The sequence below is a fragment of the Oncorhynchus tshawytscha genome, linkage group LG04 (genome assembly GCF_018296145.1).
Source record: "Oncorhynchus tshawytscha isolate Ot180627B linkage group LG04, Otsh_v2.0, whole genome shotgun sequence".
Lineage (NCBI taxonomy): Eukaryota > Metazoa > Chordata > Actinopteri > Salmoniformes > Salmonidae > Oncorhynchus > Oncorhynchus tshawytscha.
In genome coordinates this window covers 19,304,464-19,376,552 of record NC_056432.1, presented here as the reverse complement: position 1 = coordinate 19,376,552, position 72,089 = coordinate 19,304,464, and the positions used below count along the sequence as shown (strand labels likewise).

Below are 72,089 nucleotides of genomic sequence, written 5' to 3'. Positions count from 1 at the left end.
TTTGTTTGTATTCTAAGTAGTATTGTATATTCTTAGTAGTAGTGAGTGACTGAGTAAGTGTGTACCTTCATGGCCAGTTTGAGCTGTTGGGCATCATATTGGGCTGGCGTTTTGAGCAGTGCCAGAACCACATCCTCCAGCTCTCCATTTAGGGCCGACTTCAGGGCAGTCTCCAGAGGCTGCAGATAGAGGGTTGATACACACTTCCACAGTCATACACAAGTGTGTGTTTTAGCTTTCCAGGTGCGCAAGGTTTTTGGATTATGCACGTTTTGCATTGTTCCATTAGTCCTAAAGTGCGAATTCCACCCATGTGCCGCCACCCGCACATGCTAAACCAAAAGCACCTAGTGGGTGTCCCGTCTTACCTTGCCACTAGCCTTTAGGTAGCTAGCTTTGATCTGCTGTCTCTGGGCGTTGCTCCTCTTCACCAGCACATCAATGATGGTGTTCTCATCTACACCTACGTCACAGAGACAAGATGGAAGGACTTGTTCAATAAGAAACGTTGTTGCATACTCTAATCCATGAGCCCTTATCAATTTCTTTATGAACATTAAGTGTGTGTGTGGCCCCGGGCTTACGGTTAGGCAGCTCTGACTACTCCCCAGCAAGAGACAATGAAAACACGGACCCAGAAATGTACACACGGTCACATTTCCTCCGAATATCTTTCTATGCTGCCTCATGTCACACACGGAGTGAGTTCTATTCACCTAAGCTTCTCTGCTATGAAACACATTCAAACATTATTTGTGTGTGTGTGTGTGTGTGTGTGTGTGTGTGTGTGTGTGTGTGTGTGTGTGTGTGTGTGTGTGTGTGTGTGTGACAACCTCACCTTTGGCCTTGATGGCCTTATCCAAGATACCTGCATCCCCATCGGCACTGAAATGTGGGTAGGGAGTCACAGTGCCCTGATTGAGTTGGGTCTGAGACAGAGAACAATTTCACTTAGCTGCCATGCAGTGAATCAATGGATACCTTCACAAAATGTAGAGAATAGATCAGAAGCAAAAGGGAGAAACATCCCATACAAGGAATGGGGATAGAGTGGGAAAGAGAAGGAATTGTGCAGTTTGTTTCTCAGACTCTCTTTGACCCTCTCTGTTGCCATCCTCAACATCTGTCTATTTTTCTCTCACTCTTCCTCTGTCCTCCACCCTCCCCTTAATCTTTATCCGGCTACAAAAAGTACCCAATTGTCAAAATGACTCAAGTAAAAGTTAAGGTCATCCAGTAAAATACTACTTGAGTAAAAGTCTAAAAGTTTTTGTTTTTTAAATATACTTAAGTATCAAAAGTAAATGTAATTGCTAAAATATAATTAAGAATCAAAAGGAAAACAAAAAGTTTAAATAATTTCAAATTCCTTATATTAAGAAAACCAGACTGCATGGCTTTCTTGTTTTTTTTACATTTATGTTTAGTAAGTCGACCAGATCAGAGGCAGTAGCGATGACCAGGGATGTTCTCTTGATAAGTACACGAATATGACCATTTTTCTGTCCTGCTAAGCATTCAAAATGTAACAAGCATTTTTGGTTGCTAGGGAAAATGTATGGAGTAAAAAATATATTATTTTCTTTAGGAATGTAGTGGAGTAAAAGTAAAAGTTGCCAAAAATCTATAAAGTAAGATACTCCAAAAACCGACATAAATACTTAAAGAGTACTTTAACATTTAAAAAAAAAAGTTTTTTTACAAAAGTACTTTACATCACTGGCTACAAGTATACAAACACAGCCTGGTAAGTTGTTCCACAAGAAAGAAAAAAAATTGAGTCTTTCCCTCAAGTAAGTGGAACAGAACCCTACCGAGTCATCTGCCATGCCCAGATAGACAGTCTGCTGCAAGAAGGACATGGTGGCACAGGTCTGCAGAGAGAAACAGGGGGATTCAGTAATAACCACAGTACAGTATTAATAATATCCTCTATATTGACATCAAAGTCTATTGAATTTCTAAAATAATTATAGTTGAGAAGCTAATTTGATGCCAGAATATGCTACAGTACCAGTACCAGACCATGCATATATTTCATCAAACTGTATTTCATGGACTCATCCCCAACACAAAAGTAAACAATGTCTCTGCCTATGATAGGCTGCCGCTTAGATCGCCTAATCATCATTCCATAGAATACAATTATATGCCTACAACAACTGGATAGAAATGTGTATTTATGAGGGTGCACAGATTAATTATTTGTCACTGCACCATCTATTTCACAATGTTGGCAAAAAATCTGGTGGTGACCACACCTAACTGGAATCCTGTAGATAGAACTCACTCAAAACCTGAACCTTTTCCTCACTTTTCCTCAGTTAGTTCACAGTGCTTTTCAAGACATAACAGGATCTGAGGTATATGGATCCGTTATAGAAAATAATGAATCAAAAATCATTCTGAAATATCACAACTACGCCTCAGCCACACTGGCTATCTGATAAGTGTGACGTGAGTGACAAAGAAACAGGGATGTACGCATGGTAAAGTTCCCTAGGGGAACGTTATACTGCATTTAGAATGTATTCATACAGCTGTGAAGTTAGTTTCCCATCTAAACATGGTTTCAAAGTCCCTAAAAAGGAGAGAAGTGAACAAGTGATTGTTACCTAGAATTGGAAGTCGAGATGCTCAATTTCCTGGAGAAGGTGTATTGAATAAAAAAAAGGGATAACTTACCAGCTAGACAAAGGTAGGGACTGTGAAACTTCTCAGACAGATTGCATGGGCCTTGGGAAGATGCACTCATATATTTATATACATGAAAAACCCCACCTAGAAGTGGTGCAGCCCACACTCAACGCTATCATTGGACAGGCATTGCTGGTTGCGAGACTGTGTAAAACTTTCCATACAACCCAGTAAAGTTGTCAGTAAATGAATAGCAGCCAGCAGTAGAAGAAAACTGATAGATCTAACACATTTTGGTGACATGATAACAGATGTGAAATGTTTAGTAAGGTTCCCTATTGAGATGATGTTAGCAAAATCAGTATTTAATGTAGACACTATAAATTGAAGTAAAATGGGAGTTCTTAGGCTATGGAAGTTGTGCCTCGATATGGGGGACGCAATTACCGGTAGGCCAAAAGGGGTTCCCTTAAATGGGATTAGCTAGATTCATTATTGGATTTTTAAGTTAATTAGCCATTGAGTCTTGAAGGATATAACCTATAAATATAACCTATAAATGAGCTGCGTTACCCATGAGAGCCCAAAATAAAAACTAGTTTTACTACATTGGTTGTAAACAATGTAATTGTAAACAAACACTGTAGAGCTTCAAAACATGGTTAAAACTATCACTTTGATCTCATGTATAATCCTCCTTTGCAGCTGGTGGTAAAGGGTGTGGTTTACTAGCTACCTCTTGCGGTTGTCAAGGCCACAAGACCGTCTGTGACATGACACTAACTGTAAGTTACCTGTCCAACTTGTTTGAACATTCCAATGGGGATCTTTGGACAAGTTACTCAGAAAGATTACACTACAACCTCTCCAAAGCTACTCTTACAGATACTTTTGAAAAACTAAATGATTACTGAATTACTTGAGTTACTTTTAAATTCAGAAACATTTTCTGTTTTCAATTCAGCTTTGAAAAAAGGTGCATGTTTAAGTTTGTTCCACCTGAGCGAGTCTGATCACAAGTCAGATGACACACCAAATGCATTTGATGGATCCTTTTTGTCTTCTTCTAATGCCTCTTAAGGGATAACGAATCCAAAATTTCAGTGAAAGTTATCCAATTGCGTTACTACATTTTGGTAATCAAAAAGTTATGTCACTGATTTAAATTTTGGACAGGTAGCTAGTAACTGTAACGGACTACATTTAGAAAGTAACCTACACAACCCTTTCTACCTCAGGGATGGGCAACTCTGGTCCTTGGGGGTCTGATTGGTGTCTCACTTTTAACCCAGCCCAAGCCTACACACCTCCGATAATCAACTAATCATGATCTTCCGTTTAGAAAGCAATACATTTAATCAGCTGTGTTTGCTAGGGTTGGGGGGAAATTGTACTTGCCCATCCCTGGTCTACCTATTTCATCATCAAAATAACTTGGTTACTTGTGTCATGGCTTAATCGACTCCAAGGAAACAAAAGCTATTAATAACCTATCAAACAGATTCAGATTATGCCGTTTGAATGTTATGAGAATCATTACTGAAGAAAAAATTATCCGTGATCAGTTATCTCAGCAGGGTTGTTGTGAGAAGCTCTGTCTCTCTGAGTAACAAGACTATCAGAGATATAGCAAAATAACTTTCACTGGCAGTTACAATCAAAGAGGATAAGAGTGAGATTACAGAGGCAGTCAGGCTGATGATGGCCCGCAAAACACAACATCCCACAGCTGTGGATGTTCAGTCCTTTAATCCGTTGCTGTGTCTATGAATTTCTCCACCGCCTTAACTGTTTACCAAAAAGTGGTGTGGTGTCCGTTTTGTTGTTACTTAAATCCCAGATTGCCCCTTTAATGGACAGATATATTTTCAGAAAATTCCTTATTGGACAAAATAAGGGGCACACCTCGCCATGTCCAGAAGCAAAAGATCAATTAACATTTTATAATTACTGCATCCTCATTTTGAACCTACAGTAATGCCGTCATTTTATAGTTTATAGTTTTGCAGTTTAAATGTAGTTATTTTACAGTGAAGGACATACTGCAATTATAGCGTCCAAATAACACAATTAATTTTTGGAAAGGTAGGTATCCAGGTAACGAGGATTGCCTGTGTCAGTCTTTTTAAGAGTTACCTACATATTTGTTTGTTTTGATAAATCTGTAGACATTAGTGAGAGGAATCCGTTTTCCCTTTTTCATTGCTCTTTGCGGACACTGCTGTCCATAATTGAAAACACCTCACATTCTTGCGCATGATCACTGTTGGAAAAAGTATGCAATTGTCATACTTCAAAAAAAGTACAGATACCTTAATAGTAAATGACTCAAGTAAAAGTAAAAGTCACCCAGTAAAATACTAATTAAGTAAAAGTTTAAAAGTAAATATACTTACAGTTGAAGTCAGAAGTTTACATACACCTTAGCCAAATACATTTAAACTCAGTTTTAACAATTGCTTACATTTAATCCTAGTAAAAAATCCCTGTCTTAGGTCAGTTAGGATCACCACTTTATTTTAAGAATGTGAAATGTCAGAACAGTAGTAGAGAGAGTGATTTATTTCAGCTTTTATTCTTTCATCATATTCCCAGTGGGTCAGAAAGGTACATACACTCAATTAGTATTTAGTAGCATTGGCTTTAAATTGTTTAACGTATCGGGTAGCCTTCCACAAGCTTCCCACAATAAGTTGGGTGAATTTGGACCATTCCTCCTGACAGAGCTGATGTAACTGATGTAACAGAGCTGAGTCAGGTTTGTAGGCCTCCTTGCTCACACACGTTTTTTCAGTCCTGCCCACAAAATTTCTATAGGATTGAGGTCAGCGCTTTGTGATGGCTGCTCCAATACCTTGACTTTGTAGTCCTGAAGCCATTTTACAGCAACTTTGGAAGTATGCTTGGGGTCATTGTCCATTTGGAAGACCCATTTGTGACCAAGCTTTAACTTCCTGACTGATGTCTTGAGATGTTGCTTCAATATATCCATAGAATTTTCCTCCCTCATGATGCCATCTATTTTGTGATTTTGTGAAGTGCACCAGTCCCTCCTGCAGCAAAGCATCCCCACAACATGATGCTGCCACCCCCGTGCTTCACGATTGGGCCCACTCCAGGACTGAGGTGCAGACAGCTTCAGAAACAAACATCTGGTTATCAGAGCCCCCCCGGTGTTTGGCTGGGAATGCTGTGCCTCATGGACCAGCTTCCCTATTCCCCAGCTGAGTGCCGTCGCCAGGCATGAAGTGAAAAGGATGGTCTCGGTATCCAGGGTAGTAGTGGTGGGGCTTTAGCAGCGTGACTGCGCATCCAGCTTCACATTCTTGGATCCCAGCCGGTACGAGATGGAGAAGTTGAACCGTGTGAACAGCAGTGCTCATCTAGCTTGCCTGGAATTGAGGCCCTTGGCGGTGCGGAGATACTCCAGGTTCTTGTGGTCGGTCCACATGATGAACGGATGTTCCGCCCCCTCCAGCCAGTGCCTCCATTCCTCTAACGCCATCTTCCCCCGTGAGAAGCTTACGATTTCCCACATCATAGTTCTTCTCTGTGGCGTTAAGGCGTTGGGCTGTAGCTTGAGGTCCAGGGCAGAACGCTGGAACAGGACAGCCCCCATTCCGACATCCGAAGCAACGGCCTTCACCATGAACTGAGGGGATGGGTCAGGATGAACCAAGATAGGAGCTGTGGTGAAGCATTGTTTGAGGTCCCAGAATGCCCAGTCAGCATCTGGAGACCATGTGAACTGAACTTGGGGGAGTTGAGTGATGACAGGGAGAAGTCACGGTGCTGTAACCTCTGATAAAGCGGCGATAGAAGTTGGCAAACCCCAGGACAAATTGAAGCTGCACCCTGGAAGTAGGCTGGGGCCAATCCACCACCGCTCTCACCTTCCCAGGATCCATTTGTACACTCCCTGCAGCGATGACGTAACCCAGAAAACGGATGGTGGAGCAATGGAACTCGCACTTCTCTGCTTTTACAAACAGCTGGTTCTCCAGGAAGCATTGGAGAACCTGTCGGACGTGGAGCACATGTTCGTGGGTGGAGCGAGAGAAGACGAGGATGTCATCGAGGTAGACGAAGACAAACCGGTCACGGAGAACGTCATTAACCAGAGCCTGGAACACAGTAGGGGCGTTAGTAAGGCCAAATGGCTTGATCAGATACTCGTAGTGACCGCTGGCCGTGTTGAAGGCAGTCTTCCACTTGTCCCTGGTGCAGTGGTAGGTGTTCCATAGATCCAGCTTGAAAAACACGGTGGCCCCCAGAAGTGACTCGAAGCCCGAGGAGATGAGGGGTAGCGGGTAGCTGTTCTTCACCGTTATGTCATTGAGACCCCGGTAGTCAATGCACGGGCGTAGGGTCTTGTCCTTCTTCTCCACAAAAAAGAACCCTGCCCCGGCGGGAGAGGAAGAAGGACAAATTAATCCTGCAGCTAAGGAATCCCCAATGTAGGTCTCCATTGTTTTGGTCTCTGGTCCCGACAGAGTGTACAGTCATCCCCGGGTCGAAATAGTGCTAGGGAGAAGGTAAATCCCGCAGTCATCCGGGCGGAAAATGGCGGAGAGGTCCAGGGCAACTTCCGAGCCCCCAGGAAGACATCGTGGGGCAGGTTGTGCTGACTTTAGGCAACGGGCATGGCAGAACGGGCTCCAGCCCATGATGGCACCAGTAGACCAGTTAATGAGGTGATTGTGTCACTGGAGCCATGAGAATCCCAATACCACAGGAATCTGAGGAGACTTAATGAGCAAGAACTGGATAGCCTTGCTTTGGTTCCCTGACACATGTAGGTTGATGGGAGTAGTATTGTGGAACATGTAGGAACATGTAGGAACATGTCGAACAGCACTTCCTGGTTCCAGGCACTCTCGGCTGCCAACGTGCAGAAATCCAATGCATAGTCCGCCACACTGCGGGAGACCTAGCTTCCGGGCAGCCACTCTCCTGGAGAATGGGGAATCAAACATCTTCTTGACCTCTCCCACAAACTACTCCAGACTGACATATATGGCCGGCTGTTGCTCCCATACAGCTGTAGCCCAGGCGAGCACCCTCCCGGACATCAACGTGATAAGGCACGCTATCTTAGAGCAGGCCAAGGGGAAGGAAGAGGGCTGAAGCTCAAAGATGAGGGCACACTGAGCTAGAAACACCCGACAGGTGCCAGGCTCTCCATTGAAGCGTTCCGGGAGAGGTAAGCGGGGCTCCCCGGAAGGCGGAGTGACCGGTGAGGTGGTGCTGCTAACAGCCGAGTTACTGTGGGGCTGTGAGGTTACCGTCGTAGCAGGCTGCCTCCCAGCCAACCCGCGGAATTGCTCCAGAAAGAGGTCCAACGCCCGGTCATGGCATTCGGCCAAGGTGTGGACCCCTTCCATAAGGTCACAAAGAAATGTGTGCCTACCAATGGTGGATCCTTTGGAGGAGATGGCGTTGCTCAGCTGGTCCGAGTCTGCTAGGTCAGTCATGGCCAGTTCGTATTATCACGTTTCAGGTAAGACCCAGATGCAGACAACGTCGAAGTAACAACCGTTTATTAATCAAACGGGGGCAGGCAAAAGGCAGTTCAAGGGCAGGCAGAGGTCAGTAATCCAGATAGGTGGGGAAAAGGTACTGGACGGCAGGCAGGCTCAGGGTCAGGGCAAGCAAAGGTCAGTAATCCAGAAAGGTGGGGCAAAGGTACAGGCCGGCAGGCAGGCAGGCTCAGGGCCGGCAGAATAGTCAATACCGGGAAATCTAGGAAACAGGAACAATCGAGAGACAGGAGCAGAGGGGAAAACGCTGGACGAAACAAAATGAACTGGCAACAGACAAACAGAGAACACAGGTATAAATACACAGGGGATAATGAGAAAGATGGGCGACACCTGGACGGGTGGTGGAGACAATCACAAGACAGGTGAAACAGATCGGTGTGTGACACATCATTTACAAACTAAGCATTTGTGTTTAGTGAGTCCGCCAGATCAGAGGCAGTAGAGATGACCAGGGACGTTTTTTGATAAGTGTGTGAATTGGACCATTTTCCTGTCGTGCTAAGCATTCAAAATGTACAGTGCCTTGCGAAAGTATTCGGCCCCCTTGAAGTTTGCGACCTTTTGCCACATTTCAGGCTTCAAACATAAAGATATAAAACTGTATTTTTTGTGAAGAATCAACAACAAGTGGGACACAATCATGAAGTGGAACGACATTTATTGGATATTTCAAACTTTTTTAACAAATCAAAAACTGAAAAATTGGGTGTGCAAAATTATTCAGGAAAAGGACCAGGAAAAGGAGGAAGGCAGTGGCGAAACCCACCCAGTCCACCAGGCCCCCTGCCAGGGCACCGAACATCAGCTTCCCCAGTACCTCCAGAGTGGACAGGAAACTGTAGTGGGTGGCCTGTAGAGAGAAGAGGAGAGGGTTAGGTAGGGACGAGCTCAGAGAGAGAAAAACTAGAGGCCACACCACACCGACACAGATTACCTAACATCCCAGACTCCAACTCTCAGGCCCACAGAAACACAACAAGGCAACATAGCCAACGCATCTCCATGGGTCTCCACCCTCCACTGACACCTAAATGTTCACACAATGGCAACCCTGTTCCATACACTCAGGTGTATGACAAAGACTCTACAAGTGAAACAATGTAAACTGCTAACCTCTTAACTGAATGGATTTATTTCAGCAGAAACCACTAAGACATCCACTGTGGCATGCATAGTTATCAGTACAGTTCTGGCTCTCCCTAACTCCACATGATCAATGTGAGATGGATCCTAATAAGGGGAGGACTGATCATGGTGAGCAGATGACTTAGATCATTAGAACTTTGGGGCTGTGAAAAGGCGACAAGGTCTTCCTTAGTTGTGCCTTTGACGCCATGTAACATAGCTCCTGTGTGGCTAATTGTAATTTAGCCAGTTACCTGACTCGGACAAATGTCACCGGCGACAACATAGGTGAGCTGCAAAGGAGACATTTCCCAGGCATCTTTGCTGGGTCTCAGTTTTGAGCACATTTCTGGGTTCAGCTGGTTATACACAGTCTGAGCGCCTGTAGATCCGAGTTAAGTCAAGACCTTTTATTCGGGCTAACTTGTAAAAAGGATTCAGTTTCTCTCTCCTGGGTCATTGACAAGCACTCACAGTGTCAGCTTTCTGTCACTGGATATGATCTTAAAAAGGTAGCTATATGTGTCACTGTCATGAGAACATTTCAAATGAACCCCAAAGGTTATTAGCTTCATTACGTTTTACTTCCTTAATTGCCCAGATACAGCCCTGTATCCTCCTTGGCGTTGTTTTCCTAGTCAACGACTCCTTGGTAGAAATGCGACAGCTCGTCCCCTTCAGAATTGATTGAGTGACGTTTGAGAGGCTGCGAACAGAACACCTCCAGGCAGCGATGGCCCAGTTTAAACAGGACAAAATCATCTATGTCAAAAAGAGAGGGGGGGGGGGAAATATAGATATGTAAAAGGAGAGAGAAATGGAAAGAGATTGAGAGAGAGATCCAAGCAGACCAGTGGGTGTTGCTGTGAGGAAGGCTACATGTGATACCTGTTGACGTCACAGGATATGATCTAACTAGGAGTTTGTTTCGCTCGCTTACATAACAGACCACCCCAGACGTCGTTGGGTTTTATAGAATCTCGTCTTCTTAAGTAGAAACGTCTTCTCCAAGCGGAGGTAACAGGTTGAGAACCCCACTCTGTGAATGTGTTTACAAGAGAGAAACCTTCCCGCTAGCCATGATTGTCTGAGATAATGGCTGGGCTGGACATGCCGAGAGATAAGTTCAGATTGGTCTACCATCACAGGAGGTTGGTGGTACTTTCATTGGGGAGAATGGGATTGTGTTAATGACTGGAGCAGAATTGGTGGGATGGTATCAAATACAACAAGCACATGGTTTGATTTTTACATTACCCTTTATCTAACTAGGCATGTCAGTTTGGCAAGTTTGATGCCATTCCATTTGCTCCGTTCCGGACATTATTATGACCCCTTCCCTTCTTAACAGCCTCCTATATCTGCCATGTAGCGTGATTCTGTCTATAACATGAGCAGCTCAGTATGTTTCGATAATCCTTGCTACTGCTGCTTTAAAAAATATATATATATATATATATAATGTTAGACATGGAGATCTGCAAATGTGTTGCTAATGCTCTCAACAACATTGCTGCCCAGAATTTATGTGATGACTACTTTATGCACATTGCCAGTGTGAACCGGAGTGACTTGACACAACAACAGGCCAAACAATGTGTAGCTAGCTACAAACCAAATGGAAGCATTCATGCATGTATATGGGTAAAGGTCTAGCTACATTTTCAGATATTATGTTCCTAATTTTGTCAGAAATGCATTTATTGCTAGTTATAGCCCAATGTGAGCTAGCTAGCTAACATTGAACCTAGTTGCTTAGCTTTAGCTATTTGCAGATTTATACTCCAGCATAATGCATAGTGGCTGGCTATAACAATCTATTTGTCCTGTAGATAATGGCTTGAGATTATGGTTCATTGTTTAGCTAGCTAGATAAAAAAGATAATGATTACATGACCCATCAAGTTAGCCAGGTGTGTCTGGGGTGATTATGGCCATCTATTGTATTTCATGAACATGTGTACATGTCTAGACAATAGTGACCCATCAATTTAGCTAGATGTGGCTGGGGAGGTGGTTATAGCATTTATTTCACATGACCCATTCATTTAGACAAGTGTCTGAGTAAGCATCATCTAATATTTATACAATATTTTAATCTGGACACTTTTCAAAGTCAGATTAGGATACATGCCAAGGACTAGATAAAGTGTATTTTTATCTGGAGTTTTTCCTTATTGTAGCTACTACTTTCACCACTTTTAGTCTTGAAATCTTTGGATGTTAACTACCTTACTCACTCTGTTTACCACATTGCCTCATGTGAATCCTTAAAGAGATGGGTGGGGCTTAAGAGGGTGTAAACAATGATGAATAGGTGTAGACAAAGAGCTGTCCTGTAGGTGTACCAAAATATTCAAGGGCCATTTTCTCAAAAGTTGGGTTACAAGTTTATCAACTTTCAAAGCAGAATTACTTTCCAATTCTTCCTCAACTGCACAATATATCATTTTGTAGCTCTGAGTCTCTACTTTTATAAAAATGTTGCTACAAAAGACCAAATTGAGGCGGTGGGTCAAATATGTGATTATTTAAAATTACTGGGGGAAAAATGAAGATGTCTTTAATGCAGATGTGTGTTTCTCAGACAAAGGACTTGACTTGGCCATGGGAAATTATGTTCTATGTTGACAGGTGTGTAGAGGACAGCAGGTAGCTTAGTGGTTAAGCGCATTGGGCCAGTAACGGAAATGTTGCTGGTTTGAATCCCTGAGTTAACAAGGTGAAAATCTATTGATGTGCCCTTGAGCAAAGCTCTTAACTGTAATTGCTAAATTAAATTAATGTAGAGGGTGACTCTGCTCTCTGTGTAGAGTGCATCGCAGCTGTGGATGTGGTGATGAGGCCGCCCAGGAAGTGCTCAAACTCAACACGGCCATACCTGAGGGGCGGAAAAAGAGCCTTGATCCTGTATCAACACAACAGCCCAATGTTGCGAGACGTTATGTCAGAGGTAGACTTACTCATGTTATCTACATTGGAGCTGATTATGCATATCACCCTGCACTAAGTGGTCTTCCTACTATGGCACACCGCCTCAGAGCTGACAGTGTAACTCTGGTTTATAGGCTCATGATTACTGCTTACAGTAGCTGTTGGATAAACAGATGTATTCGGTGCAATTAGGGGAACATAAATTTAATTACTGACATTGTGTTTTCCAATGCCCCTAAGACCATGTACATTTGATGCAGCATTATGACAACTCATTGTCACAATGGTAGGGATTAACTGAGCTGGTCTTGGGGGGGGATCTGAGATTTGTAGATCTCCTAGTCTATCCTAGCAGCACTTTCCATCCTTTTTTGACAACAACAAGTATTTAAATCCACGTCTGCCTGGCTGAGGTGCAGTGGTGTAGAGTACTTTAGTTATAAATATTTGTAAGTACTACTTAATTAAGTCGTTTTTGGGGGGTATCTGTACTTTACTATTTATTTTTTTGGCGACTTTTACTTTATTCCTAAAGAAATATAATGTACTTTTTATGCCATACATTTACCCTGACACCCAAAATTATTCTTTACATTCTGACAGGAAAATGGTCAAATTCACACAAGAGAACATCCCTGGTCATCCCTACTGCCTCTGATCTGGTGGACTCACTAAACAAATGCTTTGTTTGTAAATTATGTCTGAGTGTTGGATTGTGCCCCTGGCTATCCATCAATTTAAAAAAAACAAGAACATTGTGCCGTCTGGTTTGCTTAATATAAGAATTTGAAATTATTCATAATTTTACCTATACTTTTGATACTTAAGAACATTTTAGCAATTCCATTTACTTTTGATATTTAAGTATATTTAAAACCAAATACCTTTAGACTCAAATATTATTTTACTGGGTCACTTTCACCTCTACTTGAGTCATTTTCTATGAAGGTATCTTTACTTTTCCGCGAGTATGACAATTTAGTACTTTTCCACCACTGCTGAGGTGTATGCATGGCTTATGGGCTAATTCAGCACACCGAATGGATTGGGTGTATCATAAAATAAAGAATAAATCATTGATTGCATTTATATAGCGCCTTTCTAAATGCTCAAAGCACTGTAAACTCACCTCTTCCACCACCAATATGTGTATTGTACGTGTAGACCTTATGTACCAGGTCTCTATTGAAAAATAGATTTATATCTCAATGAGACCGACCTGGTGAAATAAAGGTTCAATAAATAAAAAATGAATGAATGTGGATGGGTTACACGTGACAAAATGTTATATGTATAGGCCTAAATGTGGATAGGTTACACGTGACAAAATGTTATATGTATAGGCCTAAATGTGGATAGGTTACATGTGAGAAAATGTTATATGTATAGGCCTAAATGTGGATGGGTAACAAGACACAACGTGTTATTTGTTCCGCTATGGGGTCAGGGGGTTAGAGTGTGGCCGTTGTAGATGCATACGATGGGTATCCAGTAAAGTCCATCATGTGTAGCAAAGCGGATGGATCTGCGAGCCCAGTGGGTTTGTTCATAATAATCTTGACTACCTGTGTGAGTCAGTGAGGTCACATGGAGGTGCCTGCCTTCATTCATCAGAGTCACACATTCACCTGCCTCCTGCTCCCACTTTGTGCAAGGTGAAAGAAAGATATCGAGCTACGGGTAGACAAACAGATGTGGCTTGTGGGGGACTAGAGACGCGTACAGGTCTAGATCAGTGGAAAAGGACATGCTGGTTAGAGTCAATGGTGTATGTCTATGGTTAGAGTGTGTGTGAACTGATGACAATGCTGCCTAGTCAAGTTGTGGTCAGAGTGCAGTCTGGTCTTCTCTCACCTTTCATGAGTGGAGAAGGTTCCAGCACGTTCAGGAGGGAGCAAACACCACACACCCCCCCACACACACACACACACACAAACCAGTTGATCTGTAGTTTTAGTCGTTTCGACGGTAAAATGTAAAACTTCCTCAGATAACACAAGACTCAGTCAGAGTTTGATTGAAATAAAAGTTTGTCAGACAAGTGTCGCTGTGTGGTTTTGAAGGGACAATTTTCTGCCCGAACAACGCTGTAAAATATACAGCACTGCCGCCATTATTAATGGAGAGTGATAGACTTCACAATGACAGGGAGATGGAGCATTGAATGACAGCTCAGAGAAGAGGTCTTCTCAGATCCCAAAATGATTGGATACGTGAAATTCCCATCCGACACCGACAAGACCCGGTTATTTTTGGAAAGATAATACCAGATTAGATTCGGATTCGAGGTGGACCAGATCCGACCCAAAATATGTCCAGGATGAGGGAGAATCAAAGAACATGATCTATGAGAGACCCTGCTTTAACTTGTGGAGACGGGGAAACAATGGATTATTTTGTCACAGCCTTTTATGCCCTAGCAGAGCTATGCAACAATGGACTTTGCATGGTGAGCTAATTATAGACAGGCTAGTCGTTGGGTTAGCAGACATGCATCTGTTAGAATGGATAGATAATGGCTCTTTCTAGCGTGAGATATTTGAGATGGCCATTGAGATTGCAAAGTTGCCTGCGAGGTGACACAGTAATAACAAAAAGAGGCATGCTCGGTGGATAGAGTTATGCAGAAAGGCAGGCTGTATCATTCGAAACAGAAATTTCAGCTTGAGAAAGCTAGCCATGGAAATGCTAAAGCCAATGACAAAAAGTAGTGAAAGTGTCTAAACTGTGGTAAAACCTGTGCACATCCAAGAGAACAGTGTGCAGCTAATGAATTGGTGTGTCACTCACATTGGGGTACCTAAGGTCCTGGTTTACGGACAATGGTCCTCAGTTCTCTGGAAGACCTATTTCGGACTTCGCTGCAGAGTATGGATTTTGTCATGTCACTAGCAGTCCAAAGTTTCCTCAAAGTAAAGGATAGGAGGAACACATCGTTCAGACAGTGAAGAACCTCAAGAAAACAGCAGACCCTTACCTTGCTTTGATGGCCTATTGGTCAACTCCACTTCAGAATGGCTTCAGCCCGGCACAACTGCTGATGGGACAACTGCTTCGTACCACAGTGCCAATACTAAGTCAAACAAACAGCAACAAAAGACTGAGCTCTATGTATAAAAAGAAAACAGTTGACAAGTTGTTACAGTTCGAGCTTACAGGTGGGGTAGATTTGTATTAAAATAAATGAGATGCATTTTGGTTTAAAGTTTACTGGTAATATTTTATGTTCATGACTATGTTGAAATGTTCCAGAAGAACTAGTCAGCAACAGACCTTCTGACATAATGGCAGAATAATCCTTTGTTCTCTGATGCATATTGCATCCTGTAATGTTAAGAAACGTCAAGCTAGCAATACATTTGCCAACATAAAGATTCATTTTTATTTAAGTAATACATTTTTGACACTTTCTCTGTGCTAGTCCCATTGTCACGACCGTCGTCATCGTGGAAATGACCGGACCAAGGTGCATCGCCCTTGCTGTCTCTGCCTGGCCGGTTCCCCTCTTCCCACTGGGATTCTCTGCCTCTAACCCTATTACAGGGGCTGAGTCACTGGCTTACTAGGGCTCTTTCATACCGTCCCTAGGAGGGGTGCATCACTTGAGTGGGTTGAGTCACTGATGTGATCTTCCTGTCTGGGTTGGCGCCCCCCTTGGGTTGTGCCGTGGCGGAGATCTTTGTGGGCTATACTCGGCCTTGTCTCAGGATGGTAAGTTGGTGTTTGAAGATATCCCTCTAATGGTGTGGGGGCTGTGCTTTGGCAAAGTGGGTGGGGTTATATCCTTCCTGTTTGGCCCTGTCCAGGGGGTGTCATCGGATGGGGCCACAATGTCTCCTGACCCCTCCTGTCTCAGCCTCCAGTATTTATGCTGCAGTAGTTTGTGTCGGGAGGCTAGGGTCAGTTTGTTATATCTGGAGTACTTCTCTCTCTAATTCTCTCTTTCTTTCTTTCTCTCTCTCGGAGGACCTGAGCCCTAGGACCTTGCCTCAGGACTACCTGACATGATGACTCCTTGCTGTCCCCAGTCCACCTGGCCGTGCTGCTGCTCCAGTTTCAACTGTTCTGCCTGTGATTATTATTATTTGACCATGCTGGTCATTTATGAACATTTGAACATCTTGGCTATGTTCTGTAATAATCTCTACCCGGCACAGCCAGAAGAGTACTGGCCACCCCACATAGCCTGGTTCCTCTCTAGGTTTCTTCCTAGGTTTTGGCCTTTCTAGGGAGTTTTTCCTAGCCACTGTGCTTTTACACCTGCATTGCTTGCTGTTTGCGGTTTTAGGCTGGGTTTCTGTACAGCACTTTGAGATATCAGCTGATGTACGAAGGGCTATATAAATACATTTGATTTGATCGTGGTGAGTGTACATTTTCTGTTTATTATAAATGTCGTCAACAAAACAAGAAACATAAATGAACATGAAGCTTTAAAGGGCTACACAGGCCACTAACAAAGACAACTACCCACAACTAAGGTGAAAAAACAAGCGCCTAAGATATCCTCAGGCTGAAGAGACAGCTGTCCCTGGCCAGAACCTGAGCCGGCACCAAAACAGAAAACATAGAAATAAAGAAACTGGAATGCCCACCATAGTCACGGCAAATGCAAAAGCTGGAATAAAAGCCTATGGCCAGGGCTGTGACAGTCCCCCATGTGCTCCACCGCAAACGTGCGGACTCCGGGCACACAACCTGACTCTATAGGGGAGGGTCCGGGGGGCATCTGGCTGGGGCTGAATGCTGATGCAGACCCCCACCTCTGGCCCCCCAAAAATTGGTGGCGCCTTGGACTGGACCTCCCGGGCCCTGCCTGGGGGCCGTGACTCGGAGTCCCCGGGCTGGAGGCCTTGCTGTTTCCACCTGTTCATCACATGGTAGGAGACTTGTCCCCTGGCCTGGTTCTCCCATGTCCATGACTCACCAGGCTGGGAAGACCAGGAGGCCTGGTTTTGGCCACACTGACTCACCAGGCTGGGGAGACATTCTGGAGGCTTGGTCTTGTGGAAATGACACTGGGCCGTGGTGGCAGCGTGGAGTTCTCGAGGAGCCTGCACAACTTTCCTGGCTGCATGGTTATTATAAATGTCGCTGGCAAAACACGCACTGGGCTGTGGAGACGCGCCGGAGACACAGTGCGCAGAGACGGCGCAGGATATCCTGGGCTGAAGAGACAACACCAGAGGCCAGATGGAAAAGCCGGCACCATCTGTCCTGGCTGATGCCCAATCAGCCCGGCAAATGCGGGGAGCTGGAATGTAGCACTGGGCTGTACCTGACTGAGACACCATGTGCCCACCGCAAACACGAAAACCAGTGCCACGAAATAAAGAAACGAGGAGTTGGCTCAGGTCTGAATCCTGACTGCCACACCCCCATGTGTCCCCCAAAAAAATAGTTTGGAGTGGCCTCCCGGTCTTGCCTGGTTGCCGTGAATCCTGGTAAACCCTCCCTCCCCATGCTGTTTCCACCTGTTTCCATGGACCATTTTGTTTGTCCCCTGTTAACCTGGTTATGTCCATGAAGTCATCCACATGACAGTAGTTACTGATTTGAACATCTTATCATCAACACTCTCCTTTCCACAGGCCTAAGTAGGCTAAGCACAGCGCCACGGTGTGAAATAGAAATATATTGCTGAACAGTGCTTGACTTGGGCAGAAGCACACTGGAGCTGAGTACTGGCACCTAAAATCTGGTACCGATTGAACTCCTGTTCCTCTTATAGAAAATTAGCTCAAAATTATTGTGGAGCTTCTGCACCTAAATATAAACAGTACTGGCACCCAAAATGAGTACCGGAACCTACAGTACCAGTGAAAAGTTTGGATACACTGACTAATTCAACATTTTTGAATAATAGTGAAGATAATAGTGAAGACATGAAAACCATGAAATAATACATATGGAATTATTTAGTAACCAAAAAAGTGTTAAACAAATCCAATTGTATTTTAGATTTGAGATTCAAAGTAGCGGTTTAAGGCACCGCATCTCAGTGCAAGAGGTGTCACTACAGTCCCTGGTTCGAATCCAGGTTGTACCACATCTGGCCGTGACTGGGTGTCCCATAGGGCGGTTGTCACGTGAAATACCTGGAAATCCCAAATTATATTGTCACGGTCTTCCTCCTCTTCATCTGAAGAGGAGAGGCGAGAAGGATCGGAGGACCAAAATGCGGCGTGGTATGTGTTGATGATGAATATTTAATTAAAGAAAGTACTGAACACTGAATACAAAAACAATAACAACCGTGAAGCTATCATAAGGACTGTGCTGACACAAGCAACTAACATAGACAATCACCCACAAACAAACAGTGAAACCCAGGCTACCTAAGTATGATTCTCAATCAGAGACAACTAATGACACCTGCCTCTGATTGAGAACCATACTAGGCCGAAACATAGAAATCCCAAAATCATAGAAAAACAAACATAGACTACACACCCCAACTCACGCCCTGACCATACTAAATAATGACAAAAACAACAGAAATAAAGTGACATATATTTGAAGAAGAAAATATCCTAATGAAAATAAATACCCTTATGAAAATAATCACATTTGCTACACATGGCAGTTGGTTCAGTCAAAAACATCACACCCTGACCTTAGAGAGCATTGTATGTCTCTATTTTGGTTTGGTCAGGGTGTGATGTGGGTGGGCATTCTATGTTCATTTTCTATGTTTTGTATTTCTTTGTTTTGGCCGGGTATGGTTCTCAATCAGGGACAGCTGTCTATCGGTGTCTCTGATTGGGAACCATACTTAGGCAGCCTTTCCCCACCTGTGTTTTGTGGGTAGTTGTTTTCTGTTTAGTGTTCTGCACCTGACAGGACTGTTTTGGTTTTCCCTCTTGGTTTATTTTGGTCGAGTGTTTGTTGATCCAATAAAATCATGAACACTTACCACGCTGCTCTTTGGTCCGATCCTTCATGCAACGATGATCGTTACAGCGGTGCACAATTGGCCCAGTGTTGCTGGGGTAAACTGTCATTGTGAATAAGAATTTGTTCTTAACTGACTTGCCTAGTTAAACATAAAATAAATTGCTTTGATGACAGCTTTGCACACTCTTGGCATTCTCTTCACCAGCTTCATGAGGTAGTCACCTGGATTTCAGATGCATTTCAACTAACAGGTGTGCCTTCATTTGTGGAATTCCTTTCCTTCTTAATGTGTTTGAGCCAATCAGTTGTGTTGAAACAAGGTAGGGGGGTTATACAGAAGATAGCCCTTTTTGGTAAAATACCAAGTCCATATTATGGCAAGAACAGCTCAAATAAGCAAAGAGAAATGACAGTCCATCATTACTTTAAGACATGAAGGTCAGTCAATCCGGAACATTTCAAGAACTTTGAAAGTTTCTTTTAAGAGCAGTCGCAAAAACAATCAAGCGCTATGATGAAACTGGCTCTCATAAGGACCGCCACAGGAACGGGAGACCCAGAGTTACCTCTGGATAAGTTCATTGGAGTTACCAGCCTTAGAAATTGCAGCCCAAATAAATGCTTCACAGAGTTCAAGTTTCCTAGTTAAATAAAGGTTCAAAATATATTTTTTAAATTAAACAGAACCATCTCAACATGAATTGTTCAGAGGAGACTGCGTGAATCATGGTAAAATTGCTGCAAAGAAACCACTACTAAAGGACACCAAAAAGAAGAAGAGACTTGCTTGGGCCAAGAAACACGAGCAATGGACATTAGACGGGCTGAAATATGTCCTTTGGTCTGATGAGTCCAAATTTTAGATTTTTGGTTCCAACCGCTGTGTCTTTCTGAGACACAGAGTAGGTGAACAGATGATCTCTGCGTGTGTGGTTCCCACCGTGAAACATGGAAGAGGAGGTGTGATGGTGTTGGGGTGATTTGCTGGTGACACTGTCTATAATGTATTTCGAATTCAACAATTGCTCAGCATATGTGTGAACTCCTTCAAGACTGTTGGAAAAGATTTCCAGGTGAAACTGGTTGTGAAAATGTCAAGAGTGTGCAAAGCTGTCATCAAGGCGAAGGGTGGCTTCTTTGAAGAATCTAAAATCTAAAATATATTGTGATTTGTTTGATCTATTTTTTGGTTACTACATGATTCCATATGTATTATTTCACAGTTTTGATGTCTTCACTAAAACCCTGGAATGAGTAAATGTGTCCAAACTTTTGGCTGGTACTGTATTTCAGTCCAAGTCAAGCACTGTTGCTGATCCCATATCTTTATTTTGTTGAACCTTTATTTTACTAGGCAAGTCAGTTAAGAACAAACTATTATTTACAATGACGGCCTACCACGGCCAAACCCTAACCCGGATGACACTGGGCCAATTGTGTGCCGCCCTATGGGACTCCCAATCATGGCCAGTTGTGATACAGCCTAGAATTGAACCAGGGTTTGTAGTGATTCCTCTAGCACTGAGATGCAGTGCCTTCGACTGCTGTGCCACTCGGCCTGTCTGCCTCGCTGTCTGGCTTGAGCTGTCACTATATATCTCCAATGGAGACGTCATAAAATAGGCTACCTGAACACGTCTGTCTTACTCAAATACAGCTATGTCTGTTCTGAGCTCATGAGCATGGGAAACATTGAGGGCCCAGTTAAAACAATGTTACAAGTTCACTATAGCGTCAGCTCAAGCCAGACAGAGAGAGAGGCAGACAGGTGGAGGAGAGATTCATGTTTTTGACTGAACCAACTGCCATGTGTAGCAAATGTGATTATTTTCATAAGGGTATTTATTTTCATCAGGATATTTTCTTCTTCAAGTATAATTTTGGATTTGCAGGTATTTCACATATTTTCAGACAGATTCGAGGTCCGTGGCCACCGAGCGTGATCCGACCCCCAGATCTCAGGTAATCAGGTTAGGGTATATCCGTGAAGACCTCTAGCTCAGAGACGGCTGTCAAAGAGACGACACACACACTGGGCCAGGAGAAAAAGAAAAAGAGAGGAAGAGAGAAAAAGAGAGAGAGAGAGAGAACCTTTCACATGAAACAGAGAAGGAAATTAAAAATAGTTCTCAGAGAAGATGAAAACCTCCAGGAGCGAGGGAACGCTAAGACAACGCACACGTAAACGTTCTGACATTACTATGTGACAGCTAAACTTATGGCAGGAGAAGGAGAGGGATAAACAGTGATATTCATCACATCTATATTCTATATTTCACAGCAGCGCTAACATCAACAGCTATCAGCTACTCTACTAATCACTATTCCCCACCAGCACCAGTTTAAACTGTCGTACCCCATCAAAACCCAAAATATAAGCTTGTTTTACTCCTTTGTTTGTAAACAGTGTAGGCCTTATTGTAAACAAACATTGTATAGCCTCAAAGTATGGTTAAAACTCTACTCTATTTTGATCTCATGGGATGGTCAGTCCTAGCTCTGTCTATGAATTTGAGAGTGGTTACATTTCTCCAACCCCATCCCTGAGATATTTACCAAAACACTGGATAGGGTAAAACCTTTGTGGTTGCTTGAACAGAGGATTGCCCTTTTAAAGCCTGCAGGTATAATGTGTTATAACATGTTATAAGCACTATAAGCCTTTATAATGTCTAATAATCTGCAGGTTACTGTTGCAGTTCATCATATTTCCTACACTGAAATAATCAACTCTTGATTATTTACCAGTGGTTCTGTGTCTCTACAGCATTCAGTGCTCCAACTGCTTCAAACTCATTCATTATTTAAAAGGGGAGTGCAGACAAACACAACAGGGCTGATTATTCAATTCTATCTATAAATATAAAAAAAGCAACAATTGTCCATTTCAGTGGGGATTTCATTAGGCATCCACAAATTAGAAACTAGTAGAGAGGGGAGTATGGGAGAAAAATAGATAGACAGAGAGTGGGAGAAAGACAGAGAGAGAAAAAGAGGGGTAAGGGAGAAGGACACAGAGAGGGGTAAGGGAGAAAGACACAGAGAGGGGTAAAGGAGAAAGACATAGAGAGGGGTAACGGAGAAGGACACAGAGAGGGGTAAAGGACAAGGACACAGAGATGGGTAAAGGAGAAGGACACAGAGAGGGGTAAAGGAGAAGGACACAGAGAGGGGTAAGGGAGAAAGGTGGAGAGATGAGTAATAAAGGCATCAGCATGCTGGCTAGCGACTAGCCGAACTCGTCTAGGTGAACTGAACGAGTGTGCTCGCATACTCCCTTAAAATACATTTGCTTGAAAAACAAGAAAAAAGCTGCAATAGAACTGTTTGTTCATCTTGAGACACCATTGCCTCAAAATAGTCCAAATTAATCTAAGAAACATGAACAGACAGAGAGAGAGGGGTAAGGGAGAAACATGAAAAGACATAGATAGAGGGGTAAGGGAGAAACATGAACAGACAGAGAGAGATAGAGGGGTAAGGGAGAAACATGAACAGACAGAGAGATAGAGGGGTAAGGGAGAAACATGAACAGACAGAGAGATAGAGGGGTAAGGGAGAAACATGAACAGACAGACAGAGAGAGAGAGGTAAGGGAGAAACATGAACAGACAGAGAGAGAAAGAGGGGTAAGGGAGAAACATGAACAGACAGAGAGAGAAAGAGGGGTAAGGGAGAAATCAAATCAAATTGATTTGTCACATACACATGATTAGCAGATGTTAATGCGAGTGTAGCGAAATGCTTGTGCTTCTAGTTCCGACAATGCAGCAATAACCAACGACTAAACTAACCTAACAATTCCAAAATTACTACCTTATACACACAAGTGTAAAGGGATAAAGAATATGTAAAAATAAAGATATATGAATGAGTGATGGTACAGAACGGCATGAACAGACAGAGAGAGAGGGGTAGAAAACAAAGGAATTTCCAAAGTTAGCCATCCCAGGAAACTGGTTGTGGTATCTCGTATGTCTAAAGGTTGGAAATAAGTTAGGTAGAGTGGGACTTTAGAAATGAAAACAACGCAATGTATCAACCTACATATCAACATATCACAATATTTTTCAAATGTTTTGACTGCCTGGCAGTGTTTGACGGTATTCTATGTTTCTGAATAATACAAGCTATAAATATGTTTTATGACTAGTTCATAACCCTAGGATGGCAACAGATTCAATCTAATTGGTTTAATGGTCTTTCTCCTTTCTGATTGTTTTATACTCAACCAAACTATGACAAAACCGGTATACCTTGAAATATGATATATCACCCAGCCCTAACTACATGTTACCAGTGTATTGACCAATGATTGAAATCTATGCTGTTGACAAAGTAAACAAACACTGACTATGCAATCTAGGGGAGCAGTGTTATGGACAACCAAACAGGGTCACTGGTTGGTTTGGCTCCAGTATTGAAAAAGTCCTGTTATATCGTCCCAATACTGTCCTCTCCCTTTAGGCCTCTTTTCCTTTATCCATCGCTCTCTGTCTCCCTCTGGGCACCATGTGGTGGTTCTTCATTTATTCATCGCCCCTTCAGCCTCCCAGCCGTCCTCCTTTTTCCCTCTTAAAAATGACCCCACATCCCTCCCCCCTCTTCCCCTCACCCATGCTCTGCCATCATCTCTCCCGTGTCTCATAGTCTATCCTCCAAGTATGGCTGTGCATGGAAGGGAGGGGACCAGTTTCCCACAGCAGGAAAATAATCCTGCAGCAACAGGAAATTGTAATATTGTGTGGATTGTAATTAATAACACAACATTCAAAAACAAGCACATGTATGTACATGTACATAGACCATGTTTTCCCAACACCCAAACACACACACCAGTGTGATGCTGCGTCTTCCATTTCAATTTCCATGAAAAAAACACCACAGACACAGACACTCTAATCCTTACATAATCCACTCCTGCTGCCAAACACCAAACTCTGTTCATATCAACTCTTGCTCACACACACACACACACAATATACACTGCTCAAAAAAATAAAGGGAACACTAAAATAACACATCCTAGATCTGAGTGAATGAAATATTCTTATTAAATACTTTTTTCTTTACATAGTTGAATGTGCTGACAACAAAATCACACAAACATTATCAATGGAAATCAAATTTATCAACCCATGGAGGTGTGGATTTGGAGTCACACTCAAAATTAAAGTGGAAAACCACACTCCAGGCTGATCCAACTTAGATGTAATGTCCTTAAAACAAGTCAAAATGAGGCTCAGTAGTGTTCGTGGCCTCCACGTGCCTGTATGACCTCCCTACAACGCCTGGGCATGCTCCTGATGAGGTGGCGGATGGTCTCCTGAGGGATCTCCTCCCAGACCTGGACTAAAGCATCTTCCAACTCCTGGACAGTCTGTGGTGCAACGTGGCGTTGGTGGATGGAGCGAGACATGATGTACCAGATGTGCTCAATTGGATTCAGGTCTGGGGAGCGGGCGGGCCAGTCCATAGCATCAATGCCACACTCCAGCCACATGAGGTCTAGTATTGTCTTGCATTAGGAGGAACCCAGGGCCAACCACACCAGCATATGGTCTCACAAGGGGTCTGAGGATCTCATCTCGGTACCTAATGGCAGTCAGGCTACCTCTGGCGAGCACATGGAGGGCTGTGCGGCCCCCCAAAGAAATGCTACCCCACACCATGACTGACCCACCGCCAAACCGGTCATGCTGGAGGATATTGCAGGCATCAGAACGTTCTCCACGGCATCTCCAGACTGTCACGTCTGTCACATGTGCTCAGTGTGAACCTGCTTTCATCTGTGAAGAGCACAGGGCGCCAGTGGCGAATTTGCCAATCTTGGTGTTCTCTGGCAAATGCCAAACGTCCTGCACGGTGTTGGGCTGTAAGCACAACCCCCACCTGTGGACGTCGGGCCCTCATACCACCCTCATGGAGTCTGTTTCTGACCGTTTGAGCAGACACATGCACATTTGTGGCCTGCTGGGGGTCATTTTGGCTCTGGCAGTGCTCCTTCTGCTCCTCCTTGCACAAAGGCGGAGGTAACGGCCTCCTCCACGTCTCCTGATGTACTGGCCTGTCTCCTGGTAGCGCCTCCATGCTCTGGACACTACGCTGACAGACACAGCAAACCTTCTTGCCACAGCTCGCATTGATGTGCCATCCTGGATGAGCTGCACTACCTGAGCCACTTGTGTGGGTTGTAGTCTTCGTCTCATGCTACCACTAGAGTGAAAGCACCGCCAGCATTCAAAAGTGACCAAAACATCAGCCAGGAAGCATAGGAACTGAGAAGTGGTCTGTGGTTATCACCTGCAGAACCACTCCTTTATTTGGGGTGTCTTGCTAATTGCCTGTAATTTCCACCTGTTGTATATTCCATTTGCACAACAGCATGTGAAATTTATTGTCAATCAGTGTTGCTTCCTAAGTGAACAGTTTTATTTCACAGAAGTATGATTGACTTGGAGTTACATTGTGTTGTTTAAGTGTTCCCTTTATTTTTTTGAGCAATGTATAAATGTTGAGCAATGTATAAATGTATGTACCTGTTTCTTTGTACATAAATGCTATTCACACAGCTCAAAATTTCATTTTTTTCCAAAAACCGGATTTTAAGTAGGCTAGATTCTGGACTCACTATCAAGTCCCTGGTAATAACCCACTCATTCCCTTTATTCATCAACAGATTAGTTGACCAGTATAGATCAGGGTCGTCACTACCACAGCCACAAAGCCATAAACCCTGCTTAACTTCAACAATTTCTCTTCTTAAAATGTGATTTTAACACTAACCTTTACCACACTGCTAACATTATGCCTAACCTTAAATTAAGACCAAAAATCCAAGTTACGTTTTCATACATGTTTATGATATAGCCATTTTTTACTGTGGCTGTCGTAACGAGTGGAAAACCTAGATCTGTGCCCTCTTAGACATGAAAACAGTGACATCACGTGGTAAGAAATGAGTCCACAGATGAATGGAGAAAAGACTCAGTCTTGCTTACCTCACAAATGAGGTTACAGGTCATCTGAGTTGTGTTCATTTAGGCACTAAACGGAAGATAACTGACTGAAACAGCAAGGGGATTACTTGGATCGGACCAATATGAAACACTTAATTTTGTTCACCATTGCAAACTGTTTTAATATATTTTCTTTTGCATGCCCTAGTGAACACGACCCAGAGAAAGAGATGTTTAGAATGGCGTCATCAAGGTTGTATTCATTATTACCAAACGGGAGAAAACAGACTGAAACAGAGAGGGACTATGTGAGCTTGTCCAATAAGAAACGCTTGTTTTCATTTTCCATTGTAAAATGTTTTGCTACATTGTGCACTAATGAATATAACCCAAAAAGGTGTTTTTTTGTGTGTCCTTTCTCATAGGAGTCAAACAGACACTACCTGTATTGAAAACTCCTCTGTCACTTGAACTCGATGACCTAAACCCCACTTACATAGAGTAGAGAACTCGTTAAGGCTATTTTAATGAAAAAGGTGGTGTTCAAATGCTGGGAAAGTACTGATGCAACACAAGACAACTTCAACCACAGTAAATCTTTTCAACGTGGAGATAAATTATGAAGTGATGGAGGGGTTTTCAACATAGATATAATATATGGATTAATCGCTGTGCTTTTCAACACAGGCACAGAACCAGTCGCGGTTCCAGACCATTTTAACTGGAGGGGCCAAGCTGGGGTCAGTTGCACTGTTAGAGAGGCCAGTTACATTAGACGTTATTGTTGTCATCGTTTTCTTCACTGCATTGCAGACATTAGCAAAAGACCATGTTCATAATCATCATCGTTGCCACTGTCTAATAACGGATGTAAAAAAAGAACGATAGCAAAAATTTGTTATGTACATTTATTTTCATACACCACATTTAGGGGGGCCACAAGGGGGTCAAATTGTTGTCACGGGGGCACTGGCCCCCCCTGCCCCCCAACCTCCCAGAACCGCCACTGCACAGAACATTGATGGAGTAATCGCCTAGACCTGTAGGACTACTATTAGAAGAAAACATGTTTTGGCATTTATGGAATAGTGGGTTTCTTATGTAGTAGCCTTGTAGTGGATCAGCGTTAGTGTACAGTAGATGAGTGTGGAGGTTGGTGTTAAGACTTTTAGCTACTTCTCTAGTTGGTACAGTAGATGAGTGTGGAGGTTGGTGTTAAGACTTTTAGCTACTTCTCTAGTTGGTACAGTAGATGAGTGTCGAGGTTAGTGTTAAGACTTTTAGCTACTTCTCTAGTTGGTACAGTAGATGAGTGTGGAGGTTAGTGTTACGACTTTTAGCTACTTCTCTAGTTGGTACAGTAGGTGAGTGTGGAGGTTAGTGTTAAGACTTTTAGCTACTTCTCTAGTTGGTACAGTAGGTGAGTGTGGAGGTTAGTGTTAAGACTTAGCTACTTCTCCAGTTGGTACAGTAGGTGAGTGTGGAGGTTAGTGTTAAGACTTTTAGCTACTTCTCTAGTTGGTACAGTAGGTGAGTGTGGAGGTTAGTGTTAAGACTTTTAGCTACTTCTCCAGTTGGTACAGTAGATGAGTGTGGAGGTTAGTGTTAAGACTTTTAGCTACTTCTCCAGTTGGTACAGTAGGTGAGTGTGGAGGTTAGTGTTAAGACTTTTAGCTACTTCTCTAGTTGGTACAGTAGATGAGTTCGGAGGTTAGTGTTAAGACTTTTAGCTACTTCTCTAGTTGGTACAGTAGGTGAGTGTGGAGGTTAGTGTTAAGACTTTTAGCTACTTCTCCAGTTGGTACAGTAGATGAGTGTGGAGGTTGGTGTTAAGACTTTTAGCTACTTCTCTAGTTGGTACAGTAGGTGAGTGTGGAGGTTAGTGTTAAGACTTTTAGCTACTTCTCTAGTTGGTACAGTAGGTGAGTGTGGAGGTTAGTGTTAAGACTTTTAGCTACTTCTCCAGTTGGTACAGTAGGTGAGTGTGGAGGTTAGTGTTAAGACTTTTAGCTACTTCTCTAGTTGGTACAGTAGATGAGTTCGGAGGTTAGTGTTAAGACTTTTAGCTACTTCTCTAGTTGGTACAGTAGGTGAGTGTGGAGGTTAGTGTTAAGACTTTTAGCTACTTCTCTAGTTGGTACAGTAGATGAGTGTGGAGGTTAGTGTTACACTTTTAGCTACTTCTCTAGTTGGTACAGTAGGTGAGTGTGGAGGTTAGTGTTAAGACTTTTAGCTACTTCTCTAGTTGGTACAGTAGGTGAGTGTGGAGGTTAGTGTTAAGACTTAGCTACTTCTCCAGTTGGTACAGTAGGTGAGTGTGGAGGTTAGTGTTAAGACTTTTAGCTACTTCTCTAGTTGGTACAGTAGATGAGTTTGGAGGTTAGTGTTAAGACTTTTAGCTACTTCTCTAGTTGGTACAGTAGGTGAGTGTGGAGGTTAGTGTTAAGACTTAGCTACTTCTCCAGTTGGTACAGTAGGTGAGTGTGGAGGTTAGTGTTAAGACTTTTAGCTACTTCTCTAGTTGGTACAGTAGATGAGTTTGGAGGTTAGTGTTAAGACTTTTAGCTACTTCTCTAGTTGGTACAGTAGGTGAGTGTGGAGGTTAGTGTTAAGACTTTTAGCTACTTCTCCAGTTGGTACAGTAGATGAGTGTGGAGGTTGGTGTTAAGACTTTTAGCTACTTCTCTAGTTGGTACAGTAGATGGGTGTGGAGGTTGGTGTTAAGACTTTTAGCTACTTCTCTAGTTGGTACAGTAGATGAGTGTGGAGGTTAGTGTTACTTTTAGCTACTTCTCTAGTTGGTACAGTAGGTGAGTGTGGAGGTTGGTGTTAAGACTTTTAGCTACTTCTCTAGTTGGTACAGTAGGTGAGTGTGGAGGTTAGTGTTAAGACTTAGCTACTTCTCCAGTTGGTACAGTAGGTGAGTGTGGAGGTTAGTGTTAAGACTTTTAGCTACTTCTCTAGTTGGTACAGTAGGTGAGTGTGGAGGTTAGTGTTAAGACTTTTAGCCACTTCTCTAGTTGGTACAGTAGGTGAGTGTGGAGGTTAGTGTTAAGACTTTTAGCTACTTCTCCAGTTGGTACAGTAGATGAGTGTGGAGGTTAGTGTTAAGACTTTTAGCTACTTCTCTAGTTGGTACAGTAGATGAGTGTGGAGGTTAGTGTTAAGACTTTTAGCCACTTCTCTAGTTGGTACAGTAGGTGAGTGTGGAGGTTAGTGTTAAGACTTTTAGCTACTTCTCCAGTTGGTACAGTAGGTGAGTGTGGAGGTTAGTGTTAAGACTTTTAGCTACTTCTCTAGTTGGTACAGTAGATGAGTTCGGAGGTTAGTGTTAAGACTTTTAGCTACTTCTCTAGTTGGTACAGTAGGTGAGTGTGGAGGTTAGTGTTAAGACTTTTAGCTACTTCTCCAGTTGGTACAGTAGATGAGTGTGGAGGTTGGTGTTAAGACTTTTAGCTACTTCTCTAGTTGGTACAGTAGGTGAGTGTGGAGGTTAGTGTTAAGACTTTTAGCTACTTCTCTAGTTGGTACAGTAGATGAGTGTGGAGGTTGGTGTTAAGACTTTTAGCTACTTCTCTAGTTGGTACAGTAGATGAGTGTCGAGGTTAGTGTTAAGACTTTTAGCTACTTCTCTAGTTGGTACAGTAGATGAGTGTGGAGGTTAGTGTTAAGACTTTTAGCTACTTCTCTAGTTGGTACAGTAGATGAGTGTGGAGGTTAGTGTTAAGACTTTTAGCTACTTCTCTAGTTGGTACAGTAGATGAGTGTGGAGGTTAGTGTTACGACTTTTAGCTACTTCTCTAGTTGGTACAGTAGGTGAGTGTGGAGGTTAGTGTTAAGACTTTTAGCTACTTCTCTAGTTGGTACAGTAGGTGAGTGTGGAGGTTAGTGTTAAGACTTAGCTACTTCTCCAGTTGGTACAGTAGGTGAGTGTGGAGGTTAGTGTTAAGACTTTTAGCTACTTCTCTAGTTGGTACAGTAGATGAGTTTGGAGGTTAGTGTTAAGACTTTTAGCTACTTCTCTAGTTGGTACAGTAGGTGAGTGTGGAGGTTAGTGTTAAGACTTAGCTACTTCTCCAGTTGGTACAGTAGGTGAGTGTGGAGGTTAGTGTTAAGACTTTTAGCTACTTCTCTAGTTGGTACAGTAGATGAGTTTGGAGGTTAGTGTTAAGACTTTTAGCTACTTCTCTAGTTGGTACAGTAGGTGAGTGTGGAGGTTAGTGTTAAGACTTTTAGCTACTTCTCCAGTTGGTACAGTAGATGAGTGTGGAGGTTAGTGTTAAGACTTTTAGCTACTTCTCTAGTTGGTACAGTAGATGAGTGTGGAGGTTAGTGTTAAGACTTTTAGCTACTTCTCTAGTTGGTACAGTAGATGAGTGTGGAGGTTAGTGTTACGACTTTTAGCTACTTCTCTAGTTGGTACAGTAGGTGAGTGTGGAGGTTAGTGTTAAGACTTTTAGCTACTTCTCTAGTTGGTACAGTAGGTGAGTGTGGAGGTTAGTGTTAAGACTTAGCTACTTCTCCAGTTGGTACAGTAGGTGAGTGTGGAGGTTAGTGTTAAGACTTTTAGCTACTTCTCTAGTTGGTACAGTAGGTGAGTGTGGAGGTTAGTGTTAAGACTTTTAGCCACTTCTCTAGTTGGTACAGTAGGTGAGTGTGGAGGTTAGTGTTAAGACTTTTAGCTACTTCTCCAGTTGGTACAGTAGATGAGTGTGGAGGTTAGTGTTAAGACTTTTAGCTACTTCTCTAGTTGGTACAGTAGATGAGTGTGGAGGTTAGTGTTAAGACTTTTAGCTACTTCTCTAGTTGGAACAGTAGGGGAGTGTGGAGGTTACTGTTAAGACTTTTAGCTACTTTTCTAGTTGGTACAGTAGGTGAGTGTACATGGTTGTCAGACTGACTTGCAGATTTACCCAGTTTGTATGTGAGAACGTAGATCATGGTCCAGGGCGTCCCAGGCACTGACAGCATCTTCCTCCACACCCTCCAGGGATGCACAGCGTCCGACTGGACCCCCTTCCTCCCCTCTGCCTGCCCCTCAACAGCTCATTGTACAGCATAGGGTCCCTCTCCACAATCAGCTCTGAATAATACCGAGTGTTGCTGGCCTTTTAATGTGGTCAAACTGCTTAAAACGGGGTGCCTGGACACTATAGGGTACAAATATAACAACGTACAGGAAAAATGATCATTTGTTCCGATGTAAATATGGGCTATAACACACTTTATAATACACTCATTCGTTGCAATCCCTCGTTGAATAAATCCATTGAATTGGTGAAAAATCTACACTGAGTATACTAAACACCTGCTCCTTTCTATGACATAGACTGACCAGGTGAATCCAGGTGAAAGCTATGATCCTTTATTGAGGTCACTTGTTAAATCCACTTCAATCAATGTAGATGAAGTGGAGGAGGCAGGTTAATTAAAGAAGGATTTTTAAGCCTTGAGACAATTGTGACATGGATTGTGTAAGTATGCCATTCAGAGGGTGAATGGGAAAGAAACATATTTAAGTGCCTTTGAACAGGGTATGATAGTAGGTGCCAATCACACCTGTTTGAGTCAAGAACTGCAACGCTGCTGGGCTTTTCATGCTCAACAGTTTCCCGTGTGTATCAAGAATGGTCCACCACCCAAAGGGCATCCAGCCAAACTTGACACAACTGTGGGAAGCAATGCTTTTTTCTTTCATTATTATTATTATGCATTAATATGTTGGCTCACTGTTTGTTGTTGGCATTTCCTGCCCAAGTTTGCCCACTTTGCCAATAAAGTAATCATTGTAATAATTGGCAACATCAAATGGTTTTGTGATGAATAAGCCATCTGATTCGATGAAAGATGGAGTTGAATTTGTCCTTCTGTCCATAAAAGTTTTTTTTCCATCATTCCATCATCATTCATATATCATTGAGCTTGGCTTCATAATACAGTTTCTGTTTCTTTTTGTTGAGTTTAGTCACATCATTTCTCAAATTGCAGTAAGTCAGCTAGTCAGATTTGCAGTCAGACTTATTAGCCACTCCTTTTGCTCCTTCTCTTTCAACCATACAGTTTTTCAAGTCCTCCTCAGTCCATGCGGCTTAAACAGTTCTAACAGTGAGTCTCTTAACAGGTGCATCATCTGGATGCACCTTATTAATCACATCAGACCAACAAATATTTTTAACATCATCCACATAAGTCGAAGCAAATTCTCGGCCCAGCTTTTGGAACATTGGATTTCCTGGATATTGCCACTATATAGTGAATAGTGAATTCTAAATAAATCACAGACAGTGTCACCAGCAAAGCACCCCCACACCATCACACCTCCTCCTCCATGCTTCATGGTGGTAACCACACGCGCAGAGATCATCAGTTCACCTACTCTGCATCTCACAAAGACACGGCGGTTGGAACCAAAAATCTCAAATTTCCACTGGTCATTTCCACTACTGATGTCCATTGTTTGTGTTTCTTGGCCCAAGCAAGTCTTCTTATTATTGGTGTCCTTTGGTTGGTTTCTTTCCAGTAATTCAACCATGAAGGTCTGATTCACACAGTCTCCTCTAAACAGTTGATGTTGAGATGTGTCTGTTACTTGAACTCTGTGAAGCATTTATTTGGGCTGCAATTTCTGAGGCTGGTAACTCTAAATGAACTTATCCTCTGCAGCAGTGGTAACTCTGGGCCTTCCTTTCCTGTGGAGAGCCAGTTTCATGAGAGCCAGTTTCATCATAGTGCTTGATGGTTTTTGCGACTGCACTTTCAAAGTTCTTGACATTTTCCAGATTGACTAACCTTCATGTCTTAAAGTAATGATGGATTGTCGTTTCTCTTTTACCAAATAGGGTTATCTTCTGTATAACACCCATACCTTGTCACAACACAACTGATAGGCTCAAATGCATTAAGAAGGAAAGAAATTCCACAAATTAACATTTAACAAGGCACGCCTGTTAATTGAAATGCATTTCCAGGTGACTACCTCATGAAGCTGGTTGAGAGAATGCCAAGAGTGTGCAATGCTGTAATCATGGCAAAGGGTGGCTACTTTGAAGAATCTCAAATATAAAATATATTTTGATTTGTTTTTGGTGACTACATGATTCCATATGTGTTATTTCATAGTTTTGATGTCTTCACTATTATTCTACAACATAGAAAATAGTTTTGAAAAAATAAAGAAAACCCTTGAATGAGTAAGTGTATACAAACTTTTGACTGGTACTGTACATTTTACTTCGACACCTAAACTATGTTTCTCTCTATAAGAAAATATGTAATCTATTGGCCTGTAGTGTATTGCATTGGAACCAAGGGAGTGGGTGGTGTAAAAAGTGTCGCTGGGCATATAAAAGTGTCCACCGTGACATAACATCATATATATATATTATACAGACCACACTGATAATTCCTTTCAATACTTTTACTGCGGAAAACAGAATAGTTTTTTTTCTCTATAAGACAATATGTATTCCATATACAGTTATTCCCATTGTGGCCAATGGAATGGGTTGAGTAAAAGGCCAGCAACACTCTGTATTATTCAGAGCCCTATGAAATGACACCATACATACAGTATAGACATTCTACAGACCCTACTGAGTATTTCCTACAATACTTTTACTGCGACCCCCAGAATAGTTTTTGCTTTTTTAAACCAATATGTATTCCATATGGTGATTCATATTGTGGCCATTTATTTGACCTTAGAACAAGTTTTAAAACCCAGGTTTAATGCAAATGTAACTTAAATATGAACAAATAGGAATCATTGTTAATGTTAAGACAATAATTGTTCATATATCATGAGTAAATACAGGTTATTGAAATGTTTCTACTATTACTTGGGGGGCTTTTATTTGGAAAAGTTCTGAAATTCCGTGACCCGGATGTACTCTGTTAGTGTTGTTGACGAGACGCTGAAAGCAGGTTCTCCCTTTCCAGTATGTAGCCAGCTAGCTAACGACACAATTATCATAACAGATTGCACTCAGATTAACGTTTTATAATATAATATTTATAAAACTTCACCACGGAATTTGCTAGCTATTGGCACGCGCTGATACTTAACTTACTCTGAATTGGTAGTATGACAGCGTTAGCTTGAATACTAGCTATTTGGCCATGCATGTTTATTGGTTTTTGCTTGTGCTATAACTAGCCAAGTTACCGAGACATCAGTTTAGCTTGCTACTATCGAAAGGTCAAGTTTGGGGCGTAAACGGATATCTACACGGTCCCATGTGTTATACGTTTAATTAAAAGGAAGATGAACTAGTTATGAAAGTTAATTATTGCTTGTGAATAAAGCTTGAGAGCTGTCTGATGCATCAGTTTGCCAGAATCTATACTGAACAAAAATATAAACGCAACTATTAACGATTTCCCTTAGTTACAGTTCATATAAGGAAATCAGTCAATTTAAATAAATTCATCTGGCCCTATCTATGGATTTTAAATGACGAGGCAGGGGTGCAGCCATATGTGGGCCTGGGAGGGCATAGGCTACCCACTTGAGATCCAGGACCAGCCAATCAAAATGTGTTTTTCCCCACAAAAGAGCTTTATTACAGACAAAAATACTTCTCAGTTTCATCAGCTGTCGGGGTGGCTGGTATCAGACAATCCCACAGGTGAAGAAGCCGGATGTGGAGGTCCTGGGCTGGCATGGTTACACGTGGTCTGTGGTTGTGAGGCCGGTTGGACATACTGCCAAATTCTCTAAAATTACATTGGAGGTGGCTTATGGTAGAGAAATTAACATACAATTCCCTGGCAAGAGCTCCATTGGACATTCCTGCAGTCCATATGCCAATTTCACGCTCCCTCAAAACTTGCAATATCTGTGGCACTGTATTGTGTGACAAAAATGCACATTTTAGAGTGACCTTTTATTGTCCCCAGTACAAGGTGCACCTGTGTAATTATCATGCTGCTTAATCAGCTTCTTGATATGCCACACCTGTCAGGTGGATGGATTATATTGACAAAGGAGAAATGCTCACTAACAGAAGTAAACAAATTTGTGCACAAAATTTGAGATACATTTTTTTTTGGTGCATTTAGAACATTTCTGGGATCTTTTATTTCAGCTCATGAAACATGGGACCAGGACTTTACATGTTGCGTTTAGATTTTTGTTCAGTGTATAATGAAACCTGAGTTTCCTTCATTTAATACATATACTAAAACCCAAAACTATTTATCATGAGGGGAATTCCATTTGCTCATGATTTTATTTTTATATATTATTTTTTCATGTACCTTGGCAGTCGGAAGGTAGACAAGGTGACAGATACAGAGGGAGAAAGAGTATAGGGAGCAAGGTGGAATTTGGAACCCCGTCACTAGCTTGCATGTGTGGTCTGGAGTCTGCTAGACTAACTAGACCAGACTCCGGCACCCATTTGCTCATGTTTTCCGTCAGTGAAATGATCCCCTCTCTCTCTTCCCCATCTCTCCTAGGCTGATCGACCCATTTGATCAGCTCCTGGTGGAACATCGTCATGACCTGACGAATTGTCCCTTTCCTATTTAATCATGAATGACAAGCTGGTTTTTCTGGGCCTTCTGTACTTTGTGCAGGGGATCCCCTATGGTCTCCAGTCCTTGTTGCTCCCTGTCTACCTCCGTGGGGCGGGCCACTCCCTCACCCACATCGGCTTGACCAAAATCCTCTACTTCCCCTGGGTGCTCAAGGTCCTCTGGGCACCCCTGGTGGACCGTGTGGGCACCAAGCGGCGCTGGCTGGTGGCCACGGTCTCTGGCCTGGCGCTTACTTGTCTCTCCAGTGCCGCTCTGGCCCCGGAGGCCCACATCTGGGGAGTGGTGGGGACTCTGCTGGCCATGAACGCCCTGGCATCGATTCAGGACATCACAGTGGACGGGGCCGCTGTGGGACTGCTGAAGGGCCGTAGCGAGCTGGGCCTGGGCAACGTGGCTCAGGTGGTGGGCTACAAGGCCGGCTCGGTGTTCGCCGGGGGCGGGCTCCTGGCTGTGATTGACGTGGCCGGGTGGGGCCCTATGTTTATGCTGTTGGCCTTTGTGTACTTCGGGGTAGCACTGTTTGTGTTGGGGGCCCCCGTGCTGGACAATGAGCTGTTGAGGGGCCAGGCAGAGGGGAGGAAGGGGGTCCAGTCGGACGCTGTGCATCCCTGGAGGGTGTGGCGGAAGCTGCTGTCAGTACCTGGGACGCCCTGGACCATGATCTACGTTCTCACATACAAACTGGGTAAATCTGCAAGTCAGTCTGACAACCATGTACACTCACCTACTGTACCAACTAGAGAAGTAGCTAAAAGTCTTAACACTAACCTCCACACTCATCTACTGCACCAACTAGAGAAGTAGCTAAAAGTCTTAACACTAACCTCCACACTCCCCTACTGTACCAACTAGAGAAGTAGCTAAAAGTCTTAACACTAACCTCCACACTCACCTACTGTACCAACTAGAGAAGTAGCTAAAAGTCTTAACACTAACCTCCACACTCACCTACTGTACCAACTAGAGAAGTAGCTAAAAGTCTTAACACTAACCTCCACACTCACCTACTGTACCAACTAGAGAAGTAGCTAAAAGTCTTAACACTAACCTCCACACTCACCTACTGTACCAACTAGAGAAGTAGCTAAAAGTCTTAACACTAACCTCCACACTCACCTACTGTACCAACTCAAGTAGCCTTAACACTAACCTCCACACTCACCTACTGTACCAACTAGAGAAGTAGCTAAAAGTCTTAACACTAACCTCCACACTCACCTACTGTACCAACTAGAGAAGTAGCTAAAAGTCTTAACACTAACCTCCACACTCACCTACTGTACCAACTAGAGAAGTAGCTAAAAGTCTTAACACTAACCTCCACACTCATCTATTGTACACTAACGCTGATCCACTACAAGGCTATGACATAAGAAACCCACTATTCCATAAATGACTTAGCCAAAGCATGTTTTCTTCCAATAGTAGTCCTCCATTATTTAATGTAAAACATAGCAAAACATTTTGCAACGCAATACAAAAACAAAACATTTCTTATTGGACAAGTTCTCATAGTCCCTGCCTGTTTCAGTCTGTTTTATTCTATTTGGTGCCTATTGAATACAAGCCTGATGACCTGTAGTCTCATTTGTGAAGTGGGTGGCAGGTAGCCTAGCGGTTAAGAGCGTTGGGCTAGTAACCGAACGGTCGCTTGTTCAAATATCTGAGCTGACAAGGTGAAAAATAAAATCTGTTTGTGCTCTTGAGCAAGGTACTTAACCCTAATTGCCCCTGTAAGTCGCTCTGGTTAATACCGTGTGCGAAATGACTAAAATGTATAAATGTAAGTAAGCAAGACAGTAAGCAAGACAGCATCATATTTTCTCCATTCAGCTGTGGTCTCATTTCTTACCACTGTTGCCCTGAACTATTTACTACAGCCACAAAGTTAAAAAAGGGCTATATTGTAAAAATGTACTTTTTGGTCTTAATTTAAGGTTAGGCATAAAGTTAGCAGTATGGTAAGGTTAAGGTTAGGTTTAAAATAACATTTGTGTCTGGGGTAACTAACGATGACCCTGATCTAGACTGATCATCTGTTCTGTTGATGAATAAAGGGAATTAGTGTGTTATTCCCAGGGACTTGGTAATGAGTCCAGAACCTACTTAACATTCCATTTTTTTTTAGAAAATATGACATTTTGAACTCTGTGAATAGCATTTATGTACAAAGTAACAGGTATATATTAGGGCTAGTGAGATGTTAGGAATGTTGTCCTTTAAAAAATGTATTTGTCTCCAAGTTTATATTTGCAAGAGAAAACGTTTGTGAACACAGTTTGTGTGTGTGTGTGAGTGTGTGTGTGTGTGTGTGTGTGTGTGTGTGTGTGTGTGTGTGTGTGTGTGTGTGTGTGTGTGTGTGTGTGAGAATTGGTAGGAATAGAGTTTGGTGTTAAGTAGCATGTGTATGTGTGTGTGTGTGTGTGTGTGTGTGTGTGTGTGTGTGTGTGTGTGTGTGTATGTATGTGTGTGTGAGCGAGAATTGGTAGGAATAGAGTTTGGTGTTAAGTAGCATGTGTATGTGTGTGTGTGTGTGTGTGTGTGTGTGTGTGTGTGTGTGTGTGTGTGTGTGTGTGTGTGTGTGTGTGTGTGTGTGTGTGTTTGTGTGTGTGTGTATGTATGTGTGTGTGAGCGAGAATGGGTAGGAACACAGTTTGGTGTTAAGCAGCGTGTGTGTGTGTGTGTGTGTATGTATGTGTGTGTGAGTGTGTGTGTGTGTGTGTGTATGTATGTGTGTGTGAGTGAGAATTGGTAGGAACACAGTTTGGTGTTAAGCAGCATGTGTATGTATGTGTGTGTGAGCGAGAATTGGTAGGACCACAGTTTGGTGTTAAGCAGCGTGTGTGTGTGTATGTATGTGTGTGTGAGTGTATGTGTGTGTGTGTGTGTATGTATGTGTGTGTGAGCGAGAATTGGTAGGAACACAGTTTGGTGTTAAGCAGCGTGTGTATGTATGTGTGTGTGAGCGAGAATTGGTAGGAACAGAGTTTGGTGTTAAGCAGCGTGTGTATGTATGTGTGTGTGAGCGAGAATTGGTAGGAACAGAGTTTGGTGTTATGCAGCGTGTGTATGTATGTGTGTGTGAGCGAGAATTGGTAGGAACAGAGTTTGGTGTCTGGCAGCAGGAGGGGATTATGTAAGGATTAGTGTGTCTGTATGTCTGGTGTTTTTTTCATGGAAATTGAAATGGAAGACGCAGCGTCACACTGGTGTGTTTGTTTGGGTGTTGGGAAAACATGGTCTATATACATTTGCATACATGTGCTTCTTTGTGAATGTGTGTGCCATTGTTTTTCCTGTATGTGTTCGTGTGTGTTTGAGAGAGAGTGTGTTAGGGTGGCACAGTAATTGGATGATCCCAGGCAGACACTAGACAGGAGAGTAAGACAGTTCGTTTGAGGGGTTCACCAGTATTGTCATCATCACCACTGTCACCATCTCCATAGCAATAATTTTCATCATCGCCATTATCGTTAACATCCTCATGAAATGATCGTTAACATCCTCATCCTCATGATGTTATCAATATTAACATAATAATCATATCTAATATAATCAGCATTTACAAATAACCAGCTTAGTTGTCCGCTCTTTATTTCAGAATAAAAAGGTCAGACTGTTTGTGTGCAACTGTTGGGTGAAACTCAACAATCCGTGTGAATGTGAGACTGTTTGTGTGTGAGATTTTAGAGTGAAAGGTCTGCCTTAAACTCCCCCTCCCCCAACACACAAACACACTCATCTCAGACCCCTCTCCCACTCACTCTTAATGAACACAGCGAGTTTGCTCTGTGTAGAACCGCACAACCAATGAGAGGGAGCCGTTTGGATGACCCCTGTATCATTTGAGGTCGCGGACATGGGACTTGCTGTCTGGGCAGAATCCCAGAGAGAGAGTCGGGGGCAAAAGGGATAGAAGGAGAATGAACCTGTGTATTGTAGTCCGGGGAACACTGATGGAGGGATGGGCTAGTATTGGTAGATGGGAAAGTGATAGCGCTGCTCTTATTGGGTTTAGTACCCACTGATCTAGGATCAGATTAACCTACCCTACAATAATAACCTTAACCACTAATCAAACAGAGAAAAACTGACCCTGTATCAGTCAGTGGTTAACTTGGGGCCAACATCTACAGATGTAAGATCTTAATTTGATCACCCTGTTGTTGCAGGTAATTTCCACTTTAAATGTCATACTTGATTTGCACTAAGAAAAAAATCCATTAATTATAATCCACGCAATAATTTAAATGTCCTGTTGTTGCAGGATTATTTTCCTGCTATGGGAAACCGCCAACCTCTGCCATGCACAGCCATACTGGATAGACTGTGAGACATGGGAGAGAGGATGGCAGAGCATGGGTGAGAGAGAGGGGGCCTGGGAAGTGGGGGGAGAGAGCGGTGTGGGGGGGATGTGGGTTAATTTTCCAGAGGGAGAAAGGAGGACGGCTGGGAGGCTGAAGGGGGGATGAATAAATGAAGAACCACCACATGGTGCCCAGAGGGAGACAGAGAGCGATGGATAAAGGCAAAGAGGCCTAAAGGGAGAGGACAGTATTGGGACGATATAACAGGACTTTTTCAATACTGGAGCCAAACCAACCAGTGACCCTGTTTGGTTGTCCATAACACTGCTCCCCTAGATTGCATAGTCAGTGTTTGTTTACTTTGTCAACAGCATAGATATCAATCATTGGTCAATACACTGGTAACATGTAGTTAGGGCTGGGTGATATATCATATTTCAAGGTATACCGGTATGGATTTTTATAAAATCGTCTATAACGATATGTTGATACAGTGCTAAATAAATGAAAAGTCAGATTTGTCCTAGTTTGGTTGAGTAATAAGCAATCAGGAAGGAGAAAGACCATTAAACCAATTAGAATTAATCTGTTGCCATCCTAGGGTTATGCACTAGTCATAAACATATTTATAGCTTGTATTATTCAGAAACATAGGATACCGTCAAACACTGCCAGGCAGTCAAAAGAATGAGAAATATATTGTGATATGTTATTTTGGCCATATCGCCCAGTCCTACATGGAATGTTAGGACCCCTGATTGGTGGAATGGTGTAGATCTCCTGGTGCTATGGAGCTCTGTAGTGCAACAGCTTTCTGTAGAAAGGTTAGCGAGGACAGTTATAGTTCATGTGGTTATGGGAGTAAAACATAGTTGGTAATGTAAGAGCATTTTAGCAAAGTGACCCATCTGGGTAGGGTGGGTGGGGTTCAAGTTTTTTTCCCATGCTTCAGCCTAGTTCCTTAGGGGTTCAACAAACTCTGTGACACCCTTCAAAGTGCACACCTGTAGGGATTGCTGTTAGTGTGTTGCTGTTGTGTGTGTGTGTGTGTGTGTGTGTGTGTGTGTGTGTGTGTGTGTGTCAATGGAAGGTGTACGTAGAACTGTAGCTTACTGATTTACTGGGCCTCTCTCTCTGTCTTGTTCCCAGGGTGTGTTTTGTGTCTTGTTTTCTCCTAAGTGTCCTCGTGATCCCATCTGATCCTGGCCTCTAGTGTCTGAGCTTCATGTGATCACTCTGTTACCCGACCAACCATTCTGTGTCCTAATTGACTCTCATGCTGATCCCTCATCCTGTTCTCTCTTTCTTTCTTTCTTTCTTTCTTTCTTTCTTTCTTTCTTTCTTTCTTTCTTTCTTTCTTTCTTTCTTTCTTTCTTTCTTTCTTTCTTTCTTTCTTTCTTTCTTTCTTTCTTTCTTTCTTTCTTTCTTACTCATGCACAAACACCTCGTTTCCCATCAGCAACCTGTCAGCCCTACTCTCCCCATCACCCCTCCTTTACCAAATTCCTCATTCTCCTCAGTCTCATTCTTCCACATTTTGCCCCTTTTTCTGCATCCCTCCTCCTCTATAAACCCAGTCTCTCTCCATAAATCATTCTCACTATCTCTCTCCCTTACCCCTCTCTCTGTCTGTTCATGTTTCTCCCTTACCCCTCTCTCTGTCTGTCTGTTCATGTTTCTCCCTTACCCCTCTATCTCTCTGTCGGTTCATGTTCCTCCCTTACTCCTCTTTCTCTGTCTGTTCATGTTTCTCCCTTACCCCTCTCTCTCTCTCTCTCTCTGTTCATGTTTCTCCCTTACCCCTCTCTTTCTGTCTGTTCATGTTTCTCCCTTACCCCTCTCTCTCTCTCTCTCTCTCTCTCTCTCTCTCTCTGTTCATGTTTCTCCCCTGCCCCTCTCTCTCTCTCTCTCTCTCTCTGTTCATGTTTCTCCCTTACCCCTCTCTCTCTGTCTGTTCATGTTTCTCCCTTACCCCTCTCTCTCTCTGTCTTTCTCTCTTATCCATTATTTTTCTCTCCACCTTGTCTCATTTTCTGTCTCTGTCGTTCTCCCTCTCTCTGTCTCTCTGTCGTTCTCCCTCTCTCTGTCTCTCTGTCATTCTCCCTCTCTCTCTGTCTCTCTGTCATTCTCTCTCTCTCTCTGTCTCTGTTATTCTCCCTCTCTCTGTCTCTCTGTCATTCTCTCTCTCTATCTGTCTCTGTCATTCTCTCTCTCTATCTGTCTCTGTCATTCTCCCTCTCTCTGTCTCTCTGTCATTCTCTCTCTCTATCTGTCTCTCTATCATTCTCCCTCTCTCTGTCTCTCTGTCATTCTCCCTCTCTCTGTCTGTCTTTATCCCCCTCTGTCTCTCTGTCATCCTCCCTCTCTCTGTCTCTGTCATTCTCTCTCTATCTGTCTCTCTGTCATTCTCCCTCTCTCTGTCTCTCTGTCATTCTCTCTCTCTCTGTCTCTCTCCCTCTCTCTGTCTCTGTCATTCTCTCTCTCTCTCTCTCTCTCTGTCTTTATCCCCCTCTCTCTCTGTCATTCTCTCTCTCTATCTGTCTCTCTGTCATTCTCCCTCTATCTGTCTCTCTGTCATTCTCTCTCTCTGTCTCTCTGTCATTCTCCCTCTATCTGTCTTTATCCCCCTCTGTCTCTCTCCCTCTCTCTGTCTCTCTGTCATTCTCTCTCTATCTGTCTCTCTGTCATTCTCCCTCTATCTGTCTCTCTGTCATTCTCTCTCTCTGTCTCTCTGTCATTCTCCCTCTATCTGTCTTTATCCCCCTCTGTCTCTCTCCCTCTCTCTGTCTCTGTCTTTCTCCCACTCTCTGTCTCTCTATCTTTCTCCCATACTCCCCTCTCTACTAGTTTCTTCTTTGTGGATGCCTAATGAAATCCCCACTGAAATGGACAATTGTTGCTTTGCGAATATTTATAGAATTGAATAATCAGCCTTGTTGTGTTTGTCTGCACTCCCCTTTTAAAGAAATAATGAGTTTGAAGCAGTGGGAGCACTGAATGCTGTAGAGACACAGAACCACTGGTAAATAATCAAGCATAGGAGGTTGGTGGCACCTTAATTGGAGAGGACAGGGCTTGTGGTAATGGCTGGAGTGGAATGAGTGGATTGGTATCAAATACATCAAACACATGGTTTCCATGTGCAACAGCAGCCTGCGGTTTATTAGACATCATAAAGGCTTTAAAAGAACAATCTGTTGAACAAACAACCACAAAGGTGTAACCCCACCCAGTGTTTTGGTAAATATCTCAGGGATGGGGTTGGAGGAATGTAACCACTCTCAAATTCATAGACAGAGCTAGGACTGACCATCCCATGAGTGACCAACTGCCCCTCCCTACCTTCAGGCTATGCTCAAACCCTACACCCCAACCCGAGCACCTCTGGTCTCCAGCTCCTGCTCAGCCCAGTCCAAGCTCTTCTCTTCCCTTGCACAACCCGATGGTGGAACTGGCTTCCCCCTAAAGCTAGAACAGCAGAGCACCCCCCTGCATAAAAATGCATTTTGTGAACTAACACTTTTCTTCCCTTACTAACTTTGCTGATAGCTACTTTATTGAGGAAAAATGTACTTAAATGTACTTACTATAACTGTGATATGTGGTTGTGGTTGTCCCACCTAGCTATCTTAAGATGAATGCACTAACTGTAAGTCACTCTGGATAAGAGCATTTGCTTAATGACTAAAATGTAAAAATGAAATATGACATCAAAATTATAGTTCTAACCATATTTTAGGCTATTTTGTTGCAGTGTTTGTTTACAATAAGACCTACACTGTTTACAAACAAATGAGTAAAACAAATGTATATTTGGGGTTTTGATGGAGTAAAATAATTTAACTAAGCTCATGAGGCATTTGAACTACACTGAGTGTACAAAACATTAGGAACAACTGCTCTTTCCATGACAGACTGACCAGGTGAATCCACGTGAAAGCTATGATCTCTTATTGATATCACTTGTTAAATCCACTTCAAATCAGTGTATATGAAGGGGAGGAGACAGGTTAAAAAAGGATTTTTAAGCCTTGAGACATGGATTGTGTATATGTGCCATTCAGAGGTTGAATAGGCAAAAACAAAGATTTAAGTGCCTTTGAACAGGGAATGGAAATAGGTGCCAGGCGCCCCGGTTTGAGGGTTTTTCACGCTCAACAGTTTCCCATGTGTATCAAGAATGGTCAACCACCCAAAGGACATCCAGCCAACTTGACACAATTGTGGGGAGCATTGTAGTCAACATGGGCCAGCATCCCTGTGAAATACTTTCGACACCTTGTAGAGTCCATGCTCTGACAAATTGAGGCTGTTCTGAGGGCAAAATGCGGTGCAACTCAATATTAGGTATGTGTTCCTCATGTTTTGTACACTCAGTATATATTCTTCAAGAATCAATGGGTGTATATCAATCATTTCAAAGTTTAAAAAAATGGATGTAGCAATGGCAGATTGTCCATTTAAGTAATGTCTTGCCTCAAACTATCTACCCTGTTGGATGATAAAAAGTTCCCCAGGTTTCAACCGGTGATGGTGGGAAGTAGTGAGTAATACAGTAGCTGATAGCTGTTTATGTTAGTGCTGCCTTGGAACATAGATTATAGACGCTGAATGAATATGTCATCACAGCAGCCTCTGTTTATCCCTCTCATTCTCCTGCCATACATTTAGCTTGGCTGTCACATAGCGCTGGCATAACGTGTGCGTTGTCGTAGCGTTCCCGTGTGCCAGGAGGTTTTCAGCGTCTTCTCTAAGATCTCCTTTTGATATCCTTCTCCATTTCATGTGAAAGATTCTCTCTCTATTGTTGTTTTTCTTCTGGCCAAGTGTGTGGTGTGTGAGTGTGTCGTCTCTTTGACAGCAGTCTCTGAGCTGTCACTCAGCACTCCGTCTCCCTGTCTTTGTGAAGTCACTCTCCATTAATAATGGCGGCAGCGCTGAATATTTTACAGCGTCGTTCGGGCAGAAAATTGTCCCGCCTTCGAAACCACACAGCGACAGAGGCACTATTGTCTCACTGACAAACTTTTATTTCACCAGAAAGCTCTGTGACTGAGGCTTGTGTTATCTGAGGAAGTTTTACATTAGGCCCTTTTGAAAAATGACGCAGGATATTCATAGTTTACTTTTTTTTTTTACATCTATTATTGATACTATCTAGGAATAGTGTATGTTGTTAGATTAAGAAAGCACCAATATAACATTGTCCAGTCTATTAAAGGTAACTGCTTGAAAGTTGGAGTTGTCATACATCCACTATTGTTTTCTTCTTCCTGTTTTCCTTTAACTAGCTCTGTCACAGGAAGGTGGATTGTGGGTGTTTTTGAGTATGTTTATTTCCAACAATGGCTAATCCATCGTAGTTGACTCTTGGCTATGTTGTAGATAAAATGACTAAAACTACAGATGAACAGATTTGTGTTTAGAGTCTAACTCTCTCTTGTCTAACCTGAACTCCAACTGGTTTGTCCTCTCTCTCTGTCTCTATCCACAGGTGAGCAGGGTGCGGTGACCATGTTCCCTCTCTTCCTTTTGGACCATCACATGACAGCCCGGGAGCTGGGGTTCTGGAACGGCATGATCGCCATGTGCTTCTCAATCTGTGGCTCCTCCCTCGGTGGCCTGCTGCTCTCCCAGTTCAGGTAGCGTTCAGAGGCAGCACTCTCCTGTTAGCGTTCAGAGGCAGCACTCTCCTGTTAGCGTTCAGAGGCAGCACTCTCCTGTTAGCGTTCAGAGGCAGCACTCTCCTGTTAGCGTTCAGAGGCAGCACTCTCCTGTTAGCGTTCAGAGGGCAGCACTCTCCTGTTAGCGTTCAGAGGCAGCACTCTCCTGTTAGCGTTCAGAGGCAGCACTCTCCTGTTAGCGTTCAGAGGCAGCACTCTCCTGTTAGCGTTCAGAGGCAGCACTCTCCTGTTAGCGTTCAGAGGCAGCACTCTCCTGTTAGCGTTCAGAGGCAGCACTCTCCTGTTAGTGTTCAGAGGCAGCACTCTCCTGTTAGCGTTCAGAGGCAGCACTCTCCTGTTAGCGTTCAGAGGCAGCACTCTCCTGTTAGCGTTCAGAGGCAGCACTCTCCTGTTAGCGTTCAGAGGCAGCACTCTCCTGTTAGCGTTCAGAGGCAGCACTCTCCTGTTAGCGTTCAGAGGCAGCACTCTCCTGTTAGCGTTCAGAGGCAGCACTCTCCTGTTAGCGTTCAGAGGCAGCACTCTCCTGTTAGCGTTCAGAGGCAGCACTCTCCTGTTAGCGTTCAGAGGCAGCACTCTCCTGTTAGCGTTCAGAGGCAGCACTCTCCTGTTAGCGTTCAGAGGCAGCACTCTCCTGTTAGCGTTCAGAGGCAGCACTCTCCTGTTAGCGTTCAGAGGCAGCACTCTCCTGTTAGCGTTCAGAGGCAGCACTCTCCTGTTAGCGTTCAGAGGCAGCACTCTCCTGTTAGCGTTCAGAGGCAGACACTCTCCTGTTAGCGTTCAGAGGCAGCACTCTCCTGTTAGCGTTCAGAGGCAGCACTCTCCTGTTAACGTTCAGAGGCAGCACTCTCCTGTTAGTGTTCAGAGGCAGCACTCTCCTGTTAGCGTTCAGAGGCAGCACTCTCCTGTTAGCGTTCAGAGGCAGCACTCTCCTGTTAGCGTTCAGAGGCAGCACTCTCCTGTTAGCGTTCAGAGGCAGCACTCTCCTGTTAGCTTTCAGAGGCAGCACTCTCCTGTTAATGTTCAGAGGCAGCACTCTCCTGTTAACGTTCAGAGGCAGCACTCTCCTGTTAGCGTTCAGAGGCAGCACTCTCCGGTTAGCGTTCAGAGGCAGCACTCTCCTGTTAACGTTCAGAGGCAGCACTCTCTTGTTAGTGTTCAGAGGCAGCACTCTCCTGTTAGCGTTCAGAGGCAGCACTCTCCTGTTAGCGTTCAGAGGCAGCACTCTCCTGTTAGCGTTCAGAGGCAGCACTCTCCTGTTAGCGTTCAGAGAGGCAGCACTCTCCTGTTAGCGTTCAGAAGCAACACTGTCTATAGTGCCCATTTTAGTGTCCTTTCTGTGGCACAGAGCACTCTCCTGTTACTGTTAGCGTTCGTCACCCCATCACCTCCTGTCCCCCATTGTTAGTGTCCCTTTCTGTGGCACAGTGTGTGTGTGTGTGTGTGTGTGTGTGTGTGTGTGTGTGTGTGTGTGTGTGTGTGTGTGTGTCTATAGCCCTCTGTGTGTGGTAGGAGAACAGCATGGGGAGATGCTTTGTAGCCTCCAGTGAGGCAAGGAGACAGGCCCCAGCAGCAACACTAGGTCTTCTGTGTTCTACAGCTGATAATTCAAAGCATTCACCAATACTCAACTATTTCTATTGACCTAACATGAAGTGAACTAAATGTGTTATTTTTGAGAGAGATCACAGATCAGACTTTAGCCTAAAAGTCATTATAATCTGCAGCAGCGCCATTTGCTCGTGAAAAATGTCACTCCTATAGACTCTCCTTGACGTCATCTTATTTTCTAAGAATAATATTGAAGTTCCTAGCAAACGGAAGCAGAACATACGTTTGGAAAGGCAGCAGCTGCACAACAAAGCAGGGATGCCTCAGCTCTAGAGATAACCTTACATTTTCACCAACTGCCATTGCAGCACATACACTACCCTAACTCAACCTCCAATGCATAAAACAATACATGTGATGTAATGCAATCTATAAATAACAACAATATGTAAGCATTTTCCCATTGGCATGAGACATACATTATATATACAAAAGTATGTGGACACCCCTTCAAATTATTGGATTTGGCTATTTCAGCCACACCTGTTGCTGACAGGTGTATAAAATTGAGCACACAGCCATTCAATCTCCATAGACAATCATTGACAGTAGATTGTCCTTACTGAAGACTTTCAATGTTGCACCTTCATAGGATGCTTCCTTTCCAACAAGTCAGTTCATCAAATTTCTGCCCTGCTAGAGCTGCCAGGTCAACTATAAGTGCTGTTATTGTGAAGTGGAAACATCTAGGAGCAACAACGCTACAGCATACAATGACATTCTAGACGATTCTGTCCTTCCAATTTTGTGGCAACAGTTTGGGGAAGGCCCATTCTTGTTTCAGCATGACAATGCCCTCGTGCACAAAGCAAAATGGTTTGTCAAGATCGGTGTTGAAGAATTTGACTGGCCTGCACAGAGCGCTGATCTCAACCCCATCAAACACCTTTGAGATGAATTGGAATGCCGACTGCGAGCCAGGCCTAATCGCCCAACATCAGTGCCCGACCTCACTAATTATCTTGTGGCTGAATAGAAACAAGTTCCCACAGCAATGTTCTAACATCTAGTGGAAAGCCTTCCCAGAAGAGTAGAGGCTGTTATAGCAGCAAAGGGGGACCAACTCCATATTAATGGTCATGATTTTGGAATGAGATGTTCGAAGTGCAGGTGTTCACATACTTTTGGTCATGTAGTGTACATCACCTTATTCATTGCTAGCGCTCACAAAGCTAGATTGGTTAATGATAAGCATTAGCATCGAGCTGAAATAGGCCCTATATGAAGAGAATACCAATATCTTGTCTTTCTATAAAACGTCTGCAGAAGTCTGTGGTCTGTCCTGTTTTAATTACATCTCCATATGGTCTCTGATGCTGGCTCCCAGGTTTTTGTCACACTACCCTTAAAGAAATATGACCAAAAACAATGTTGTTTGGAATCTCTTTCACAAAAGCGCTGTCAAATTTTTGGGGTACTTCTACTCTTTCTTCCTGTCTAACTTTTTGAGACGGCACACCTGTTAATTGAAATGCATTCCAGGTGACTACCTCATGAAGCTGGTTGTGAGAATGCCAAGAGTGTGCAAAGCTGTCATCAAGGCAAAGGGTGGCTATTTGAAGAATCTCAAATATGAAACATATTTAGATTTGTTTAACACTTGTTTTGGTTACTACATGATTCCATATGTGTTATTTCATAGTTTTGATCTTCATTAGGACTCGGGCAGAATTGTCACATTTTCACACACAGAGTTGCGTTCACCTGACACTGTACACCCAGTCCAGATTCCCACAGAATGACTCACCACCACTCTCCCCCACCTCCCAACACGCAAGCACACATACACACACTACACAAAGCCAATCCACCAAGCCATCTCAATGCTCTCAAATCAAATTTGAACATTTCTCCTGGGCCCCATCAGAAACGTCTGAGTGGCCAGAGACTGACCGCCTCACACAGATCCCCGAGAGCCTATATGGTATCGCAGACCAGCCCGTGTGAGGTGTCAGTAGCGAGGCAGGTTCTCCTCTCACCCCATCACTACTGCAACTCCTTAGAGAGCCAGATTTGAAAGAGTGTCATTGAGAAGGAGAGAATAAAAAATGAGGGGAACAATGTCTTTAGCATGTGTATGATAGCAGATTGGTTTTCTGTTGGAAAGGGTAAAGAAGGAGAAATGAGAGAGGTGTTGTAGAGCCTGTAGACGTAAAGACTGACAGAATGGACAGATGCTATTTGGTATCAGATATAAGTATAGTGGTAATGGTAATGTCCATGTGGTAATGTCCTTGTCAGATGGTATAGATGTCATAAATGTGCTTTTATAAGCTTTTATAAGCCCAATCATTGCGCAACAATTCTAACTGAAATCTTGTGTTAAAAACAATTTTGATAGCATGATAAAAAAGAGCTACTATTTTTATTTCTCAACTGGTATTGGAAGTGCACTTCCCATTCGCCATTCTAAGTGCCTATAATGGCAGGTAGGCTTCAGTGCTACCTGCTACCTTGAACCGTTTAGAAATTACAGCACTTTTTGTACATAGTCCCTTCATTTTAGGGGACAACAAGTATTGGGACAAATTCACTTATGTGTATTAAAGTAGTCCCATATTCCTAGCACGCAATGATTACATTATTTACCATTCATTTTTAAACGGTTCACCTGATATGGATGAAAATACATTCAAATTAAGCTGACAGTCTACACTTTAACTTCATAGACATTGTATAATTTCAAATTCAAAGTGCTGGAGTACAGTGCCTAAACAACTAACAAATTGGGGTTAGTAGATTGACATAGGCTTGTGGTTTGGTTGTTCATTACTCGTCTTGTTGGCTGAGAAAAAGTAAATGTGGTAGTTATTCTAACATCTTTAAATGGAATTCGGCAAGAAGGACCCACACCGCTTCATCCTTGAGGTTCATGATTTGTTAAGATGAATTACTATAATTTAAATGTGATTTCTTTCATTCTGAATACCGTGGGTGGACGACCTGATCATGTTACGCACCAAATGCGTATGGGTCTGGTACATTTCTCAAATGTCAGGTATCACAGTGCTAGCTGTGCCACGAGAGATCCTGGGTTCGAGTCCAGGCTCTGTCGCTGCCGGCCGCGACCGGGAGACCCATGGGGCGGCGCACAATTGGCCCAGCGTCGTCCGGGTTAGGGGAGGATTTGGCCGGCAGGGATGTTCTTGTCCCTTCGCGTACTAGTGACTCCTGTGGCGGGCCGGGCGCAATGCATGCTGACACGGTTGCCAGGTGTACAGTGTTTCCTCCAACACATTGGTCTGGTTGGCTTCCGGGTTAAGCGGGCATTGTGTCAAGAAGCATTGTGGCTTGGCTGGGTTGTGTTTCGGAGGACGCACGGCTCTCGACCTTCGCCTCTCACGAGTCCGTACGTGAGTGGCAGTGATGGGACAAAACTGTAAAAATACCACGAAATTGGGGAGAAAATTCTCAAATGTCCAGTAAATGAAAATGCTGCCAGTTTCCTAATGGAAACCCTGGAGTGTGGGTGTGTGTGCTACTGTAGAAGGAAATATGGTGTGGTTTTTGTTAGCATACACATACTACACAGTATTCTTTGCCTGTGTGTGTGTCAAATGGCATTTGTGACTGGTTGTCTGTCTTGTGTGTCTCCACAGTATTGGCTCTCTGATGAGGCGTGTGTTTGTGATGCGGACTGTCAGTATGGTGTTCCAGAGCTCCCTCCTGACCGTGCTGGAACCTTCCCCGCTCATGAAAGGTGAGAGAAGACCAGACCGCACTCTGACCACAACTTGACTAGGCAGCATTGACCATGTTTACATGCGTATTCCGGATAGTATTCCAGATAGTAGCTCATATCCCGCTTAAGGTCTTGTTCAGGATAAGCCACTGTATCCCGCTTAAGGTCTTGTTCAGGATAAGCCACTGTATCCCGCTTAAGGTCTTGTTCAGGATAAGCCACTGTATCCCGCTTAAGGTCTTATTCAGGATAAGCCACTGTATCCCGCTTAAGGTCTTGTTCAGGATAAGCCACTGTATCCCGCTTAAGGTCTTGTTCAGGATAAGCTGTTTACATGCACCTTTGATATCCCGCTCACAAATATCCCAGTTTCCATGAATAAAAACTGAATATTCCTCATTTTAAGTTCATATGGGTTAAATAGAATAGTAACTGAAATCTGGACACTGACTGTAGGCCTATAACCTCTCACATGTAGAGTAATAAAATATTAACTCTGCAGAATTATGCATTTCTTGCAGTAAAATTAGACAACAAATGTTAATTTTGTTTCTGGAACAGGAGTGGAAAAGTCTGATTTCTTTCTTTCAGCATTATTTGAGAAAATGTGCGTGTAATGTTTTGTCTTTGACACTGTTATGCAAGCAGACAGTCAGTATTTCAACCACATAAAATATGCAGCCAAGACGAACTGAATTCTTATCAGAAACTTGTTTAGTCATTTTCTCAGCTTTTCCTTTCCTTAAAACCAGTCAAACTGATTGCATTTGGACATTCTGCACTGGACCAATCTTTCCACTGTGTTGGAGTTATTGGGTTTTCTTCCCGGTTCCTAAACCAAACAACTTTACTGGTGTTAACTAGATTAATGCATTCATTCTATTGATATAAGGGATTATTCTGGTGAGCACTACTTTATTTAGTGTTCTGGGGCAACAAGTTATGACAGAGGCAAAGCTGCATCTAGGCTATCAAACTATGGTTTACAAATAAATGGCCTACCAAATGTCAGACATTTTAAGCAGAAGCTTGATTTAAAATATAGTAAATTAATTATAGTAGGCAAAATTATTATGGAATTATTAATGGTGGATGGAACTGCGCAGGTAGCCTACTTTGTTCAGTGATTTGTTTGATAATCAGATAAAAAGATCATCACACAACACAATAGAATGCACAACACCATAGAATGCACAACACTATAGAATGCACAACACCATAGAATGCACAACACCCATGATTTGCAAAACGGAGCCTGAAAAACAACAGTAAATGGCATAAGATGTTTACATACCACAGTATCTCATCAGCATATCCCAGGCATCTTATCTGGGTTTCTTATGACCATGATACAAGCTTTTTGCGGTTATTGTATATGGGATAATGTCATCTGATCACTAACCATGGACATACATCATTGACTCTAACCAGCCTGTCCTTTTCCACTGATCTAGACCTGTACACGTCTCTAGTCCCCCACAAGCCACATCTGTTTGTCTACCCGTAGCTCGATATCTTTCTTTCACCTTGCACAAAGTGGGAGCAGGAGGCAGGTGAATGTGAGGCTCTGATGTTAGGTGACCTAAACTGGGATATGCTTAATACCCCGGCAGTCCTACAATCTAAGCTAGATGCCCTCAATCTCACACAAATCATCAAGGAACCCACCAGGTACAACGCTAAATCTGTAAACAAGGGCACCCTCATAGACGTCATCCTGACCAACTGGCCCTCCAAATACACCTCCGCTGTCTTCAACCAGGATCTCAGCGATCACTGCCTCATTGCCTGTATCCGCTACGGAGCCGCAGTCAAACGACCACCCCTCATCACTGTCAAACGCTCCCTAAAACACTTCTGTGAGCAGGCCTTTCTAATCGACCTGGCCCGGTCTAATCGACATTGACCTCAACCCGTCAGTTGAAGGGGGGATGACTGCGGCAGCTTACCCTAGTAAAACTGACTATCCTACCGATCCTCGACTTCGGCGATGTCATCTACAAAATTGCTTCCAACACTCTACTCAGCAAACTGGATGCAGTTTATCACAGTGCCATCCGTTTTGTCACTAAAGCACCTTATACCACCCACCACTGCGACCTGTATGCTCTAGTCGGCTGGCCCTCGCTACATATTCGTCGCCAGACCCACTGGCTCCAGGTCATCTACAAGTCCATGCTAGGTAAAGCTCCGCCTTATCTCAGTTCACTGGTCACGATGGCAACACCCATCCGTAGCACGCACTCCAGCAGGTGTATCTCACTGATCATCCCTAAAGCCAACACCTCATTTGGCCGCCTTTCGTTCCAGTTCTCTGCTGCCTGTGACTGGAACGAATTGCAAAAATCGCTGAAGTTGGAGACTTTTATCTCCCTCACCAACTTCAAACATCTGCTATCTGAGCAGCTAACCGATCGCTGCAGCTGTACATAGTCTATCGGTAAATAGCCCACCCATTTTTACCTACCTCATCTCCATACTGTTTTTATTTATTTACTTTTCTGCTCTTTTGCACAACAATATCTCTACCTGTACATGACCATCTGATCATTTATCACTCCAGTGTTAATCTGCAAAATTGTAATTATTCGCCTACCTCCTCATGCCTTTTGCACACAATGTATATAGACTCCCCTTTTTTCTACTGTGTTATTGACTTGTTAATTGTTTACTCCATGTGTAACTCTGTGTTGTCTGTTCACACTGCTATGCTTTATCTTGGCCAGGTCGCAGTTGCAAATGAGAACTTGTTCTCAACTAGCCTACCTGGTTAAATAAAGGTGAAATAAAAAAAATAAAAAAATGAATGGCAGGCACCTCCATGTGACCTCACTGACTCACACAGGTAGTCAAGACTATTATGAACAAACCCACTGGGCTCGCAGATCCATCCGCTTTGCTACACATGATGGACTTTACTGGATACCCATCGTATGCATTTACAACGGCCACACTCTAACCCCCTGACCCCATAGCGAAACAAATAACACGTTGTGTCTTGTTACCCATCCACATTTAGGCCTATACAAAAAACATTTTGTCACGTGTAACCTATCCACATTTAGGCCTATACATATAACATTTTGTCACGTGTAACCTATCCACATTTAGGCCTATACATAAATAAATAAATATATGTGTAACCTATCCACATTTAGGCCTATACATAAATAAATAAATATATGTGTAACCTATCCACATTTAGGCCTATACATAAATAAATAAATATATGTGTAACCTATCCACATTTAGGCCTATACATGAATAAATAAATATATGTGTAACCTATCCACATTTAGGCCTATACATAAATAAATAAATATATGTGTAACCTATCCACATTTAGGCCTATACATAAATAAATTAATATATGTGTAACCTATCCACATTTAGGCCTATACATAAATAAATATATGTGTAACCTATCCACATTTAGGCCTATACATAAATAAATAAATATATGTGTAACCTATCCACATTTAGGCCTATACATAAATAAATAAATATATGTGTAACCTATCCACATTTAGGCCTATACATAAATAAATAAATATATGTGTAACCTATCCACATTTAGGCCTATACATAAATAAATAAATATATGTGTAACCTATCCACATTTAGGCCTATACATAAATAAATAAATATATGTGTAACCTATCCACATTTAGGCCTATACATAAATAAATAAATAAATATATGTAACCTATCCACATTTAGGCCTATACATAAATAAATAAATAAATATATGTGTAACCTATCCACATTTAGGCCTATACATAAATAAATAATAAATAAATATATGTAACCTATCCACATTTAGGCCTATACATAAATAAATAAATATATGTGTAACCTATCCACATTTAGGCCTATACATAAATAAATAAATATATGTGTAACCTATCCACATTTAGGCCTATACATAAATAAATAAATAAATAAATAAATATATGTGTAACCTATCCACATTTAGGCCTATACATAAATAAATAAATATATGTGTAACCTATCCACATTTAGGCCTATACATAAATAAATAAAATAAATATATGTGTAACCTATCCACATTTAGGCCTATACATAAATAAATATATGTGTAACCTATCCACATTTAGGCCTATACATAAATAAATAAATATATGTGTAACCTATCCACATTTAGGCCTATACATAAATAAATAAATAAATATATGTGTAACCTATCCACATTTAGGCCTATACATAAATAAATAAATAAATAAATATATGTGTAACCTATCCACATTTAGGCCTATACATAAATAAATAAATATATGTGTAACCTATCCACATTTAGGCCTATACATAAATAAATATATGTGTAACCTATCCACATTTAGGCCTATACATAAATAAATAAATATATGTGTAACCTATCCACATTTAGGCCTATACATAAATAAATAAATATATGTGTAACCTATCCACATTTAGGCCTATACATAAATAAATAAATATATGTGTAACCTATCCACATTTAGGCCTATACATAAATAAATAAATAAATAAATATATGTGTAACCTATCCACATTTAGGCCTATACATAAATAAATAAATATATGTGTAACCCGTTCACATTCAGGCCTTCTTGATTGAACCTTTATTGAACCAGGTTTGTCTCGTTGAGATAGAAATACATTTTTCAATAGAGACCTGGTACATTAGGCCTATACATACAACATACACACATATAGTGCTTTCAGAAAGTATTCATACCCCTTGACTTATTTCACATTAAGTTAGTCTTGGGGGGCGGTAGGTAGCCTAGTGGTTAGAGTGTTGGGCCAGTAACTGAAAGGTTACTAGATCGAATCCTTGAGCTGACAAGGTACAAATCATCTGTCGTTCTACCCCTGAACAAGGCAGTTAACCCACCGTTCCTAGGTCGTCATTGTAAATAAGAATTTGTTCTCAACTGACTTGCCTAGTTAAATAAAGGTAAAATAAATAAAAAAATATGTTGTTACAGCTGGAATTCAAAATGGATTCGAAAAAAATAATCCTCACCCATCTACACACAATACCCCATAATGACAAAGTGAAAACATGTTTTTAGACATTTTTTCTAATGAATTGAAAATGAAATACAGAAATATATTATTTACATAAGTATTCACACCCCTGAGTCAATACATGTTAGAATCACCTTTGGCAGCGATTACAGCAGTGTTTTTCTGGGTAAGACTCTAAAAGCTTTGCATACCTGGATTGTACAATTTTAAATTCTTCAAGCTCTGTCAAGTTGGTTATTGATCATATCTAGACATAGATGTTTAAGCCGTCAAAATTAAAGTCAAAACGTTAACTAGGCCACTCAGCAACATTCAATGTCATCTTGGTAAGCAACTCCAGTGTATATTTGGCCTTGTGTTTTAGGTTATTGTCCTGCTGAAATGTGAATTTGTCTCCCAGAGTCTGTTAGAAAGCAGACATTTTCCTCTAGGATTTTGGCTGTGCTTAGCTCTATTACGTTTATTTTTATCCTAAAAAAAACTCTCTATTCCTTGCCGATGACAATCATACCCATAACATGATGCAGCCACCACCATGTTTGAAAATATGAAGAGTGGTACTCAGTGATGTGTTGTGTTGGATTTGTTCCAAACATAACGCTTTGTATTCAGGACTTAAAGTTCATTACTTTAACAACAACAAAAATTGCAAATTTACTTTATTGCCTTGTTGCAAACAGGATGCATGTTTTGAAATATTTTTATTCCTTCTGTCATTTAGGTTAGTATTGTGGAGTAACTACAATGTTGTTGATTCATCCTCAGTGTTCTCCTATCACAGCCATTAAACTCTGTAACTGTTTTAAATATCAGGAATTGTGAAAAACAGAGTTTAAATGTATTTGGCTAAGGTGTATGTTTTCTTCCGAGTTCAACTGTATATCCCTTGATTTTGGTGAATGTGACTGAGATAAGTACAAATGTCTAACATCATCAGTACATTGGGGCGGCAGGTAGCCTAGTGGTTAGTGCGTTCCACTAGTAACCGAAAGGTTGCAAGATCAAATCCCCGAGCTGACAAGGTAAAAATCTGTCACAGCCATTAAACTCTGTAACTGTCTTAAAGTCACCACTGGCCACATGGTGAAATCCCTGAGCAGTTTCCTTCCTCTCCAGCAACTGAGTTTAGAAGGACGCCTGTATCTTTGTAGTGACTGGGTGTATTGATACACCATCCAAAGTGTAATTAATAACTTCACCATGCTCAAAGCAATATCAAATGTCTGCTTTTTATCTACTAATAGCTGCCCTTCTTTGTGAGGAATTGGAAAACCTCCCTGGTCTGTGTGTTTGAAATTCACTGCTCGACTGATCGACTACAGATAATTGTATGTGTGGGGTACAGAGATGAGGTAGTCATAAAAAAAATGATGTTAAGCACTATTATTGCATACAGAGGGAATCCATGCAACTTATTGTGACTTGTTAAGCACATTTTTCTCCTGAACGTATTTAGGCATTCCATAACAAAGGGGTTGAACACGTATTGACACGTAAGACATTTCAGCTTCTCATTTTTTATTAATTCAGTTCAAAAAACATCATTCCACTTTGACATTATTGAGTATTGTGTGTAAACCAGTGACACAACATCTCAATTTAAGATATTTTAAACTTGGGCTGTAACATGACAAAATGTGGAAAAGGTCAAGGGGTGTGAATACTTTCTGAAGGCACTGTATGTGGTGGAAGAAGAGGTGCGTGAAGAGGTCCGTTTACAGCGCTTTGAGCATCTCTCACAAACATCCCATTTTAATCTTATGACTAAATTGAAGGAAAGCTGAAAGCAGAACAGAAGCTTTCTCAGTGACCTGTTTGAACCTATGTTGAGCTGTTCACTCTGGGAACCTCTGGAAGTGGAGGCCTCCCTCTTTAGAGCAGGAACAATGATGTCAAAGATTTAAAAATGTTTTGCTGTAAAATTCTCAATATTACATGAGTGCCCCATTTTCTCACTCTGATAAGCTGAGTTAGTGTCTCGCTCTCTGAATCCTGTGAAATGGAGAAGTCTTAAAACTCGACATCTCCGGTGAATAATTCAGCGTCAGTGGGAGCTGTGAGACACTCTGTGTCGCCTGTGTTCTGCTGTCTTCAGAGAGGGAACAACTTGTTTGGGGGAACGCGAGGAGACAGCACCCCCCTCACTTCCACCTTTGTTGTCTCGGTTCAGCGACAGATCAGGCTCCACTGATATACGCTGTGCCACTGAGCTCTCCTTCTCACACCATCCAGTAGGGACTCTGAGTGAAAAGAAAGAGATTTAGAAAACACCACTTTAAGACAGGAACGCAGCAGGTAGACTAGGGGTTAGAGCGTTGGGCCAGTAACCGAAATGTCACTAGTTCGAATACCTGAGTCGACAAGGTGAAATATCTCTCGATGCGCCCTTGAGCAAGGCACTTAACCCCTAATTGTTCTAGGGTCGCTGTTGATAAAGGCAGACCCTGGCCTTGACCCCACTCTCCAAGGGTCCCAGGGAGAGTGGGATGTGCAAAAAACACATTCCCAATTCACACGTGTGAAATAGGACAAATGTAAGCACCCATAATGTTTCGCAATATTGTGTGGAGACAGTGTCAAGGCTGTTACTGTGTTTGCCCCTCAGGTATGGCCGTGTTGAGTTTGAGCATTCAGCACTTCCTGGGAGGCCTCATCACAACGCTCACTTTCACAACCATGATGCACTGCACACAGAGAGCGGAGGAGAGTGTACAGGTAAGAGTCACCCTCTACACACCTGTCAACCTAGAACATTTTTTCCCATGGCAAAGTCAGGTCCTTTATGTGAGAAACACGTATTAAAGACAGACATCTGAATTTTTTTTCAGTGATATTAAATAATCACATAAGCTTGAGGAAGGCTACCTGAAGTTTACATACACTTAGGTTGAAATGATTAAAACTAGTTTTTTTACCACTCAACAAATTTCTTGTTAACAAACTATAGTTTTGGCAAGTCGGTTAGGACATCTACTTTGTGCTTGACACAAGTAATTTTTCCAACAATTGTTTACAGACAGATTATTTCACTTATAATTCACTGTATCACAATTCCAGTGGGTCACAAGTTTACATGCACTAAGTTGAGGGTGCCTTTAAACAGCTTGGAAAATTCCAGAAAAGGATGTTATGGCTTTAGAAGCTTCTGATAGGTGAATTGACTTAATTGGAGGTGTACCTGTTGATGTATTTCAAGGCCTACCTTCAAACTTACTGCATCTTTGCTTGACATCATGGGAAAATCAAAAGAAATCAGCCAAGACCCAAGAAAAAAAAATTGGAGACCTCCACAAGTCTGGTCCAAGCGCCTGAAGTTACCACATTGATCTGTACAAACAATAGTACGCAAGCATAAACACCATGGGACCACGCAGCCGTCATACCTGTCATCTGTCTCCTAGAGATTAACGTACTTTGGTGTGAAAAGTTCAAATCAATCCCAGAACAACAGCAAAGGACCTTGTGAAGATGCTGGAGGAAACAGGTACAAAAGTATCTATATCCACAGTAAAATGAGTCCTATATCGACATAACCTGAGAGGCTGCTGAGCAAGGAAGAAGCCACTTCTCCAAAACTGCCATAAAGAAGCCAGACTACGGTTTACAACTGCACATGGGGACAAAGATCATACTTTCTGGAGAAATGTCCTCTGGTCTGATGAAACAAAAATAGAACTGTTTGGCCATAATGACCATCGTTATGTTTGGAGGAAAAAGGGGGAGGCTTGCAAGCCCGAAGAACACCATCCCAACCGTGAAGCAACGGGGTGGCAGCATCTTGTTGTGGGGGTGCTTTGCTGCAGGAGGGACTGGTCCACTTCACAAAATAGATGGCATCATGAGGTAGGAAAATTATGTGGATATATTGAAGCAACACCTCAAGACATCAGGAAGTTAAAGCATGGTCGCAAATTATTTTTATTTTTTTATTTCACCTTTATTTAACCAGGTAGGCTAGTTGAGAACAAGTTCTCATTTGCAACTGCGACCTGGCCAAGATAAAGCATAGCAGTGTGAACAGACAACACAGAGTTACACATGGAGTAAACAATTAACAAGTCAATAACACAGTAGAAAAAATAATAAAAGAGTCTATATACAATGTGTGCAAAAGGCATGAGGAGGTAGGCGAATGATTACAATTTTGCAGATTAACACTGGAGTGATAAATGATCAGATGGTCATGTACAGGTAGAGATATTGGTGTGCAAAAGAGCAGAAAGTAAATAAATAAAAACAGTATGGGGATGAGGTAGGTAAAAATGGGTGGGCTATGGACAATGACCCCAAGCATACTTCCAAAGTTGTGGCAAAATGGCTTAAGGACAACAAAGTCAAGGTATTGGAGTGGCCATCACAAAGCCCTGACCTCAATCCTATAGAAAATGTGTGGACAGAACTGAAAAAGCCTGTGAGAGCAAGGAGGCCTACAAACCTGACTCAATTTCACCAGCTCAGGAGGAATGGGCCAAAATTCACCCAACTTATTGTTGGAAGCTTGTGGAAGGCTACCTGAAACGTTTGACCATAATTAAAGAATTTAAAAGCAATGCTACCAAATACAAATTGAGTGAATGTAAACTTCTGACCCACTGGGAATGTGATGAAATAAATAAAAGCTGAAATAAATCATTCTCTCTACTATTATTCTGACATTTCACATTCTTAAAATAAATTGGTGATCCTAACTGACGTAAGATAGGGACGTTTTACTAGGATTAAATGTCAGGAATTGTGAAAAACAGAGTTTAAATGTATTTGGCTAAGGTGTATGTTTTCTTCCGACTTCAACTGTATACCCCTTGATTTTGGTGAATGTGACTGAGATAAGTACAAATGTCTAACATCATCAGTACATTGGGGCGGCAGGTAGCCTAGTGGTTAGTGCGCTGCACTAGTAACCGAAAGGTTGCAAGATCAAATCCCCGAGCTGACTATGTAAAAATCTGTCGTTCTGCCCCTGAACAAGGCAGTTAACCAACTGTTCCTAGGCCGTCATTGAAAATAAGAATTTGTTCTTAACTGACGTGCCTAGTTAAATAAAGATAAAATTATGTTGAGATGTGTCAGAAATCAAGTGCTATTTGTCATGGGGATGCATTTGCTCAGTTGTTAACATTTTTGCCTGTGGCCCAATCTTTGAGGCTATGCACACATTTACGGTGTGCGGCTCTCATCCTTTTACCTCCACTTGGAGGAGATGATTTTTATATAAGAAGACAGAATTCTCTGAAACCCGGTGGCCTCTGAAATGGTCTGTTATGTTAGCGAGCAAAACGGAAACTCCTGGAGTTAGATTATATCCTACGATGTCAACAGCCAGGACAGGTATAGCCCTCCTCACAGCAACAACACCCACCCCTGAGCTGGGACTAACAAGGCCATTTTCTTCTCCTAGCTAACTCTCTCTCCCCTTTTACATATCTATATTTCCCTCTCTCTACCCCTCTTCTTTGACGAAACTTATTTTGTCCTGTTTAAACTGGGCCATCGCTGCCTGGAGGTGTTCTGTTCGCAGCCTCTCAATCGTCACTCAATCAATTCTGAAGGGGACGAGTTACCACAGTTCTAACAAAGAGTCGTTGACTAGGAAAACTACGCCAAGGAGGATACAGGGCTGTATCTGGGCAATTAAGGAAGAAAAACCTAATGAAACAAAGCTAATAACCTCTGGGGTTAATTTGAAATGTTCTCATGACAGTGACACATATAGCTACCTTTTTAAGGTCATATCCAGTGACAGAAAGCTGATACCGTGAGTGCTTGTCGATGACCCAGGAGAGAGAAACGGAATCTCTTAAGCAAGTTAGCCCGAATAAAAGCACTTCACTAAACTCGGGTCTACAGGCACTTCAACTGTGTGAACCTGGCTCAAACCAGCACTTTTCACAATACTGAGACCCAGCAAAGATGCCTGGGTAATGTCTACTTTACAGTTTGCTCGTTTCGTCGCCGGTGACATTTGTCCGAGTCAGGTAACTGGCTAAATTACAATTAGCCACACAGGAGCTATGTTACATGGTGTCAAAGGCACAACTAAGGAAGACCTTGTCGCCTTTTCACAGCCCCAAAGTTCTAATGATCTAAGTCATCTGCTCACCATGATCACTCCTCCCCTTATTAAGATCCATCTCACTTTGATCATGTGGAGTTAGGGAGAGCCAGAACTGTACTGATAACTATGCATGCCACAGCGGATGTCTTAGTGGTTTCTGCTGAAATAAATCCATTCAGTTAAGAGGCTAGCAGTTTACATTGTTTCACTTGTAGAGTCTTTATGTCATACACCTGAGTGTATGGAACAGGGTTGCCATTGTGTGAACATTTAGGTGTCAGTGGAGGGTGGAGACCCATGGAGATGCGTTGGCTATGTTGCCTTGTTGTGTTTCTGTGGGCCTGAGAGTTGGAGTCTGGGATGTTAGGTAATCTGTGTCGGTGTGGTGTGGCCTCTAGTTTTTCTCTCTCTGAGCTCGTCCCTACCTAACCCTCTCCTCTTCTCTTTACAGGCCACCCACTACAGTTTCCTGTCCACTCTGGAGGTACTGGGGAAGCTGATGTTCGGTGCCCTGGCAGGGGGCCTGGTGGACTGGGTGGGTTTCCCCACTGCCTTCCTCCTTTTCCTGGTCCTCTCTGCCGGAACAGCCCTCCACATCTGGAAGGCCACAGACACAGGGGCCCTCAGGGAACAGCCCAAGTGATCAGCCTTTTGTTCTAGCCCTTACTAACATATCAGATCAAGCTACTCAAAGGGTTGATAATCAGTTGACTCGTTGAACAAGCTGTGTGAGTGTAGGGTTGGAACAAAAACCTCCACACCCTATAGGTGTCCAGGACTAGGGATGGTGATCACTGAGATTGAGGAGGAGGAGGAAGTAGTGTGTTGCATGAGTGCGAAGCAAATTCTGTCGTACGTCGGCGTCCTAGAAAAACTCTGTCTCACTTTTTTTAAACATAAATTGAAAGTTTCACAGAACATTCCACTCCATGTTCTGTGAAAGATTAATGAATACTAATACTAATTAATGAATACTTACTAATATAAGTCATTCGAAGCCATGTGAATTCCCATTAATATATGGCAACAACAATATTGTTTCGGATTCCTGAAAAGTAAACTTTTTTATCCAAGATTTTTCCAGGACACTGATTAGTAGCTATATTGAGTTGGGGGATTGGATCAGTAGCATAAGGGATAGGGAGGACAATACATGGGAACACTGTTAAGGGGTTGTTGGAGGACATACAGTACCATCTGAGACATTTTCATATTTGCCAAGGCTGCAGTAAAATGTAGTCCAGCAGTTATACTTAGTCATTGAATAGCCTGCGATGAAGGTTATATATGTCATATCGGTTTCCTTTTTGAACTTGTTCTGTGGTGACGTTTATGAATGAATCCCTACTACCTCTTATCAACACTGTAAGATACGCAGAAGAGTCTAGTGAGCAGTTGAATACAACATTTGCTAGCTAGTGTGCAATTTTGATTAGAGGTAGCTAGCTTGAACCATTATTCTGCTAGCCTAGGTTAGTTGTTAGCGCAATTAGAGAACCAGGTCAGACTTTATTTATATAGTCTGGATTTTCCATCTGTAGATGCTCTACAGATGGTCATACTATCAACAAACTATCTGTTGATAAGCAACTGCTTGCTATGGTTACTGTTAGGTTTAGGGTTAAGGTTAGGGTACGGTCTAAGCTTAGGGTTATGATTAAGTTTAGGGTTACAGCTAGGGTTAGTAGATAGTTAGTTGAAATGTTACTGATGGTCTATATCTACAGATGGACTATCCAAATAAAGTATTACAGAGAACAGTACTGTAGCCTTACATTTTGTATGGTGGTTAGTTTTACAAGATTGGCCAAAAAAATGTGAAAAAATGATATTTATATGTAATTTTACATAGATGCTGGTTGTTTTACTACCTGCTGATATTGCTTGTTTGAGTTGTTAAATAATGTGTAAAGTTCTTAAGAATAACACACACCTTATCTAATCACAGCAGTTGAAGCAATTTAGATTGTGGTGCAGTTCATTTGACTGGTGAGAGGCGTCTACTGGCAAAAGGACTGAAATATTCAACCAATGCCTCACACTGATTGAATACCATCTGTCTTTTGTTTACCGTATCACACATTGTGATGGCTGAATTACAATATAACAGATAGTCACAGGGATGACAATCACCAGAGCAGCCATGCTATGAACTGTCATGATCAGCAAGGTCACTTTGACCAATACAGCCAAGTCCACATTAATGTAAAGCACCTGTTGCAAAGCACACCCCTGCCTCTGACACATACTGAGAGATTGTCACAAAATAAAGCTGCTACCCAAATGTCATATCCTGTAATAATACTCTACCTGAACGTAACTGTTTTTAATACTGTCACTTTGGCATCAGTCTAAAAAAGAATCATAGTAAGCACCTGTACATTTGAAAGATAGAAGCATAAAGTTAATATATCATACAAATTATATCCAGCCGACTGAATAAGATTTAGGTTTGCCATTGTTGGGGACATTACACCATGCCAAATCTTGGGACACAATTATGTCTTCCTCACACACATCTATCATATATCAGGATCCTCCTTATAACCATAGCTCTTTGTGTGTGTGTGTGTGTGTGTGTGTGTGTGTGTGTGTGTGTGTGTGTGTGTGTGTGTGTGTGTGTGTGTGTGTGTGTGTACTCCCCTTGCTCCATGCAATACACCCACCACATTCTAGCTACAGCATTGATATTTCTCAGAAATCACAGGTGGTATTGGCATTTTCAACACACATTGATCAGGTTTGGTTCTCTGTCGAGGATTCAAAACACAGGTGTTTGGAACAATGGCTACATGAATGACCATTTAATCAATAGACCCATTTAAATTCTAACGTAATATCGAGCGATGATGTCGCTACATGTGCAGTGTTCAGTTTTTCTGCAGTACAGCATTGTTGAGTATTACATTGCCTAATTTGTCTGTTTCAAGTTAGTTGTAGTCCGTGTATTTGCTACAGGTGTTATGTACCAGATTAGGGAAAACACTCGTCTTCAACTGTACAATAGGTAACCTGGCAGAAAATCCAGATAACCCCTACCAGCCCAATGTTTTCCCCCTTGCCAGTTAAAAGGGCATAGCCTAACACACTTCCCAGATCATTTCATATTTGGTTATGGAAAATGATAGATACAACAAAGATAAATGACACGGAGATACATATTCATTCGACTCCCTTGAATGTGAGACAGAGTATCCTGATGAATCACTTCAGTTCAATCAATCATACAAAGGCAGTTAACCCCTTCAAGTCCCTGGCCCCTTGTCTTCTCAGAGTTGTGGATTTGCTACAGCACTGGCTGATGGACAGACATGTAATCATGGCATCGTTAGAGAGGGCTTTTCACAACACCCTGAACACTGTGATGCGGCCCTCAGCCAACGTGTCACGACAGGTTGTCTATGAGACACAGAGGGGGTTATGGGATGGAGTTGTAGAGGGCAGAGGAATGAAGGGATGGGGAGGTGGGGTGCAGAGAGGGGTGGTTTGAAACATGGGGCGTCTTCTGCTATGGCCCTAATGGCTCAAACGAGGCTGTGAGAGAATAGGGTTGAGGCCAGGGATGGGGGCGAGAGGGGCCCACAACCCACTGTGAAGTGACTCAAGCACAACACCATATGAGCTGGCAGCCTGTCACATCTCCACCCATCAGAAAGAACTCTATAGGACCCTCTCTATTGGACTTTTCCCTACAGACCAGCTTCTATCACTTTATACAGTAGTACTTCACTATACGAACTAACTCCCATTACCAAACACATCACCATAGACAGCTAAGATAACTAGCCGTTTGGTTTTACATATGCCATTGACCTAAGATGACATAATCCTCGTGGCCAGGTAGGCTCTAGCAGATCAGTGGGTGGTGTCTGCTGGTTGCCTGCTACAGGTGTGGATGGATAGTCACTCATCATGGGCAGGAATGTGAGGTGTTTTCAATTATGGACAGCAGTGAAAAAGAGAAAACGGTTTCCTCTCACTAATGTCTACAGATTTATCAAAACAAACAAATATGTAGGTAACTCTTAAAAAGACATTGACACAGGCAATCCTCGTTACCTTGATACCTACTTTTTTTAAATTAACAATGTTAATTTGGACACAGTAATTGCAGTGTTTCCTCTAAATATCTACAGTTGAACTGCAAAATGACGGCACTACTGCAGTTACAAACGTGAGGATGCAGTAATTATAAGATGTTAATTGATCTTTTGCTTCTGGGCATGTAACTGTGGGCCCCTTATTCTGTCCAATGAGGTATTTTTCGGAAAATATACGTGTCCATTAAAGGGGAAATCTGGGATTCAAACAACAACAAAGCGGTTACCCCTGGAAACATGTATCCACTTTCCAATTCATAGACAGAGCAATGGATGCAAGGACTGACCATCCGCAGCGGTGGAATGTTGCGTTTGGCGAGCCGTCATCGGCCTGCAATCTCACTCTCATCCTCTTTGATTGTAACTGCCAGTGAAAGTTATTTCACTTGATCTCTTATTCAGTCTTGTTACTCAGAGCAATAGATCTTCTCACAACAACCCCGCTGAGAACTGATCACTGGTCATTTTGTCTTCAGTAATGATTCTTATAACACTCAAATGGCATATTCTTTCATCTATTTGATAGGCTATTAATAGATTTTTTTTTCATGGAGTCGATTAAGCCATGACACAAGATACCAAATTAATTGATGATGAAATATGTAGACTATAGTGCATTTGGAAGGTATTCAGACCCTTTCACTTTTTCAACATTTTGTTATGTTACAGCCTTATTCTAAAAGTGATTTAAAAAAACAAAAATCCTTATCAATCTACACACAATACCCCATAATGAATTTGAATTTTTTGCAAATATATTAAATATAAAAACTGAAATATGACATTTACGTAAGTATTCAGACCCTTTACTCAGTACTTTGTTGAAGCACCTTTGGCAGCGATTACAGCCTCAAATCTTCTTGTGTATGACGCTACAAGCTTGACACACCTATATTTGGGGAGATTCTACCATTCTTCTCTGCAGATCTTGATTCTCATGGTCTGAGAGTCCTTTAGGTGCCTTTTGGCAAACTCCAAGTGGGCTGTCATGTGTCTTTTACTGCGGAGTGGCTTCCGTCTAGCCACTCTACCATAAAGGCCTGATTGGTGAAGTGCTGAGGAGATGGTTGTCCTTCTGGTAGGTTCTCCCATCTCCACAGAGGAACGCTGGAGCTCTATCAGAGCGACCATCAGGTTCTTGGTCACCTCCCTGACCAAAGCCCTTCTCCCCCGATTGCTCGGTTTGGGCAAGCGGCCAGCTTTGGGAAGAGTCTTGATGGTTCCAAACTTCTTCCATTTAAGAATGAAGGAGAAATCTGTGTTTTGGGGGACCTTCAATGCTGCAGAAATGTTTTGGTACCCTTCCCCATATCTGTGCCTCAACACAATCCTGTCTCAGAGCTCAACGGATAATTCGTTCGACTTCATGGCTTGGTTTTTGCTCTGACATGCACTGGCAACTATGGGACCTTATATAGACAGGTGTCTGCCTTTCCAAATCATGTCCAAACAAGTTGTAGAAGCATCTGAAATATGATCAATCGAAACAGGATGCACATGAGCTCAATTTCGAGTCTCATAGCAAAGGGTCTGAATACTTATGTAAATAAGGTATTTCTGTTGTTTTTTTTTTTATTAAACTGTTTTCACTCTCATTACGCTGTATTGTGTGTAGATTGATGAGGACATGTTAATTTATTCCATTTTAGAATAAGGCTGTAACGTAACAAAATGTGGAAAAAGGGAAGATGTCTGAATAATATCTGAATGCAATTGTTTCATGTCAGTTCATTGACCCGAAGCCAAGGTTATGGGACGTCAAAAACCTGTTCCCAACTTACTTGAATTTTATATGGTATTGTGGTGAAACCTTTTGAGTTTAATTGAAACTGCTACATTTCTCAATTTATACTAATCAATTTAAGCCATTGGTGATTTTTAATGGGTGACAGGCAAATTCTTTCATTTCTTCTTTAAGTAATTGTCTTTTCCAATTTTGTAGCAGAGCCGCGATGAGTTGGTTATAATTTTGTATTAAGCATGCACCGCCATACACTGCTGTATTGTGTGACATAGTTTTACAGTTCTTGTTTACAATGTCCTTCATAAATATTAATCTTCCCGTAAATGGATAGGTTTTTCCATCTCCATGGTTTCAAAATTCTCTATATTTTGCGACATTTGATATGAAAGTTAATAGTTGCAAAATTGCTAAACTTTTCCAGGATATGTACATCAACTTCACCATCCACCCATGTAAATCGAGAGACCACATAGCAATTCATCCGTAATATAGTACACTTATCGTAGTTGGGTTTTAGTCCAGAGAAACTGGAGAAATGATCCAGTTCCTCAATGAGGCCCTTCAAGGTTAAGGACTCAAGAGAGAACTTGAATCATATGCGTACATTGATACTATAATTCCTTAATTTTAGATGTGATTGTTATATTTAGATTTGATTGTTAAAGCTAACAATCCAATGGCCATAATAAATACTGTATGTATGGTGATGGAGGGCAACCTTGTTTTATGCCTCTTGACACTTCAAAGTTCTCAGATGTAGCCATTATAATTTTTTTAATATAAATAATTGTTGTACATGACTTTTACCCAACTTGAGAGATTCTATAAAGATGAAAAAATCCAGGCACTTATAAACAGATTCTAGACATACTGTATCATACTGTATCAAATGCTTTCTCAACATCTCCTATAAAGATTATACCTGGTTTCCCTGTATTCTCATAGTTTCCCATTATTTCTAGTAGTTGTCTAATATTGTCTCCAATATATCTTCCTTTTAGGAATCCCGTCTGATCGTGATGAATAGTGTCCTGTGAGAGGGCAAGTGCCCCTGTGCCCCATATGGGCATGACGCCTCTGCTATCTCATTGGAATACTCATGCAGATTATAGTACACCTCTAAAAATAGCTGACTGATTATGTTGGCAGGGAGTACAGATTCTATATTGAAATTACTTTTGTACAAATTAAATGACTATGGAAGGTAGTGCTCTACTTGAATGCATATATTCCGTTAGTACACACGGTACAGATACCAGGATCTGATTTCAAGTCTGAAGATTAAACTGAGAATCCCCGATATGATGGTGCCACGAGCAGCAGGATGAACTGAAGATATTGCAGATGAGTTCCATGCAAGACGCTGTTCTGCTCACATAGAGTATTTGCACATGTGCACGGGTCCACTTCCCTCTGCTGCGGGTCAACAAAAGCCAAGAAGTTTAGCTTAGTTGTTGAATAATTTTGCACGCCCAATTTTTCAGTTTTTGATTTGTTAAAAAAGTTTGAAATATCCAATAAATGTCGTCCCACTTCATGATTGTGTCCCACTTGTTGTTGATTCTTCCCAAAAAAATACAGTTTTATATCTTTATGTTTGAAGCCTGAAATGTGGCAAAAGGTTGCAAAGTTCAAGGGGGCCGAATACTTTCGCAAGGCACTGTATATTTCACAGGGTATTGTCACACCCTGACCATAGTTTCCTATGTATGTTTCTATGTTTTGGTTGGTCAGGGTGTGATCTGAGTGGGCAATCTATGTTGTGTGTCTAGTTTGTCTGTTTCTGTGTTTGGCCTGATATGGTTCTCAATCAGAGGCAGGTGTTAGTCATTGTCTCTGATTGGGAACCATATTTAGGTAGCCTGTTTGGTGTTGGGTTTTGTGGGTGATTGTTTACTGTCGTTGTGTTTGCTGCATCAGATAGGGCTGTTTTGGTTTTTCCAAGTTTATTGTTTTGTATTATGTTCAGTTTTCTTATTAAAAAACATGAACTTCAACCACGCTGCGTTTTGGTCCGCCTCTCCTTCGCAGGAAGAAAACCGTTACAGGTATTGACAAACATTGACACAATGAAACAAATAGTGCGCACGAATTGGTAGGTGTCGAGAGAGACGTGTCTATAGACTGTCTTCACCACACACCCCTCCCCTTATTCCGGTCTCAACATTTTAAATGATTCTCTAGGCACATTCCTCACACAATAAGCAGTAACCTCAATCATTGTCAGGAAGTAGCAGTGGTCATTTTGACAACTGGAAGCATTACGGTTCAGTATTTCTGATTTAAAAGCACACACTACCCAAAGTAATGGACATGTGACAGCAAGGCAGACTGGCACATTCCAAAAGAGCACTGGGTACATGATACATATTGACCAACATGGTATGTCCATTTGGTGAATGTAAAAGTTTCCCTGAGGCAGATGAACACTTTGCCCAGGCCCTAAACACTATCCACTAACCTTTTGATGCGAGGGCACAAACTGTACGTAAGGGAGCATTCTCCCCCAAACGATGCACAGTGGACACTGGGGGTTGTCTCCAGACCCCCCAGCAGTGAAACTTCTTCTGTGCCACTCCCAGGAACATTTTACAGTGCAATCATTTTCTCTCCAAGCCCCGGGAAAGGGTCAGAACACACCCTCTCCTCTCCTCTCCAGGCTCTGGAGCGAGCTCGATCATAATCAATTCATTGTCAGTCAATGTTGGGATGAAAACTTCCCACACCATAGAGCGCCCACCATAGGAACAGCAGAGGAGTAGGAAGGAGACAGTTCGGCCTCCAACACAACGTCTTCACCAGGGCCCGACAGGTAAACTTGACCCCACCATTTTAAATCAAAATAAAATATTACAGGTGGAGGCATATCACCTTATTCACTTAGAAGCGTTTTTCCCGCTTTTTATGGAACCCCAAAGGAGTCATACCAAACCACCCCAGTGGCTTTCAATACCCCCCCCCCTACGCACACCGTAGCGCTGCTCTGTCCATTGTGCTGACACAGCGTAGGAACTTTTTTACTGTTTTTATATGGTGACATAAAACTAAAACTGAGGAGGAACAAGTTTGAACTGAGGGGCTAAGTTCCCTTTAGCCCCCTCTTGGAGCCAGGTATGAGGCAGGCTCCAACCTTATACAACCCTATACATCCAGGTCAGCCATTGTAGTTCTGGTTCTCAGTCAGAATATCTGCTGTCTCAGCTCTATATGTAGAGTTAAGGTTTCCTAACTAAGAGCATGGGATCTATTGATTAGGAGAGCATTGGAGTGCATTGATTGTTCGCAAACATAAGGTACTAGCCACAATGGCATTCTGCATTCTTAAAATGGTAGCACTTTACATTACAGCACGGTAATAACATGGTAGTAGTGTGGTAACAAGTTCTAGTTACTCACTTTGAAGACATTCATTTGTCCAGATCCCCCATAAAGCTGCAATATGTAACTTTTTGGGCTACCCAACCAAATTCACATAGAAATGTGAGTTATAAATCTGTCATTCTCATTGAAAGCAAGTCTAAGAATCTGTAGATCTGTTCTGTGTGCCCTATTACTATGCTCCCCATTCTTAAGTTGAATTTTTGCATCTTTTACTTTCGGTTTTGTTCACCATCTTCAAACAGCTGAAAGTACAATATCTTGGGTTATTGAAAATATATTTCACAGCAGTTTAGATGGTATAATGATTCTCTACAATATACATTGCTTGTTTTGTCACATAAACTGAAAGGTAAACTATAATAATTTTAGCAACCAGGAAATGGCAGAGCAATTTCTGCATATTGCACCTTTCATTTCAGTATAATTGTCACGCCTTGGTCTTAGTATTTTGTGTTTTCTTTAATTATTTGTTCAGGCCAGGGTGTGACATGGGTTTATTGTGTTGTCGTAATGGGGTTTTTGTAGGCATTGGGATTGTGGCTGATTAGGGGTGTGTCTAGCATAGGCTTGGCTGCCTGAGGCGGTTCTCAATCAGAGTCAGGTGATTCTCGTTGTCTCTGATTGGGAACCATATTTAGGTAGCCTGGGTTTTACTGTGTATTTTGTGGGTGATTGTTCCTGTCTATGTGTTTGCACCAGATAGGGCTGTTTCGGTTTTCACTTTTCATTATTTTGTAGTTTCCGCTTGTATTGTTTTTTCCTTCATTAAAATTATATTATGAATCATCATCACGCTGCATTTTGGTCCGATCCTTGTTCTACCTCTTCATCAGAGGAGGAGATAGAAGAATGCCGTTAC

The 72,089-nt window shown here is 42.2% G+C and overlaps 2 protein-coding genes across 2 annotated transcripts in view; one reads left to right on the top strand and one right to left on the bottom strand.

Annotated features, from left to right (window-relative positions):
* The window catches only part of LOC112248187 (annexin A1-like), an 8,834-nt gene extending 6,011 nt beyond the window's left edge, over window positions 1-2,823 (bottom strand). Inside the window, exons 1-5 of the mRNA XM_024417008.2 lie at window positions 2,686-2,823; window positions 1,815-1,874; window positions 839-929; window positions 369-463; window positions 66-179 (exon numbers count right to left, since the gene is read on the bottom strand). Of these exons, the coding sequence (XP_024272776.1) occupies window positions 66-179; window positions 369-463; window positions 839-929; window positions 1,815-1,862 (348 nt within the window). The 5' untranslated portion in view covers window positions 1,863-1,874; window positions 2,686-2,823. The remainder of the gene's footprint in view (window positions 1-65; window positions 180-368; window positions 464-838; window positions 930-1,814; window positions 1,875-2,685) is intronic.
* Window positions 2,824-33,969: 31,146 nt separating this feature from the next.
* On the top strand, window positions 33,970-66,800 carry LOC112248186 (major facilitator superfamily domain-containing protein 3-like). The gene is made up of 6 exons (XM_024417007.2): window positions 33,970-34,032; window positions 35,555-36,320; window positions 45,437-45,584; window positions 50,834-50,934; window positions 58,556-58,665; window positions 62,457-66,800. The coding sequence occupies exons 2-6, from the start codon at window positions 35,630-35,632 to the stop codon at window positions 62,646-62,648; spliced, it is 1,242 nt and encodes a 413-aa protein (XP_024272775.1). The 5' UTR covers window positions 33,970-34,032; window positions 35,555-35,629; the 3' UTR covers window positions 62,649-66,800.
* Window positions 66,801-72,089: the final 5,289 nt, after the last annotated feature.

Coding starts and splice junctions, on each gene's coding strand:
- LOC112248186 (XM_024417007.2), top strand. CDS start 35,630: ATGAATGACAAGCTGGTTTTTCTGGGCCTTCTGTACTTTGTGCAGGGG. Junction 36,321..45,436: donor CGTTCTCACATACAAACTGG/GTAAATCTGCAA, acceptor CTCTATCCACAG/GTGAGCAGGGTGCGGTGACC. Junction 50,935..58,555: donor ACCTTCCCCGCTCATGAAAG/GTGAGAGAAGAC, acceptor TTTGCCCCTCAG/GTATGGCCGTGTTGAGTTTG.